The sequence below is a fragment of the Panthera leo genome, chromosome B4, assembly GCF_018350215.1.
Source record: "Panthera leo isolate Ple1 chromosome B4, P.leo_Ple1_pat1.1, whole genome shotgun sequence".
NCBI classification, from domain to species: domain Eukaryota; kingdom Metazoa; phylum Chordata; class Mammalia; order Carnivora; family Felidae; genus Panthera; species Panthera leo.
The window spans coordinates 28,644,043-28,716,131 of record NC_056685.1 but is presented as its reverse complement, the minus strand read 5'-3'; the positions used below and the strand labels follow the sequence as shown (position 1 = coordinate 28,716,131).

Sequence of the window (72,089 nt, the reverse complement as noted above, 5' to 3'; positions counted from 1 at the left end):
TGCATTGAACATGGAGCCTGCTTAAGAGTCTCTCTCTCTCTCTCTCTCTCTCTCTCTCTCTCTCTCTTTCCCCCTTCTCCCCAGCTTGCTCTCTCTCTCTCTCTCTCATTCTCTCTCATTCTCAAAAAAATTTTTTTTCCTCTGAAAAGAATTGGCTGCCTACACCATTGAATTTATCTACCTAGTTTCTGTGTTTTCAAAGCACTTCATGTATCTATCTCTATCTACTATCATGCTATGCTGAATTCATTGATGTACTGACAGTACGTTAGACAGTAATGTCCTTTAGAACAGGAATCGTGACTTTTTATCTTTGTTTTCCATCTCCTAGCACAGTGCTGATGGTACTCAGTAAATATTTGTTAAATGAATGAATTATATGAAAGACATAATAATACCCAGGATACAGTAGGTACTCAAAAGAATGGGTCTTCTTTTTTTGTTTGTTTTTGCACCCAACTACCCTAATAATAAATTTAGAGTCATCGTTCTCAATAACCAGATACTTTTTAAGAATTGATACTTTTCTTAAATAAAGAGTCTCAAGGCATTTGTTGATTTTATCACCACTGGTTGGAGGCTTTGTTTGAAGTTATTTTAAGTTAACTGAACAAACTGGGTAATGACGTGTGCTGGTCCCTGCACCCTAAAGGATGGATAAGAAATGATTGCTGATCTCAAATAACTTTCAATTTAATACAACTTAGTATGACAAATACTCACTATATGCTTCTATAGGGCATATTGCAATAAAGTGCCAGAAAGTGTCATACAGAAACTATGGGGATCACATAACTTGTACTTGTAGAATCAGTGGAGTGAGATGCTGGAAAGGACATTCCACATGGAGGGTACAGAGGTGTGGATGTGGGAAGCCACAGAACATTTGGAAACAGAAAACAGGTCCAATGGGGTACATGTAGGAGAACGGAGGGAGCAAAGGTCATTGAGAATATACTGCAGAGGATGTAAAATACCACAGTGAGAGATTCATGATTGACCTAAGGCAACAAGAAACCATAGAAGGTTGTTGAGCAGAAGAGTGTCATAACCAGAGATTTGTTTATGGCAGGTTACTTTGCAGTAATAGTAATAGTATCATGGATGTTTACCATCTAAAAGGGATCAAGCCATTATGAATTACTTAAAAAAAAACTTACAAATACACTAAAAACTGTACCTCTCATTGAAAGACTAAATGTGAGAACTCATACTTAAAAAAAAAGGAAATATACACTACATTTGAGTAACCTAAAAGATTTTAAATTTAGGAATATTTGTGTGCAAAATATGGTTTTTCTCAAGTTAGAAGGAAATGTTGGTGGAAAATTGTTGCTTCTTATTTACTGAGTTGGTGATTTTCCATTCTTCCTACTCAAGGACAATCTGTGGTCTGGAGGTCTTGCCATTCATCCACCTAGATCTAACAGTCAGATCTAACAGAAACTGGCTAGAACTCATCTCTTCTCTTCCACATCTAAAAAGACCCTGAGTGTGGCAATCTCCATGAAGAGATATGAACTAGCCGATTTCTAGAACCCAGAATAGCTGTTTCTCTAGAACATGACATGTTCACAGTAAAACACCAGTAGTGTGCATAAACTATTTCAAAATACATGATGTAAGTGTCACCTTAGGAAAATCTGATGTAGAAATGTTTGTGAAATCTGAAGACATAGATAAATAAAAGTGTGATTCTTCATACTTATTTACCTTTGCATTTAAGACAATTAGATGTATATATGGACTTTTGAGGACAAATGAGTCATGAGAAACCAAGTTTTTCCATACTTCAGCTGTCTTAAAAATCTCAGGTTACAGGGGTGCCTGGATGGCTCAGTTGGTTGAGCATCTGACTTTGGCTCAGGTCATGATCTCACAGTTCTTGAGTTCAAGCCCCACATCAGGCTCACTGCTGTCAGCATACAGACCCTTCAGATCCTCTGTCCCTCTCTTTCTGCCTCTCCCCCGCATGTGCTCTCTCAAAATTAAATAAAACATTTTTTTTAAATCTCAGGTTACAAAGAATCAGGTGAAACAAGAATAAGGAGGCACAATACAAAAGCTAACAAGCTTTTGAATTATTATTACTCCCAGGAAAACAACTTCTGGAGCAACAGGGCAGTGGTGTTCTCAAACTGTGGTATAAACTAGAATCATGAAGAAGTTCTATAAGGGGCACCAGGCTGGCTCAGTCAGTGGATTGCATGACTCTTGATCTTGGAGTTGTAGGTTTGGGCCCCACATTGGGTGTAGAGATTACTGAAAAACAAAATCTTCAAAAAAAAAAAAAAAGAAGTTCTATAAAGAACTGTGCCTGGGCCCCATCTCTGGAGATTGTTTTGGTAGCTCTTGGGGAGGAGAGGAATCAGTTATCTGCATTAAACACACATATATAATTTTGATACCAGCAAAGTATGAGAACCACTAAAAAAAGGACTACTCAACCTCATGTCTCCCAAATCCCCAAGGACCCAACTGTCTTTTTATATTTGTCCTTAAAAAAAAATACTTGTCTTTTTATATTTGTACAGTATTTTCTAAAGAGAATGCATGCTTTAAATCCTTTATGATTAGAGTAAAATTCTTCCAGATGGTTGAAATTCCATTATCTTCACATTTTTTCCATATTTTATAATGAGCTGACATATGCCCATGGAAAACTAAGAGAATAGAAATAGAAATGCCGTCGGAAGATGTGTCGGTCCAGATGCACTGAGCAGCACAGGCCAAAATGGGATTAAAATGTGCGAGGTTTTTATTAAGGAAAATGATGCTGTGAGGGAAAGTGGAGGCAGGACAAGGGGAACTAGGGAAATCTGGGGAGAACTCACCAGCCCCGCAAATCTGACCCCAAGTGAAGGCGGAAGAAAGAATTCTGGGCAGCGGCATCTTAGACCACTGTATAGAGCAAGGAAGATTCAGCAAAGCTGTCAAGGATTTCTCAAGATGAAATAGACCTAAGTTCTTAAAAAAGGATTTAGATTTTATTTCCAGATTCTTCCTACCTGGGTGATCCTCAGAATCAACCTAGAAAATGACCTTGAGAAATTAGTGGCTTTGAAGTTCATCGTATCTCCTAAAGAAAATTTCCAATCACCACTGAGATCTTGGAGTATTTTTTTAAATTGATTATTTAAACCTCACCCCTGGAAAAGGGAGAATTATCACCATTCCATTGGGGATTCTATATCATTCATTCATTAAATTAACAGAACAAACAAGATTCTAGAAATAGCTCCTTAAATGCAGAGTGTTCTGATGTTAAGCACTTTCCACTATTCTGGCATTACCAATATTTTGGATATTCCCGTGCATATCACAGTCTTTGATTCTCAGGCAAATCCTAGAAAGACAGCTGGGTCAATAACAATGATTACTGGTGGCAGTTCCATAGAGTAGATCTTCATTATTTCAATTGTTTCCAGAGCATCCAGCAACATATTAGGATCTGCCTAATCCCTACCATTTTAGAGCTTCCTTTCCTCATATGGCATCCATTTACCCTCCAATGACATAGTGCTTAACATTTCAGTCTGAAGCTTCCAATGAAGTGCCTAAATATAACTTGTGTCTAAGAGGAAGGTTTTCCAATAGTAGTATATGCAAGCAGCCCCCACTTTGTATAGTTCCTGTGTGCCTGAATTTCAGTTACCATGGTTTAGGTAAACAACACTAGTTCTCCACCAGTAGTTCAAATTTCAGTTACCATACACTCGACAGTATGGAGTAATTGCATTCAGTAATTGCTCCTAGGCCTTCAGTCCACAAATCTCTATGTAAATAACAGATGTGCAATACAATCGGCATCCAACACATCACTTCTTTCCAGGTCTACCAGTTATTGGCCGTTGCACGTCTGCTATTCAGTTCTTGCACAAACAGCAAAGTGTGAAGTTGTGTAGACTTTTTGTCTCCCAGCAATAAACTCACGTGACATTTCACAAAAATGGGTAACAGAAAGAAGGAATTGGCCAACAGAGATGAGAATGCAGCAAAGAAGCAAATAGTGATAAAGCTAACAGGGAAACTTGAACAGAACACATGAGTTCTAGAAGAACTAACAGTGGGAATGGTGTCTCTGCTCCTGTGGACACCTCTAGAGGTACAGCCAGAGGAATTCAGTGAAGGCAACTTATCGGCATAAACGGGGAAAGAGGTCATGATGGGAAAGGATGAAGATATCCCAGAGGAAGTGAGCTTGGCAAAAAATTCACACTAAAGGAACTCACGGAGACACTACACCATATTGAAAGCACAAAAGATAAATGTCGGAAACTTAGGAATGTGACAATTCACTAAGGCATATAAAAGTTGCTTTTTCCATATTGCAAGTTACATGACAAGAAGAAGGCAAGCGCTATCCAAATTATTGATAGCTTTTTTACAAAGAAATTAAACACATTAATCTTTAATGTTTCTAATGTGTTAACTTATAATGTACTAAATGTCAGTTCTACTATTTTTTAATTTTTTAATTTTTATTTACTTATTTATTTAAAGTAGGCTGTATGCCCGGCATGGGGCTTGAACTCACAATCCGGAGATCAAGAGTCACATGCTCTACCAAGTGATTCAACCAGGCACCCCAGGTTTGTTTGTTTGTGTGTTTGTTTGTTTTTCTGTGCCTTTATAACTGACAGAGTTTTTAACGTTTTGAGAAAGTATTTAAAGGTCATAGAACAATTGTCATTTTTTCCCACTAATAGTTAAGATTGTTTTGCATGTTTCCAACTTACACAGTCATTTTTACAGTCCTGCCCTACTGTGCAAAGTGAGGACTGCCTATATACATTTCAAAGAGTCAAAATATCAAGAAACAAAATCACAGAAATTTGTATCCAGTTGATAGTCTTCTGTAGTACTGAAACACACTTCTTCATTCTACCAATTGCAAATTGTCATTTAAGTTTTTATTTAAAAGAAGCAACTGTTTAAAAATGTTCTTTGAGGGGGCACCTGGGTGGCTCAGTCGGTTGAACGTCTGACTTCGGCTCAGGTCATGATCTCGCAGTTTGTGAGTTCGAGCCCCGCGTTGGGCTCTGTGCTGACAGCCCAGAGCCTAGAACCTGCTTCAGATTCTGTGTCTCCCTCTCTCTCTGCCCCTCCCCTGCTCACGCTCTGTCTCTCTCTGTCTCAAAAATGAATAAAAAACATTAAAAAAAAATAATAAAAAAAAAATGTTCTTTGAGAGCAAAACCCATCACAAACCATGTTTGACAGAAAAACACAACGGTTCAAAGAGCCTCAGAAAAGTCACCCTTGAATACATTTTACTACACACACCATTGTAACAGTTACTGCATTATACCAAATTTCCAACTCCTTTTTCCCCCAGTAAAGCTTAACGTTTACATTCAATGCCATAAGTCTGAGGCAACCAGGAAGATAGTTTCTTAAACAAATAGAGTTTGGAAGTTGCAACCTTCAACTTTCTGCTCTTTGCTCCATATATTCTGTTTTTCCCCCCACCTCTTGTGGAATCCAACCCCCCAAATTACATTTCCAGCCCTGGGTGTTCCCTGGGCCAGCATTACTACACCAGCTGTACTGAGAACACCACTGTACTACTTAGAGGGACATATATTTTACATGTGCACACAGACAAACATAATTGAGTGAAGGAAGATATGAGAAGCAGATCTGGGATTGTGCTTCTGCACCGAAGGACTAATGAATTAAAGAGTAAAGCTGGGGTTGGGATTTGGGGGAATTAGAGGAAGGTGGTCAAAGGTAGAAACTTCCGGTTGTAAGACAACTAAGAACTTAGGGATGTACTGTAGAGCATGACGACTGTAGCCACTACTGCTGTGCGACATATAGGAAAGTTAAGAAAGGTGATCCCAAGCGTTCTCAACACAAAGAGAAAATTTTCCCCTTTATTGTTTTCCTTTCTTTTCTTTTTACAGTATCTATATGTTCCCTGAATCTGTTGTGGTCATCATCTCACAATACATGTAAATCAAACTGTCATGCTGTATGCCTTAAACTTATGCAGTGATGTACATCAGTTATTTCTCAATAAAACTTGCAAAAAAATAAAGAGAAATGCTTTCTGCCTGACATGACCCTTGTGCTGTGAAAGCAGCCAATGGCTTGGTCAGGATGGAATTCCTATGAGACACCTGGGACAGTTGCCCTGAGGTGGGCTGCCAGGGATGAGTCACAGGGAGAACTGGGAATCTACCCTTCCCAGCCCCTCCTTTAAAGGATGAAACTTTGATGACACTTCATCAGGGAATGCGGTTGCCAGAGTATGTGTGGCAGTGAAAATGTGTAACCGTGGTTACGTCACTACCCTGATCTCCCACTGTGGGCTTCACCCACTCCTGGACAGTGCTGGATCTTCCCTGCTTCCTACTTCCCACACAACTTCCTATTCTCTCTGCTCTGAAGGCAGACTGGGAAGTTACACTTTCAAGGGAATAGGTGGTTACATTTTCAGGGCTTGGCAACCAAGAAGAATGGCAATTCCATATACAGAAATTTCTCTTCTTACAAAGACATAAACAAAGTCATTTTTTCATGTTTATTTATTTATTTTGAGAGAGAGAGAGAGAGAGAGCATGAGCAGGGGAGGGGCAGAGAGAGAGGGAGTGAGAGAGAGTCCCAAGCAGGCTCCAAGTTGTCAGCATAGAGCTTGACATGAGGCTGGATCCCACAAACCAAGAGATCATGACATGAGCCAAAATCAAGAACTGGCCACTTAACCAACGGAGCCACCCAAGCTCCCCTAAACAACGCCATTTCTTAAGCTGTCCTAAGTGACACCACATTACTGATTAGTGGTGGTAGCAGGGCACAAGTGATGTATTTTCCCCCTAGATCAGCTTTATTGGTCTCTAAGATGATGGAAAAGCTGCTAAAACATGGGGCACTTGGAGATGACTGCTGGGAAGGGGAGGGGGGATGTGGGCCATGCCTAGAGGTGGCGTAAAAGATAAGACCACCAGGTAATGCTAGAGGCAGAGTCTCAAATTCACACATGAAGCCTCAGTCCCATACCTTAGAATGTGATGGTATTTGGAGATTGCGTCTCTAGAGAGGTGAGTAAGTTAAAATGAGGCCATTAGAGTGGATCCTAATCTAATCTGACTGGTGTCCTTATAAGAAGAGAAAATTTGGCACACAGAGAGACATCAGAGATGTGCACCCTCAGAGGAAAGACCATGTGAAGATATGTTGAGAAAGTGACCATCTGCAAGCCAAGGAGAGAGGCCTCAGAAGAAACCCGTTCTGTTCACACCTTGATCCTGGACTTCTAGTCTCCAGACCGTGATAAAATAAATTTCTGTTGTTCAAGCCACCCAGTCTGTGGTATGTTGTTATAACAGCACTAGCACGCTATTAGAGGCTTGATAGACCATAATTAAAATTAAGATTCACCTGAAATTTTTTTAAAAGGGAAGAACTGCCAAGGTCCCCCCCAAACAAAGAAAGTCTGAGGAATTGTCACAGGCAAGAGGAGCCTAAGGAAATATGATGATTAACTGTAAAGTAGTATCCAGATGAAACCCCAGGGGAAAAAAGGATATTAGGTAAAAACTAAGAATATCCGAATAAGGCTTGGACTTTAGTTGATAATAATGTGTCAATATTTGTTTGCTAAGTGTAATCAAAATACCATATTAATGATAGATGTTAGCAGTAGGGAAAAATGGGCAACGGGTGTGGGATTCACAAAAGCATTTTGCATTAACTTCACAATTTTTCTGTAAATCTAAAACTTTGAAGTTTAATTTTTTTATTTATTTTGAGAGAGACAGAGAGACAGAGAGAGGGTGCAAATGGAGGAGGAGCAGAGAGAGAGGGAGAGAGAGAGAGTCCCAAGCAGGCTCGGTGCCCTCAGTGCAGAGCCTGACACAGGGCTTGATCCCACAGATGTCGAGATCACAACCTGAGCTGAAACCAAGAGTCTGACGCTCAACTGACCAAACCACCCAGGCACCCTTGAAGTTTAATTTTTAAAAAAGAATGGGAAGCAATATATAAAATTCTAAGACGCTCTAGTGGCAGGAATGCCATCAGTAGTTGCCTAGGAGGGGGGTTTGGGAGAGAGACTCACCTGCAAAGGGGCAGTTGGTGGGGGGTAGAGGGACTATTATGGTGGTGGCTACAGAATTGTACACCATTAAGAAAATTCATCAAACACCTTAAAATGTGTGAATTCCATTGTATGTAAATAATACCTTCATAAAAGAGACAAAGGTAATGGAAAGATGTTAAAAGTCTCTTAAGTTGTTGTATAAGTGGTTGTGGAAAATCACTTTAGCAGCAGGATAGAGAATGTTTTGGGGATGAGATCAGCACCAAGGCAATTGCAGAAGCCCAGGCAAGAAGAACAAGCCAGAGTCTGAACAAAGAGCTAGTGGGTTGAGATGGATGATTTCAAACTGCACTGGAGAACAGCAATGGCAATTTAAACAGCTAGTGCTCACACCCGTTTTCTCTTTTCTCCCAGCCCCTGAGAAGGAGAGGACATCATCCTTGCTTTACAGAGAAGAATTGACTCCAAAAAAGTTAAGAAAATCCTAGGAGCTTGGAGAGATGTCACAAATGGGCTGCTGGCAGGTATCAGGACACTTCTCTTCCTGTTAGAGTTCACTGCAATTGATGTTTAGGTCTTAATATTGTCCTTGGTTATAATATTTGTTTATGCTATGGAAGGTGATAGTTACCTAAAATATAGCAGTATTAGCTATCACGTAGTCTTCCATTTTAAAATTTATAGACCACAAAAAATAAATAAAATAAAATGTATAGACCACAAAGCTCAGAGATTAATAGCACATTGCATATCAACCTCCAGATCAATAACACATCTCATATCTACGTTCAGGGAAAAGAAAACCAAAACGTGCCCAAGTCAGACATTAATAACAGGTTATTTATTTTTTTAATGTTCATTTATTTTTGAGAGAGAAAGAGCGTGCAAGTGAGCAGAGGAGGGGCAGAGAGAGACGGGGAGAGAGGATCTGATGTGGGCTCTGGGCTGACCGCAGAGAAAACCCAATGTGGGGCTCGAACTCACGAACCCCAAGATCATGACCTGAGCCGAAGCAAGACACTCAACCAACTGAGCCACCCCGGTGCCCCAATAACAGGTTATTTTTAAAAACACCTGATAACTGAAGGTCATTGAGTTCACACTTCTCTGTATCCCCCATAGTGGGTAGCACTGTGCACTATTCTTACTTGAAGTACTATAATTATTCCTTGATTGGTTTGTCTTGACTACAGTCTTATTTATGTGATTTGGGGGTAAATGAAGGCATTTCCCACACTGGAGCAGACTTTAATAATAACCACAGAAATTATTTTTTTTAATAGATGACACTGTATGAATGAAACATCCCAAGGGAAATGGAGCTTATTTTCATTCACATGTGGTGACAAATAAAATGTATCTGTGCACACACATGATTGAGGGGACCACTTATTATATGAACCTGGAATGGCTCTAATATTTACTGGATGCTTATTTATTGAAGTATTTGTTTTAAAGCCTTTATTCCTCACTAGAAGGGGAAATGTCTGCATTATTTGCCATGGTCACTGACAGGTTTAGGAATCAATAAACACCCATTGATTAAATGTGTTTGTTACTACATAATGAGGCAGGGATTTTGTGTGTTATCTCAGTGAACCCTCTCACCAGCCCAAAGGGTAAGAATCATTCTGATTGGGGCACCTGGGTGGCTCAATCAGTTAAGCTTCCGACTTCGACTCAGGTCATGATCTCGTGGTTTGTGAGTTCAAGCCCCGTGTCCGGCTCTGTGCTGATAGCTCAGAGCCTGTTTGGAGCCTGCTTCGGCTCTGTGTCTCCCTCTCTCTCTGCCCCTTCCCTGTTCATATTCTGTCTCTCTGTCTGTCTGTCTCAAAAATAAATAAAACATTTTTAAAAATGTTAAAGAATCTTTCTCATTAAACAGATGTGTAAACTACAGAGCTTCAAGGTTCTACAGCAAGTAAGTGGCTACACCCAACAGGAATTTGAAACCAGAGGTACATAGACCTGCAAACGTGGGCTTTTCCACTGATTAAGAGTAGAGAGACAGGGCGCCTGGGTAGCTCAGTCGGTTAAGCACCTGACTTTGGCTTAGGTCATGATCCCACTGTTCGTGAGTTCCAGCCCCGCATCAGGCTCCGTGCTGAAAGCTCAGAGCCTGGAGCCTGCTTCCAGTTCTGTGTCTCCCTCTCTCGCTGACCGTCTCCCACTCATGCTCTGTCTCTTTCTCTCAAAATAAATAGATGTTAAAAAAATTAAAAAAAAAAAGAGTAGAGAACCACCTAGGAACCATGTGTGTGTGCCTGGAAAAAGTGCTCTTTGTTTTTGCTACCCCTTGGGTGCTTCCTCTAAAAAACAAATTAAAAAAGGCCCTACGTATATTACTATTTTCAACCTTCCACTGGATAATGGTTATAATTTCACATTTAGATTTTCTTTAACTCATGAGTTATAAACCAGCAGTTTACAGGCTGAATCTGATCCTCCAATATGTTTTGTTTAGCAAGTGATTTTTTAAAAATTGAATTTTTTTGGGTGCCCGGGTGGCTCAGTCGTTGAGCCTCCGACTCTTGGTTTCCACTTAGGTCATGATCTTACAGTTCATGAGTTCAAGCCCCGTGTTGGGCTCTGCGCTGAAAGCGCGGAGCCTGCTTGGGATTTCTCTCTCCTAGTCTCTGCCCCTCTCCAGCTTGCTCACTCTCTCTCTCTCTCTCAAAAACTAAATAAACAAACATTTTTTAATTGAATTTTTGCACAGCCCCCACCAGACCCTGTTGTCTAGGACCATGCTGTTTTGCTCATTTATGTTACCTGCCTAACCACTTGCAGGCAGCTCTAGAGGGGCTAAATTAAAACCAAAGCCCAGTTAAAATGCTAATGCCCCTGGCAGGGGTTAATACTTCTGTCAGTAGTTTGTACCTTCCTGTGACTAAGTGTACACCTCTACCGAGGAGAGATTTTTGAGGGGGAAAGATCGAACATCTGAGTGAAGAAAGCAGAGGACATACTGGGAACTGGAAGAGTGAGAAATCAGAGATGGTCCATACTTCTCCCATAATCCTCTGCCTCCCTGCCTCCTGTCCACCTCTCAAAGCTTTCCTTTGTCCACCTGCTTAATCTCAAGTAGGAATCCTCAACCAATAATTTCCTGCTAGTTAGCATTCGTTTCTCTGGAAAACTTAATAACCACAATAATTACCCAAGGCAATAATGTTCTGTAGTAATCTATAACTGAGATATGCCTACTGTGTCAGCCTTGCAAGAGCTCACTTCCCTTTATGCCAAAACATGAATAGTCTAAGCCTCCATCCTGTATGGAAGGCCAGTATTTTTATTAACAATAATTAACTTTTATTGAATACTTATTATGTGCCAGGTACTTTGATCTTAGTTTAAGCAAGAATATACCTTGTTTATATAAATCTTCATGAATAATCAATAATTTTCAAGGACAGAAGAAGCAAAACCATATTTAAGAAAGAAACATTATCTGAAAGAAATAATTTGCAACAATATAACCCTCACAATGAAGACAAATGTTGGAAACATTAGTGAGGACAGTATAGCTCATTTTCTAGAATCATTTTTTAAAGTTTATTTATTTTTGAGAGAGAGAGAGAGAGAGAGAGAGAACACGTGGGGGAGGGGCAGAGAGAGAAGGAGACAGAATCCAAAGCAAGCTCCATGCCATCAGGACAGAGCCCAGTGCAGGGCTAGATCTCATGTATGAAGAGATCATGACCTGAGCCAAAGTCGAACACTTAATTGACTGAGCTGCCCAGGACCCCTCTTGGATCTTTTTATTACAAAACATTATCTTTACTAAAAAGTTAATCAACATGTTTTTCCAAAAACAGGGGTGTCTGACTCTTGATTCTGGCTCAGGTCGTGAGTTTCATGAGTTTGAGCCCGTGTCAGGCTCTGGGCTGCCAGTGCAGAGCCTGCTTGGGATTCTCTCTCTCCCTCTCTCTCTCTTTCTGCCTCTCCCCCACTTATGCACCCTCCACCCCCACACTCCCTCCCCTCCACTTTCGCCCTCCCACCTCTCACTCTCATCTCCCCACTACCCCTCCCTGTCCCTGCTCTCACACTGTCCCTCCACTCCTGCACTCCAGAGCTCTCCCACACACGCATGCTCTCTCTCTCTCTCTCTCTCAGAATAAATACATAAACTTAAAAAAAAAAAAAAGACTTGCAGGAACAGAACTTGTGGCTATTTATTCTTCCTAAGGGTATTATAAGTGGGACAGGCGAACAGGATTTGGGTTGAGGGGAGCAAGGAGGAAATAACAATGCAGACATAAATGATTTAATATGAAAGTTACAGATTATATATATACAAAGTATATATCACAGATATGTGTATCATAGATGTATGTACATATGTTGCATATATGTATGTGAATATGTATGTGTATAAAGAGATAGCAAAGAATTCTATTATAAGCTTAGCTAGATCTCACATTTTCCTTGTAGTCCTGAAAACAGAAAGCAAGTTATTTTACAGTGAGTGAAATTTGGCAAAAGGTACTCTGAACTACTTTCCTATATTGATTTGAAGATTTTGTAGTCAGGACACACATTGTACTCTGATGCTGGCAAATCATTTGCTTATTCTCAGCATACCAATGATAAAATGGAAAAGCTGCCTGTGAATTATAGATACCCTACCTAGAGTTTCCATTTTGACTTGCTAAATCAATCAAAGTGTATTTGATTCCATTTTATCACAAATATAGTGTTTACATTCTAGCAGAGTCTAACACTTTTATAAGTCTACCAAATCTTAAAAGTCAGGGAAATAACCCAAATAAAACTTGTCCACTGATCTTCAATTTTTCTCAATTATAACAACACATTTTCTTTCTAGTGGTTCCCCCACTCATCAATAGTAAAGCCAGCTCTTTGTTTTCCTGAACATCAGATCTATCAACTGCAAATGTGCTGCATACAAACCCCTTTTAGAGACATTGAGCAATTACATCCATTCTAATGCTGCGAATAGAAGGTTCGATGCCTAATAGGTTCACCCAGCAGATGAGATCTAGCACTATTTAATTACTATCCATAAGTGATATATTTGCAGTTCCAGGATCTTGAAAAAGACCACAACCCTTATAACAGTTGTGTTTATACAGCTTTGACATAGTAAATAACTTGATTATGTTGCATTTTTGTGCAGCTGAAACCCAAAGGCGGGGCTGTAGTTATCCTGATTAAAGTAGTACTTTCTTGCAGAAGGCTTACCTGGAATGGACGTTACAATAGGATCAGGATTAGGATGAGAGAAAGCTCACCTTCTTTTTTTTTTTTTTTTTTTTTTTTAAATTTTTTTTTTTTCAACGTTTATTTTATTTTTGGGACAGAGAGAGACAGAGCATGAACGGGGGAGGGACAGAGAGAGAGGGAGACACAGAATCGGAAACAGGCTCCAGGCTCCAGGCTCCGAGCCATCAGCCCAGAGCCCGACGCGGGGCTCGAACTCACGGACCGTGAGATCGTGACCTGGCTGAAGTCGGACGCTTAACCGACTGCGCCACCCAGGTGCCCCTCACCTTCTTAACTAAAAGGGTCCCCCACTTTAGTTTATTTTATTATTATTATCATTTTATTTATTATTCATTTATTTGAGAAAGAGAGTGCTCCTGTGTTCAAGTGGTGGGGGAGGGGCAGAGGGAGAGAGAGAATCTTAAGCAGGCTCCACCCCCAGCACAGAGCCCGACTCCACCGTGAGATCAGGACCTGAGCTGAAATCAAGAGTTGGGTGCTTAACCTACTGAGCCAGGGCCCAAGAGTCTCCTACCTTAATCCTGTCTATACCTAAGATGCCTATGGTAAAATATCAGACCATATTGCTAACAATTATATTGCCAATAATACTTAAGCTCCTCCAAAATAAGAGAAAATTATTCATTATTTTGTAAATAAGCTTTGTCCTGACTTCAAATCTTGTGGATTGATAGTAATGAATAGAGTCAAAAGGCAGGTGGGCAGTGGTGACGCACATCCGGGTTCAAGCTTTCAAAGGTTCATCAGCAGTAGGACACACACTTAGAAAGAGTTTATTATGGCTCTCTGTTAGAAAAGCTGGAAGGAAGTACCTGAACTTCTGGGTAAGTGTTCACTAAAAATGAATTTTAACTTGTCTGCCTTTCAATTCAGTTATTTAGGCATTTGCTTCCAATTTTATTTTTGGTAAAGGAAACAGCAGTGGAAGGAAGAACATAGACTGAAGTTCTTACTATTACAAATCAAGTCTTTGCAGGAATACACAGTATAGACTTGCTAAGTGCTCTGCAATAGTGGTATGGTGGATTTCGTGATGTGTCAGCGAAGCTCCCAAATCCCCCATTTATGATGAAGGCTGGTGGTTGACTCCCAGTCTCCCTGGGAATCGTCTTCCACAGAAGGGAGCTGCCTCACCTAAAATCAGGCCCCTTCCCCAGGGGTAGCCAACATCCAATGACCAGCTTTTTATCTGTATTAGAACGACTTTGATGGGCCATCCCTGTTCCAGAGCTTTCCCACAAAATCATTGGAGGCAACAACGCATCACACTGCCATTCCTCTGCTTAATGCTGCTTCGCTCATTTTCTTGTAGGTGGTGTTGCTGAGAGCACACCCCAACGAACCTCCTGCAAGCAAATCTCTGCCTTCGAGACTTTTTCCTGTCAAACCCAACCTAAGACATATGGCAAAAGTTTTTGGTAGACTTAAAAAATAACTACTTTTATGTCATTGTAGATGATTACTGTATTAATTTGTTTTGAGCAAATGGACTGGCTGCAGTAAAATTCTTGCTGGTTTTCCTGTGCATCAGTCTGCTTATTCCTAAAAATATAAACATGGTTGTATATATGTTTATTTAAAAAGGAGTCTGAAAAAATTACAAATTGTAGAATATATATAAGTCCAGTTTAAAAAAAAAGAATTAACAAGCTTGCCAAATCATAGTAAATACATGAGTAAATAGGAAGGTCTTCAGTTTCTACTTTCTCAGTTATGGGCATTCTCCTTATAATGATTATAGTTAACATAATATATATTTAGTATTTATATATATGACATATATATTATTATATGTAATTGTTAATATTAGAAATAAGAATAAGAATGAATAAGAATAAGAATAAGAATAAGAATAAGAATAAGAATAAGAATGAAACCTTGGGCATTGAAGACATGACCAGAATGTACCTGGTCAAACCATGGTACATCCAACCCAGTGTTTTGCATGTGAGAGGCAGATTTGGGGCAAGATCTTGACTGTCATCCCTGATCTCATCTCCAAAATGTCAGGAAGTTTCTCCAAAATATCCATTCTTTATGCTCTCATGGCACTACTTTTAAAGGACCTATCCCTGTGATTTATGTTTATTTTAACTCCTCCACTAGACTAGGACCTCCTCATTGAGAAATGATCCACATTTGTATCCTACACCATCTCTTGAGCAGAGCAACCATAATTAATAGTTACTCATTGAATTTCAATTTCAATCAGTATAGGATTTATTAGCACTTATGAGATCCTGAGCACTGAGCTAAACATTGTTGAAGAAAATGAGTCACACTTACTGTCCTCAAAGAATTTATTATATTCTTGGGGTTAAACATATTTAAACAGCTAGACTGGCTAATTAAGTATGGCAAGTTGAATATTGACATTTATCTTTGATCCCCCTGACATTCCACTAAAATAACAGTAAAGAAATACAAAAGTCCTAAAGCTACAAGTGGAAAGAAAACTTGAAAGATCATCAGCAAACAGGATTTCAGCAAAATGTTGAAAATGTGTAACTGCCTACATAGGCTGGAGAATGCTAAAACCTAGGCTTGCAGGGCAGAAAGCCAGAAAGTAAGTCAATTCTTCACACAGAATGCAGAAAACCTCAGGAATTGTAGACACCAAGAGGCAGGGGTGCAAGGTAGAGCTGAAAATAGGTAGGTTTAGTTGAAAGATTATGTTGGGAGCAGTAAAATGCAATCCCCTCCTACCTAAGTGCCAGAAGATTGCCCCATTCCTCAGCACAACAGAAGGAAGAAAACACTCTCTGAAGAAGTTGAACCAGAGAGACTGTGGATTCAGGGACACCAGACACAGCTGAAGTTGTGATGAGTTGCCTTACTAAAAACAGTGGCTCAGTGGGTTGAGCACCTGACTTTTGATTTTGGCTCAGGTCATGATCTCACAGTTCGTGAGATCAAGCCCTGCATCGGACTCCATGCTGACAGTGCAGAGCCTGCTTGGGATTCTCTCTTCCTCTCTCTCTGCCCCTCCCCTCCCCTCTCAAAAATAAATTTAAAAAATTAAAAAGAAATCCATTCATTTAGAGAATAAAAATTTAGAAAATCATATATATGTTTATATACAAACATATATATGTTTATATATATATGTTTATTTCAGTTTGGAATCAGCATACCAAAAACATTAGCATATCCAAGAAATGTTATCACATATTTGTGTACACACACACACACACACACACACACACAAGCCAACATAACAGTTAAAAATAAACATGACACGGGGCACCTGGGTGGCTTAGTTAGTGAAGCATCTGACTCTTGATTTCAGGTCAGGTCATGATCTCATGGGTTTGTGGGATCAAGTCCCACATTGGGCTTAGTGCTGACAGTGTAGAGCCTGTTTGGGATTCTCTCTCCCTCTCTCTCTGCCCGTCCCCTGCTTGCGCTCACTCTCTCTTGCTGCCAAAATAAATAGATAAACATTAAAAAAAATAAGCATGACACACAAAAGCCAGAGATGGGAAATAAGAAAGACAAGAGAAGCATAGGTAAAAAGAAACTAAAAAAGCTGCCTGGAAGAAAAATGCAGATCACACACAGATGATCAGGACTCAGAAGGAATCAGACTTCTCAACAACAACAACAACAACAACAACAACAACAACAACAGAAGCTGCAAGATGGTAAAAAGAGCTATACAAGTTAGGTAATATAATTATAATGCACAATTTAGCTAAGCTGTGAATGATAGAATGTAAACACTGTACAATAATTAACTAAAAATGGTGATGGAAATATGTTGGGAAGATAAGGGAAAGAAAATGTGTGTGTTGAGTCAGATGAGGGGCAAAATATAAATAAAATATATATAAACTCTGATATAAAAGAGTTATATTTTCCCTTAAAAAGAATAATAAATCAGGGGCGCCCAGGTGGCTGAGTCAATTAAGTGTCCAACTCTTGACCTCAGCTCAGGTCTTGATCTGCGGGTCATGAGTAGAAGTCTCATGCTGGGCTCTGTGCTAGGTGTGAAACCTACCTAATAATAATAATAATAAATCAAAAAGCAGCAATAAAGGAATGTTATGTTATTTAGGACATGAAGATAAATACCAGAAAATTTGTTAAAGAGTTAAAGTGATAGCTTTGAAGAATAGAAATGAGGACTGGAGTGGGTTGAGCAAGAATTTATGTGGTTCATTGTTGTAATTCTACTTTAATTATTTTTTAAGTTTGTTTATTTTGAGAGAGAGAGGGAGAGTACACAGCAGAAGAGGGGTAGACAGAGGGAGAGAGACAGAATCCCAAGCAGGCTCTGCACCATCAGTGCAGATCCCACATGGGGCTCAAGCTTATGAACTGTGAGATCATGACCTGAGCCGAAATCAAGAGTCCAATGCTTAACCGACTAAGCCACCCAGGCGCCCCGTAATTCTATTCTTAAACAATGGATGTGTGCTATTTTGATAAAACATTTTAAAAATATGTTCTAAAGAATTAAACTGTGGTCTTAAATAGAGTGCAGGAGTTTTCTATCTGACTGTGAAAGAATTCTATTCTGAACAACCATTTGCAGGAGGTGGAATTTGGGGAAAGATGAATGGAGTTTGGTGGCCATAATGAAAATTCAGGGTGAGATCACAAGACTTTGAAATTAGCAAAATATAAGGGGTCAGTGAAAAGGCCAGTTGCCAGGAATCAAGAAGGTAAGATGTTGAACAGTGAGAAAATCCTACATAAATAGGGGGAAGTCAGATGATAGAAGGCTTTGGACTCTAAGCAGAAGAATTTGAACTTGCTTAAGTAAGAAAAAAGGGAGCTGTTGTGGGTTCTCGAGCAATGCAATGATGTAATAAAGAAAGGTTTTAGGATATTTAATGTGAAAATTATTGTATGTAAAATAGTGGATATGGAAGGGAATTGTTTGGTCTCTTTCACCATTGTATCCCCAGAACCTGTCTCAGTGCCTGACTGGTAGTGGGAGCTCAACCCATACTTACTGAATAATCAAATGGAAAAGAGGCTGGGCATTGTCCTAGTAATCCAGGCATGTGGTAGTAAGGCTTGGGACTAGGAAAGGATAATAGAAATGGAAAGGAACAGGTGCCTCTTGTACACATTTCAAAACAAGAAATACTGTAATTTCCTATTCTAAATGCCCATTTAAAAAGTCATTTCACATTAAATGTAAACAAATTTTCTCATAGTAATAATGTTATAAATAATGTTACATTCTTAGGCCCTCTCTAACTATAATTAGTCTAAAAGATAGTCCAATCTAAGTACATATATTATGCTTAAGTAACATTTAATAGGGTCGTTTCTGGTAGATAAATTTTAAGTTCCAAGTTGTGGGTTTTCATACCAGTTGTGTATTGCTATTAATAAATTTTCAAAATTGAGCATCTTTAAACAATAACCATCTTATGACATCTCATGATTTTGTGGGTGAGGAATTTGGGCAGGCCTCAGCTGGGTGATTCTTCCGTTCCAAGGGTGTCACTTAAGATTACTCACTGATATTTATCTGCAGGGTGTACTGGTCTGGACAGTTCAAGGTGGCCTCCTTTGCAAGTCTGGAGCTTGGGTAAGGACAGCTGGAAGGCTGGGATAAGCTGGGACTATGGTTAGAGTGCCTACATAAACATGGCGTCTCTAGCAGGGTAGTTGATCTTTTTATGTGGCAGTTGAGACTTCTCTGAAAGAGTGTTCCAAGAGATCTAAGTGGAAGCTACAAGACTTCTTCCCACTTAGTCTTAGATAGCATGCAGTGCATCACAATTCTGCCACGTTATATGGTTACAAGTAAGTCAAAGGGCCAGGAGAGAGGCCTAAATCCAGGGATGCTTGCTTTGTTGGAGGATCATCTTTGGTGGCTAACTTCCACAATGGAGATTTAATGTTCTAAGTTTGTATAGGTACTTAATTCCTATGCTTTTCAAACTATTCCAAAAAATACAAGAGGAAGGAAAACTTCTGAATTCATTCTCTGAGGCCAGTATCACCCTGATACCAAAACCAGATAAAGACCCCATAAAAAAAGAACTACAAGCCAATATCTTTCATGAATACAGATGGAAAAATCCTCAACAAAAATATTAGCAAACACACCCAATGATACATTGAAAAAATCATACACCACGATCAAGTGGGATTTATTCCCAGGATGCAAGTGTGGTTCAATATTCGTAAAACAATCAATATGATACATCACATCAATAAGAGAAAGGATAAAAACCATATGATCATTTCAATAGATGCAGAAAAATCATTTGATAAATTACAACATCCATCACAATAAAAACCCTCTGCAAAGTAGGTCTAAAGGGAACATACCTCAACGTAATAAAGGTCTTATGTGATAATCCTACAGCAAACATCATACTCAATGGAGAAAAATTGAGAGCTTTTCTCCTAAGGTCAGGAATAAGACAAGATGTCCACTCTTACCACTTTTATCCAACATAGTACTGGAAGTCCTAGCCACAGCAACCAGACAACAAAAAGAAATAAAGGGCATCCAAATTGGTAAGGAAGAAGTAAAACTCTCACTATTTGAAGATGACATGATGCTATACATAGAAAACCTGAAAGACTCCACCAAAAAACTACTAGAACTGATAAATGAATTCAGTAAAGTCGTGGGATACAAAAACAATGTACAGAAATCTGTTGCATTCCTGTACACTAATAATGAAGCAGCAGAAAGTGAAATTAAGAAAACAATTCCATTTTCCATTCACAACTACACCAAAAACAATAAAATATCTAGGAATAAGCTTAACCAAAGAGGATGAATTTCTTTCATTAGTGTTTTATGGAAGATATTCACAAACCAAGAAACAAACTCTTAACTATGGAGAAATGATGGTTACCAAAGGGAAGAGGTGGGGGAATGGGGATTAAAGTTATACTTAACATGGTAAAAAAAAAAAAAAAGAAAGAAAGAAAGAAAGGAAGAAAGAAAGAAAGAAAAGAAAAGAAAAGAAGAGAAAAGAAAAGAAAAGGAATGCCTCTGTCTTTACTGTGGCAACGTTGTTTAAAGTTTTTTAAAACTTTAGCATTAATAAAAAGATTAAATCTCAATCAATCTGTATAGGTACAAGTACCACTCACATTTTCATCAGAAAAAAAGTTGTATTAATGAGTCTCAAACTATGCCCTCAAGGAAACCTGTTTCATTGCTAATGTGGAATAATGCCAGTCTTTTCCATATTTGGAAGAAAAACTGGGATTAACCAATTTTTAAAAAGTCAATCTTTCGTTTCACTATGAAAATAATTCTTAAAGCCTATTGCCTGATACCACTATTCCTCACTGATGTGACAGGACACTTTTTTAGAAATATTTTGTTTTTCAAGTAGCATTTATCTCCTTCCTGTTCCTAGGCAGAGTCAGGTTCTTTAAGCTCCCTTGCCCAGAAAAATTGTGTATGTCAGATCCGAAAGCAGAAGGCTCTTGCAGACACTTCCCTTTCTGGATTTTGTTTTCATAAAGCCTGTGCTTCCAGAATCTGCTGTGCAGGAGGAAGGAAGAGGCAACAGTTGCAACCAAAGTGCCTTAAACAGCAGATGTTTCCAGAGCTTAATTCCTTGGCCCTTCCATCAACCTCCTTTCCCGTCCCACACACATGAGTCACCTGAGTCACCTTTTTGGAACCCCTACTCCACGGAGACTTTGAAAATCACTGCTCTAGAGCAATCATTCCCCAGGTCTGAGGTGAAGACACAAAGGAATGGTGGAGTGGAAGTTGAGGAACTTCAGACACAAACTACCAGATTTCTCTTCTGCATGTATAAAGGATGAAGTAAACAGTGGAGTTAGAGGTACCTGGAACTTTTTCATAGCCTGTGAGTATGGAAGAATGCTGATACTGGTAATCAAACTGGAAAAGTTGAGTAGTTGAACTGAGTATTGGCAGGAAGCAGAGGATAATTAATTAGTCTCTAGAATGAGGTAATGCATCCTAAACAAGGTGGCCTATAAGCTGCTAGAGGGATGGGAATGTCACACAAGTGAAAAGGTCAGGGTTGTAGATAAGAGTCTAGCAATTGTTGAAGACATGGGCTCAGAGAAAGAGCAGAGTGCTGAGGACAGGGTTGTCATGAAATCCTGTTAAAAAGATGGAAAACTAGTGGCCCACCTGCCACAACAACCTCCTTCTTTGAGTGATTGCTGCTCTCTTTCACTGAAAATTTTGTTCTCTAAAATTATAGACTATCAGAATCATTGTTTGAAATTATATCAGTAAGAATAAAACATCCTACTCTTTCTTCGAGGCTCTAAGACATAGAGAAGCTGCCTTGATTGACTTCCAAGACAGGTGCAGAGATTTGGGTCAGAGGTTTCTGAAGACAACTTTCCACATCTATCTTAACTTTGTAGTCCCCAAGGAAACAGGACCTTGGGTCCACTTGTACTCTAGACCTGAGGTCACATCTCTGCTTTGTTTGGAGCCTACTGAAACACAATTTTATTAAAATTTTACCTAAATGCCACACTTCCCCCAGAGCTCTTTAACTCCATCTTTCCCTTTGTTTGGCGAGATGTCCCAGAGTTCCTCAGGTGTGAACTCTCCCTCATTGCTGTGGATCAACAAAGCTGTGTCTGTTGAAGTTTGGATTAATTTCTGGAGGCATTTGGGTGGTAGGGCGAAGACTGAGCACTGGAGGTTTGTACAACCCAATCATTCATTTTTTACAAACCAGAGAAAGGGTTCCTGATTGTCTTTGCAGTTCTTCACAGCACCTTAGAGAGACTTCCAGTTGAGAGTCATTATGGTATCCACCTTTCTAAAAAGCCACTTCAGCTTTTTAGCTGACATATAATCCACAAATTTATCCAGGTCTTTTAAGACCATCTTTAGACTCAGGTCAGTCATTCCTTCAGTGTTGAGATGGACGAGTTCCATGTATTTATTACCGGAGAAGCGGGACCTCCGATTGACTGAGGCCCTTCTCCCCAACTACCTTGCTCTTCCACATTTCTTCAGCAATCTTCTGCATTCCTTAAGAGAAATGTCCTTTTTCTTTCTTGTCTCCCCAACGCACTCTCTCAGTAAAGAGTAACCGCTTAAACCAGAGAGCCAAGCCCCACGCTTCGCTTCCAATCTTCCTTTCTCTGGGAAAGCGCTCTTAAAAACGTGGGCTAGGAACCCATTTTATCTCCAGACCAAACAGAAGGCAAACACCTCCTTATTAGGAATACGGTATTTTATTTAAACAAGCTACAACATAAGGTAGTTTTAACAAATCCCTTGACCCCTGAAGAAGAGAAAACTAAGCGCGTCTGCCTTCGCTCTGGGAAATTCTGCGGCCGGAGAATTGCCCGGTCAGGCGGCGGGGCCACCAGAGGTACTTCTATAAGAGAGCTTCCAGTAAAACTCGAATCGGCAACCCCAGGGCGAAGAGTGGCTGCAGGGCGGCGGCGCGGCCCAGCGCGGACGCGGATTGGTCATCTCGGCTGGGACCCGCCGCGCGTGCGCCGTGCTCCGCGCGCACCGCCCATCCCGCCGCTCAGTCGCCGGTCTTCGGCCTCTGAAGTGGTCGGGCGGCTGCCGGCAAGCCGGCGATCAGACTGCCCGGCGGGCGGACGGCGGGGCCGGCCTGCTGTCTCCGAGGAAGAGGGACGTGGCAATTTTTCCGGTGTCTAGAATCCCGTCGGACCCGTGCAGCCTGCCCAGGCCGACGAGGGAGAAACTGAGGAGCCGCAGACTCTCCACCCGTGCCGCCGCCGCCATGGCTGCCATGATGGATCGGAAGTGAGCCTCAGGGCGACTGCTACCGGCGCCGGCGCTTCGAGTCTGGGTTCCCGGGCCACCGCCGCCGCGGGAAGGGCGGGCGACGCGCCAGACTGCTGACTCTCTCGGCCTTCGCGACCCCTGTCCTCAGCTCGGGCCTGCTTCCTTCCAGACTGAGAGGCGGGGAGTGGCTCCCGGTCTCCGGCCCCGGCAGCGAGGAAGATGGCGGACCCGGCCGAGTGCAACATCAAAGTGATGTGTCGCTTCAGACCTCTCAATGAGTCTGAGGTGAACCGCGGCGATAAGTACATCGCCAAGTTTCAGGGAGAAGACACGGTCATGATCGCGGTGAGTGACCACCGCCCCTACCCCCAGTCTAGCTCCTTCGGGCCTGGCCGAGCCCCGAGTTCGGGGAAGTGGCGGGGTGCAGAATTGAGAGCTAGCAGTGATGACCCCAGCCCCGCCCCCCAGTAGAGTTTGCCGGTTCAGATAACCCTGGGGAAGGAGACTGCGCGGCTCCATGGCTGTTCCTGGATCGCCCCTACCCCGATCTTAAGTGCCCAGAGAAGGGAGGCGCCTGGTCTCTGTCTGGGACACTCCCCCACCTGGGGCACTGGAGGAACTGTCCGGGGTGTAAGTTTAGTGCATATTTGCCTGTGTGTGTGTCTGTGTGTGTGTGTGTGTGTGTGTGTGCGCGCGCGCGTGCGCGCGCGCAGTTACTGATGCTGTTGGTGTTTTGGACTACCCCAAGTGTACCATTTGTAACATGTGCAAGATTAAAGTTTAGCTAAGAACGTTGAGCTTTAAGACTAGCCCTATTGTACCTTAAATAGTGAAGATACTTAGTTTTATAGGAGATAAAGATACAACTATTTGCTGAACCGTATTGTTTGCCTCACGGGAGAAGGAAAAATTATCAAACAACTACAAATATACCTGTACCTCAAATGTTCACCCACCCGTCCTTTGAGTGATGAATGAACGTTCATGTTAACTATTATAAATGACAAATTGAGGACTGTAAAGAGTGAGTTTTCTTTTGAAATCGGAGTGATCAATTTGTTCAATTTTATAGTAGATCTAGCAGATCAGATTGGGTCAAGTAAGTGCCCAGAAAAATCTGTAATCTCTTACTGGGTTTTATGGGGTAAGAGCATAGCAAAGAGTGTTAACTTTTTGTATTATAAAGGTAAGCTTTTTAAAAAAAATTAAAATTTGACCAGTAAGCTGGATTGATTTCTTGTTAGCATTAGATCTCTACTTCTGCCTTGAAGAAAAACTGATTTTGATAATCTTAAGGATGGAGAAATAGTGTCCTTTGTACTATAAAATATAAAACATAACTAGAGTTGGCTGATCATTGTCAGGGAAACCAGAATGTAAGGTTGATTTTTTTGTGGTCTGATCTCTGGTATCAAAAGGTCCTCTGGAAATAGAATTCCCAGGTTAAGAAGATTAAAATGGGTAGCAGAATATTACATACCTAATTGTGACTAAAAATTAAATTTATCTTTCTTGGTAATGCGATTGTGGCAGAACTTTTTTCTACATTGCTATCATGGTACAAAATCTTAATGTTAATCTTTTCTCTAATGGCATTCCATATTTAGCATATTTGCACAGCCTAATTTGGAAATAGGACAAAGGGTCACAGGAGATGGAACATTGATGATTAAGAGCATTGACATAGGAGATAGGACTGAACCTCTTCAAGAGTTTCTATGTGAAAGTTTGCAGAATTAAGCTCTAGGTAATGAGTGTCGTGTCATAGCCCTTTGTTGCTTGGTAGGCTTTTGGCAAACAAATCATTAGATTACTAACAACTGCCAGCCACTACTGTGTAAAGACTGTCCGGCTGGCTTTTTGTTAACAAGTTCATGAGAGAAACTAAATGATACCATGGTGAGACTAAGAAGTTAAGCACAGAAGTAGTCATCCTTTTCCTTTAGGATGGTATCTTCTGTGGAATCAGAGGAGGCTTGCAGGGCCTGGGTTGTTGACAAACTGGCTACTAGTTGCTCAGAGTTTTTGTGATTACTCAGCACATTGAAGCTATTTCCTTTTTGATTTGTATTAAGAATGTCTCATTTCTGCAGATTTTTGTGTGTTTAAACAAATCTATAAGTATTACCAGGATTCATTTGTTGGAATGATAGGATTTAGGATTCACAAGATGTATTGAGAAGGCAACTTTCTGCCCAAATATGACATAAAATATGAGGACAGTTAAAACAATTACCACTGGAAGCACACATGTATTCTAGGTTGTTCCCTTTGAATAAAGTTCTTGGATGTTCCTTAACAATGTAAATACATTTAAATGATAATAGAAATAATGAATAGGTGATTGAGTTGTGAATCTGCAATAACAGTTGGCCTTTAAGTAAACTGGTAAGCATTTTTTTTTTTTAAGTTTAAGCAAAAATACAGCGGAGTCCTGTAGCCTTAAGAAATATAAGAGGACAGGTTTAGTTCATGATTTTCAAGAATTAATCTGCATTTACTGGGTCATTGGTTACTCTGAGGTCTCAATTTTTTAAATGAATTTATATTTTAAAAGGTTGGGAATTTATAAGGAATAGCTGAGAGAGTGAAATTTAAAAATTTCTAGGTAAAGTCGTGTGTTGGTTTATTTTGTTCATTTTACTGGATCCTGATTCAAAAGAAATGGTTTTAAGAAGGAATTGCTGCAGTGCGTCATTTAAAACTAAATTATTTTAAACATGATTTAAACACATTTTGTACAGTCTTCTGGTTAAATCAAGATTTAAAGCGTAAGTAGTTTATAATGTTACTGAATTATAGGTATAATCTGTGCTCCTTTAGAAGTTAATTTTTAAGGATTCTCATTTTCATTGAAGTTCAATTTCTAATATATTGTCCAAACTTTTTTCTGTTACATCAGTGATTTTAATATAGTATCCCATGGCAGGCAAATCTTGTAATCCTATAGTGTCTCTCTGTGTTTTGCAACTTTCATACAGATTTTTTTGATAATTAAGTGCTTGTTAAAGAGGTATAAGTATCACATATTGAATGAAATAAATGGATTATTTAAGGAAAACCTTTAAATGATAAAAATAGAACGTATTTGCTTTAAATAAGAGAACTTGTTATCCACAAAAAAAGGAGGACAAGGGAAACACCGTATTTAGTTGAAATGAGCCTGCCGAAAACTCCAGGAAAAAAAAAAAGTCAATAGAAAAAATTATTTCTTTATGCATCATAAAAGTGGAACATGCGTATGTGTATCATTAAGTATCTTTATTAATCATTGTTCCTTATATGGTATACTGTAGAGGCTGTCAGAACCAAAAACAGGCTGTTGTAGTTCATTGAAATTAGAGGAAAGTAAAACCTAATTAGATAATCTTGTCCAGTTCCTTGCTTATAGCTCAACATGATTTCTCTTTTCAAGTGAATGATGATTTGGTGTTTGATCCTAATTACGTTAAGAGTGAACATTAAAAGAGAAGAAGTCATCATCACACCTGTACAGTTGTGGAATCTTAGCTAACAGTCATTGTCAAACTAAGGAAAATCTGATAAGCTATAATCCCATGTGATCTGAGGATCACTACTCAAAATTTTAGAGAAAGGTATATATGCCTGCTAGGAGGGTGTCCTTTATAACCAGATTTGATGTTCTGCAGATACAAACAGGAACCACTTCACTAAGAAATCTGAGGTATGGGGTGCCTGGCTGGCTCAGTCTGGAACATGCAACTCTTGATATTGGGATTTTGAGTTCAAGCCCCACGTTGGGTATAGAAACTACCTAAAATTAAAATCTTAAAAAAAAAAAAAAAAAAAAAGACAAAGAAATCTGAGGTATGGTTGCAATTCAGATAAACATTCCTATTTGGTTTTGTCCACTTGAAGCCTAAGTCAGATATGAATGTATCTTATGACTTGGGGTATCTCTGAAGGTTCATAGAAATAAGACTATATAATGTACATTTCAAGGCAAAGAACCAGGATTTTTAAGATACAGATGTCTAGATTGTGAGTATTCCTTTGTTTAATTCATTTGAAAGATTTTTAATTAAGAGATGTCCCTTAATTGTAGACCCATTAGAAGTTTTAATGTTTCATGTATCTTGTTTTTCATCCCAGGAAGCTATGGTCAGTTAGTAACTTCAGGTCTTGATCTCTAATCAAAACATTTGCCTTATTTAACAAAATTATAGTTTAGTTTTGGAATTTAAAATAAAACTTTTGTCAACTTAATGCTTATAAGTACTTAATTTTTGATTTAACAATGATCTAACATCTAAAAAAATCACTCAATCCTAGCTTAATTATTTTTTAGTTTGCGTATTTGTGATAAGGAATGCTATAGTAAACAGCTGTATAAAAGTACTTTTGAGGCAGGTTTTACTATTATCCATTATTTTGGGTATATCTCTTACTAAGTGAAAGTTTAAGACCACTGTTTTTATTGATGTGATAATGGAGATGACTTAAAACTCAGTCGTGTTTGTTCTTTATATACATATATAATTTTTTAAGTTTATTTTATTTTGAGAGAGACAGTGTGAGCAGGGGAGAGGGAGGGAAAGAGAGAGAAAGAGAAAGAGAAAGGATCCCAAGCAGGCTCCACACTGTCAGCGCAGAACCCGACAGGGGGCTTGAACCCACGAAACTGAGATCCTGACCTGAGTTGAAACCAAGAATCAGACACTCAACCAGCTGAGCCACCCAGGCGCTCCTGTTCTTTGTATTTTTTATTTTTATTTTAAAAATTTTTAAAGTTTATTTATTTTGAGAGAGTGAAAGTGGGATAGGGACAGAGTAGGGGCCGGGCGGGGTGGGGAGGGGAGTAGCGAATTCCAAACAGACTCCTTACGGTCAGTGCAGAGCCCTATGTGAGGCTTGAACCCACAAACCGCGAAGTAGTAACCGGAGCTGAAATTGAGAGTCTGACGCTCAACTAACTGAGCCACCCAGGCACCCTTCTTTATATTTTCGAAATGTTTACTTTAATAAAATTGTATTACTTGACTTACTTTGGAGGATGCAGTTGTCTTCATGCTATTACCTATTTTCTGTTGATTAGTTTGTTTCATGCAAGCAAAATTTGAATTAATCATTGTTTAATTCTTGTTTTCATAGTATTTTTTATACATTTTTTATTAAATGTATATTTTGGCTAATTGCAGTCTGAGTTCTTTAATGCCAGATGCTGACTCCATTTCAATTCAGTTAACATTGCATGACCACTTACATTAGATCTTAGTATACAGCTTCTTACCTTAGTATTCAAGATTCTACCCAGCCTTATTCTCTGTTCTTTGAACTCTACAGTCTGTACTAGCTAAATAACATTTCTAAAACTCTGTTAATCGTTTAGGATATCTGACACCTGATACCTGATAGGTGCTAAATGTTTGCTGGATACATACAGAGGAAAAGTTACTTTCTTTTTGCATAGGAAGAATTAGCATGGTTTATCTGTGGATGGGGATTGTTATTTTGATTGTACATGTGTTTGTTTTCAATCACGATTATGTCTTATAAAATCAGTAAAAGAGTAGTTTTTTTTTTTAGTTGCACCTGTAAAATTGAATGTTAATGTCTTTGTAGAACCTTAGTGAAAGGACATTTAGGCAAAGAATAATCAGTCATTGAGATGCCTACTTTTAATTGAATACCAAAATGAGGTCATCTTAGTGTATCCTTTAGGAATGCTTTCAGCTGCAGAAGGAAAACAACTAATAGTGGTTTAAATAAATATGAGGTTATTTTTCTCAAATATAAAAAGTCTGCAGATAGGCCCTTACTACTACTACTACTTAATGACTCTGTTATCTGTTGTCATCCTTAAGTTAATTGATTTATCATGATGTTTGTAAGATGGATGCTACAGCTCCATCATTCCAGAAAGGAGAAAGGGCAGCTTCAGCTGAGATGGTCCTTTTTATCAGAAAACAACCGTTTCCCCAAGACCCTTCAGGATACCATCACTTTATTTACAGAATCCAGAACTGGGTCACGTGTCCACTAGTTGCAAGGAGACTAGGCTATCTGGTGGTTAGCTTCCTAACGTATGTAGTGGAAACTGGCATGGGGAAGGGGAATTAGGAATGACTTTGGATAGCCCTTTAAGAGTGTCTGTTTCGTTGTAATTTTCATTATAACTATTATTGCAGACTTTGGGGAAGGAGACTGTGGGATGTAGTTTCTAAAAAGTAAGGTCTTTTTTTTTTTTTTAGCTAAGGCCTGAGAAGTCTTCTGTAATGTTAAGGATTGTTTGGGAAGTCATGATTGTTTTATATTTTAGGGTCCAGTGTCTGTCCTTTCCTTTAGGAGCAGGTAGAAAGCAGGCATACGCTTCCTTTCAAATACTTAGAATCCCCTTGCCCTCCTCTCATCTGTGCATGCTTACTTTTTCTCATTGATTACTAGATTGTTCCTGCCAGCATTTAAACTTGTTCAGGTCTTACCCATCTTTAAAAAAATTTTTTTTAGACCTGTAGCCTGATTTCTGCTCTATTCAGTTACTTCTAATACTTTTTAAATCTCTTTCCAGTCTGACCTTTGTCATTGGATACTTTTCAGTTTTGCCTTGACCTCACAGCTATATTTGACACAATCAGTCCCTCCTTGATAATTCTTCCTTGACTTGCATGGACACTGATTTTTTTCATTCCATCCCTGTGGCTCATTCATCAGACAATATCAGCAGTGTTCTAAATGAGTCCCCAAGATCCTTTCAGGGGACCCAGAAGGTCAAAACTATTTTCAAAATAACACTAAGATGTTATTTGCCTTTTTCATTGTGTTGTCATTTACATTTGATATTTGTTCCTTAAACTTCCAACTTAACTTCTTTTGGCTTCCTGCATTCTACAAGCTTCTTTCTGCCATAGGATCTTTAAGCATCCCAGTACCTAGCTAGGCTACTTCCCACCCTCACCCTCCCATGACTAGTATTGAAGAGACAGGTAGTGAGCTATTCTTCAGTTCTTAAACATCCCTTCTCCAGAGTCATTCCCTGCTATATTTCTGCTTTCTCCCAGACTTGGGTTCTTCTTTTATATGCTGTCACAGCACTCCATTGCATGAGTCAGATATCTAGTCATTTAATTATTTGTCTGATGCCTGCCCCACTATTACTTATGCTCCATTAAAGTAGAGAGTGTATCTATCTTGGTCATCATTCTAGTAAGATGTCTAGTATATTAGGCATTCCATAAATATTTGTTAAATGAATGAATGATTGGAAAGCTGTTGCAGTAAAATGAAAAGCCTAATGGGAGTAGTGGAAGGAGCTCTGAACTGAAAGGAGATTTGGATTTAAATTTTAGTTTTGTCATTAACACCATTTATACCTTTCAGGATTCTAGTTTCCTTGTCTGCAAAATGATACTATTGAAAATAGAGCCTCAGTACTTGCCAGAGTAGACACTCATTAAATAAAAATTCACTCAACAATATTTCACTATCATAGTAGTGCTAGGCCCTGGAAATCTAACAAAGACATTTTTGGTTTTGTAAAGTTTATTCTAGTGAATTCGTACTTAGTGATCCCTAAGGTCCTTTCTACAAAGATACTATGACATGAAGTAGTAAGTACTCTATTTCAAAGGTTAAATATATGATGACATCTTTAAAGGAGCTTAGAAGTGTCCATTCACCTTTAATTTGTGATGTTGACACCTTTGTTTCTGTTTTTCAGTCCAAGCCTTATGCATTTGACCGAGTGTTCCAGTCAAACACCTCTCAAGAGCAAGTATATAATGATTGTGCAAAGAAGATTGTTAAAGGTAAATATATTGCTATGTTGTCCCAGCAATAAGTAAAATTTGTTTGTGATCTTCTCCATTTACCCAACATTTTTTTTTCATTTTAATTGCCCCCCCCCCTTTTTAGTTAATTGTAGAAGACAGTTTAATAAAAAAGATAACATACAATTAGTAAACACACTGTTGCTCAAATTCCATGATCTAATTCATATACAGTACCTAGTGAAGGGTATTATAAGAATTTTAGTGTTAACACACTTATTCTAAAAGATGCATTTCTATTAGGTATTCCCAGGAGAGTTTCTAAGGTAGCAGTTATAGAAATACAGCAGCATGAGAATGAATACAAAATAGTTAGACAAGTTTCTAAAAAATAGTAGAAAATGGTAGCAATCTATCATTCTTCCATTCCATTGTTATTTCTTCCCAAAGACTTCTCTTGTGTTCAACAGAAAAATGCTTGAGGAAGTGTGTACATTCCAGTTAATACTATTAATTTGTACTAAGATTTTCCAAGTTTATATTTTCTAAAACCATAGAACCCTAGAGTTGAGAGAGGGTATGAGTGATATCCCAGTGAATACTAGGATAGAGGGGATGGGATTCGGTATAAAAGTGGACAGGTTAGGGTTAAGTAGGAGCACAGACAATTCATCCAGTAACAGGAGAATAGGTAGAGTTTTTGGATAGAAGTCTATAGGTGTGATGGAAGAAAAATGCAGATCTTTTCATATTCCATTTTGTATGTGATACAGGGAGCAAAGTCATCACAGAATGAAGATGAGGGGGAGGGGTTCCGAGGAAAAAGAATGAAGTTGTCTGGCAATAGAAGTGAATGGATTAGGGAAATGTGGCAGTATTGCCAGGCAGCATTAAGGGCCCACTTGAAGTTAGTAGACAGAAGAGTTGAATTTACCTAGTTGGTGTTTTACCAGATGAGTACAAAAGAGGGAGAGAAAGGCAGGAGAATTGAGGCTGTAGTCAAGAGAATGATGATAATAGTGAACCATGGAATCTACGGTGAGTGAGGGGAAGGAGAGCACAGGTGGGAGGAATGGGTTTGAGGGACATGAAAAGAAGCGGTAAGGTTAGTATATTATAGTCTTTGTGGGGTCAAAGGTTTGTTGGAATCAGGGTACTAGAAGGAATAATAGGGGGTAGATACTTAATTGAGCTTAGGGAAACAGTGTAGTTAGTAATTAAATAAAAGGTCTAGAATATAATTGTAGAATTGACATCTGAAGGAGTAAAGGACAAGAGATCATGGAGAAAACTAGGCCCAGGATCTGAGAGACCAGGGTATTTTAATAGGATCATCTACTAAATGGACATTGGAACCACCAAGAATTACAACAGGAATAGTATTGATGAGAGACAGTGGACTGGATGTTGAAATCTTCATAGAATGATGGAGAATTAACTTGATTCTATAAATGATTACAACAAAGAGGAACAGGCAGTGTCCTCTTTTGTTTGTAGGCATCAAGTAATTTTCCAAATGAATCTGTCATAGAACACAATTACATTACATTCTTTGATTTTAACATACTTTTTTAATCAGTACAGCCTAAGATTTTACATGAGCTTTTTTTTTTTTTTAATGTTTATTTCTTTATTTTTGATGGGGGGGGGGGCGGTGGGGAGAGGCAGAGAGAGGAGACTGAGAATCCCAGGCAAGCTCTGCACTGTCAGCACAGAGCCCAACGCAGGGCTTGAACTCATGAACCTTTGAGGTCATGACCTGAGCTGAAATCAAGAGTCGATGATGCTTAACCGACTGAGCCACCCGGGTGCCCCACATTCACTACTAAGTTATTGATTCATAAGCTCATGGGCAATTTAAATGTACAGATCTTTTTCACATCTCCTGTGGCCAACATTAAACCCTCTTCCACACTTGAGTATTGGAGTTTTAAAATTTGACTATAGGGGCGCCTGGGTGGCTCAGTCAGTTGGGTGTCCGACTTCAGCTCAGGTCATGATCTCATGGTTTGTGAGTTTGAGCCCCGCATTTGGCTCTGTGCTAACAGCTCAGAGCCTGGAGCCTGCTTTGGATTGATTATGTGTCTCCCTCTCTGCCCCTCTCCCTGCTCACTCGCTGTCTGTCTGTCTCTCTCTTCCTCCCTCCCTCCCTCCCTCCCTCCCTCTCCATTTCTCTCCCCCTCCCCCCTTCTCTCCTAAAGAAACATTAAAATAAATAAAATTTGACTATCAGCTTTCAAAGTGTGGATTCCATCTTATCATGTTAGCTCTTGATTATATTTTGAGTGTTGTTTTTATGGTTATCTTATTGGGATATATGTTGGCTGTCAGCGTATTTGATAAGTCTGTTATGATGTCAGGGACTTGGAATTTTTTTTTAAACTTTTTATAGGTGTTGTTGTTTGAAAAATATGACTCTAAATCATTTATAAAATGCTTAACGGGAGGCGCCTGAGTGGCTCAGCTGGTTAAGCGTCCAACTTTGGTTTTGGCTCAGGTCATGATCTCATGATTTGTGGGATTGAGCCCAGTGCTCTGCCTCTCCCCCCACTCAAAGTATAATAAGTTTTAATAAAGGCTTAATGGGCTGTGTTCCTTTGCCTAGTCTTCTGAAAACTAAATAAGGTTTTTGGCAGTTAATTAAATCACACTGGGTATCCATCCGACTTCAGATTCTCTTATACAGTTACCTAGTTCTTAGCTTGTCACATATCAACAAAAATTTGATGAAAAATTTGGATCCTTTTATGAAGTCATGGTACATGAGGCTGGTGTTTCCCCAGAGTATCAGTTGGGTGACTGTATCGAGACAGCAAATGAGTTTAGTTCAACCATAGCTTTTCCTTAGTGAAATTTTGTGTACTTGTCTGTAGTTCCCATAATCTATCATTTTTCCTTTTTGAAAATGAGTATAACATTTACAAGTTAGTAATCTGCTGTTACTTTTCATTCCCCATGGCTTTTAAAAATTAGCTTGGTGGCTGTGAAGTTTTTATCCATGGAATGTATTTCTCCTATAACTAGTAACCTGGGCTCATTTAAATCCATTCTCTGGATGTCTTATCCACTTCAGCCTTAAAGTCTTTCTTGGCAGTGTTTATTTTGTTGTTCCATTTTGAGGATAATTGTGTAGAAGGTGGTAATAAAATGGGAATACCTCTGTCTTATATTATCTGTTAACATTTTATTCTCTGGGCTATGCAAGTCTACTCATATATTAGTCTTTTTCTGAATATTTTAAAATCTCTTTTTAGGGCCTTAACTTTTTTGTTTTGATTAGACTCACTCATTATGGACTTCGATTTTTCTCATGCTGTTCTAGTGATTTTTATCTCTTGTACATCCTTAATTAGTCTCTTAATAATAGTTTCATACTTACCTTTCTCAGAACCCTTTGTAATCTGAAGTCCTGAGGTACATGTTTCTATTACCTTTTGTTCTTTTTCATTACTGCTTACAATTTTAAGATGACATGATTCATTTAGTGAAATTTCCCTCCTGTTCTCAAAATTTGATCCCTTTTACTTCACAGCAAATTTCTGTTTTACTGTTTAGAACTGAATTCTGAAGAGCAGTTCATTTGTTTGCATTATGTTAAGAACACAGTCTTTGGAATCAGACAGACCTAGATTGAAATCCAGGCTCTGCCACTTTCTAGCTGTGCGACTTTTGGCAAGTTACCTAACCTTTCTTTTTTAAAAAAAAAATTTTTTTTAACATTTATTTATTTTTGAGAGAGACAGAACACAAGCAGGGAGGAACAGAGAGAGAGACACACAGAATCCAAAGCAGGCTCCAGGCTCTGAGCTGTCAGCACAGAGCCCGATGCGGGGCTCGAACTCACGGACTGTGAGATCATGACCTGAGCTGAAGTCAGCTACCCAACCAACTGAGCCACCCGGGCACCCCTTTTTTATATATATGTATTTAGGGGCGCCTGGGTGGCGCAGTCGGTTAAGCGTCCGACTTCAGCCAGGTCACGATCTCACGGTCCGTGAGTTCGAGCCCCGCGTCAGGCTCTGGGCTGATGGCTCGGAGCCTGGAGCCTGTTTCCGATTCTGTGTCTCCCTCTCTCTCTGCCCCTCCCCCGTTCATGCTCTGTCTCTCTCTGTCCCAAAAATAAATAAAAAATGTTGGAAAAAAAAAATTATATATATGTATTTAAAATTTTTTTTTTTTAACATTTATTTATTTTTGAGAGACAGGTTACCTAACATTTCTAAGTCTCCATTTCCTGTTCTGTAAAATGAGGGTACTGTGAATATTTAAAAAGATGATTCCTGGAGGGACGCCTGAGTGGCTCAGTTGGTTAAGCGTCTGGCTCTTGGTTTCGGCTCATGTCGTGATCTCACGCAGTCCATGGGATCAAGCCTCAAATTGAGCTCTGTGACGACAGTGTGGAGATTGCTTGGGTTTCTCACTTCTCTCTCTCTACCCCTCTGCATGCTCTGCTCTCTCTTTCAAAATAAATTAATTTAAAAAAAAAGATTCAAGAAAAAGAACTTCACCCAGGGCCTGGTATGAAGAAGCAAATACACAACAGATATCAACTGATGTTTGTTTCCTCTGTCTTCTAAGAGAGGAAATTATTTTATTAATTTAATCATCATAATTGTGCTTAGGGTAACTCAGTCTACAATATTTTCACTCTACAAAATTAGGCTTCAAGCAACTATTACAGTAGAAAGTTCTGTCACTGTCTCTCTCCAGCTTCTTTGCCAGCTTGTAATTTGTATTAGGAAAGTATCACCTGGCTATGACTTGCTCCTTTTATCTTCACCCAAATGCTGTCTACCATTTTGGAGAAGGCTGGATATTGATAGTAGGTAGTGGGACTTGTCCTGGGCAAGAACATGAATGTGGCAGAGTTAACGATAGATACATAGATGTAAGGAGAGCGATGAGGTAGAGGTAGGTGGTGAGTGCCTGGTGAGGTATGAGGACAGGAAACCAATTTAAATACATAGCAGGTTGTCCTTGGGACAGTTATTGGCACACAAATTAGGTGGAAGGCCATGGTTAGAAACCGTTGGTAGGCAATAGTCAGCAAAATGATAGGTGAATTGGTTATTTCTTCTGAGATGTGGATTTGATGAGCAAGCTGCCAAGGACGACCTGAAAGCAGCTAGTATTCTTTGGGTTCCTGATGGTTCACTGAAGCATTGTTTCATAAATTTCTGTACAAGTTTATGTTTGTATAACTTTATTATGTACAAAGTTATTACCTTTTCCTTTCTATAGATTCAGTAGATAGGTTTTCTTTATTTTGAGCAAGGTTTACCCACTTGTATTCTCTCGTGAATTCCAAATCTGAGGGATATCTCTTCAGTTCTCTGTATGAAGTAGTTGTCATTTATTCAGTACTTGCTATATGCTAGTCATCTTACCAGTCCTTAATAGATTTCTCTGTTTCCTACCGGAGCTTCCTGACCTGAACTGTTTGCCACTTCATTTACTTTTAATTTTTCCAGATGTGGCCTCCCATATATTTATTTTAGTTCCTGTGTTCCTTGATAATACAGTCAAGAGTATGTCTTTAGAGCCAGGACTGTCTGGGTTTGCATCCCAGCTCTATCTTACTAGCTGTGGAAGTATGGGCAAATTAATATCTCTGTTCCTCAGTTTTGTTCTCTGTAAAGTAGGACTAAAAATAGTACCTTTCACAGGGTTTTGTGAGAATTGAATACATTAATGTATGAAAAATTATTAGAGCCTGGCACATTTTATGCTCTCAGATGTTAACAATTTTCTGATTTGTAATTCTCATAGCCTTCCTTAAGCAGACATTTTGCTGATGAGGAACCTGAAGTTCAGAGAGAGAATTGGCTTTTAGAAGGTGTTATGCTGTTGTCTTGCTTACTAAATGTTTTTCTTTCTTTCTTTTTTTAACGTTTTATTTATTTTTGAGAAAGAGAGCACGCGAGTGAGGGGGGGCAGGTGGGGACAAGATCAGAAGCGGGCTCTGAGCTGATAGTAGAGAGTCTGATGAGGGCTGGAACTCACAAACTGGGAGATCATGGCCTGAGCCGAAGTCAGATGCTCATCTGACTGAGCCACCCAGGTGCCCCTAAATATTTTTTGTTTTTACAGAGTATGAAAGAAGTAATACTTGTCTATAGTTGTCCATCTCTGTTTCTCACAAGAACAGCAAAAGTATATTTTAAAGGGTGAGGGAGGCATTAGAAAGATGCTGTGTGTTTGTAATGGTAACAATTATTCAGCAAGCATTCAAGTCCCTACTAAGTGCCAGTCACTGTGCTAGGAGTTAAACACAGTCCTGGCTTCAAGGAGTTTACAAGCAGGTGAGGAAGGTAGACAAGTTAATTGACTGTTGCAATAGAGGAGGGCAGACAAGTTAATTGACTGTTGCAATATACAGTAATAAGTATAATCTTTAAATGTAGATGCTATAAGAACACATAGGATAAGCTGCTCATCCAAATTTATTTGGGGTGGTTTATGGTGTTGGGTTGGAGAAAAAAGTAAAGCCTAAGCTAGTCTTAAAAGATGCACAAAGGGGCGCCTGGGTGGCTCAGTTGGTTAAGCATCCGACTTCAGCTCAGGTCATGATCTTGCGGTCTGTGAGCTCAGAGCTTGGAGCCTGCTCCAGACTCTGTGTCTCCCTCTCTCTCTGCCCCCCTGCTCATGCTCTGTCTCTGTTTCAAAAATAAATAAAAACATTTTTAAAAAAGATGCACAAAGAGTAGGAAGGAGAAAGAGGGGTGCCTTGTGGGCAGAGGTGACATTGCATCAAGGCATACCCACCTGAGAAGAGCATCGTGAATGTGGGAAACAACATATATTATGGTATGACTGAAGTTGAACCATGTGAATTTGTCAGATTTGATCATTTTGACCACCAAAAGAGCATTGTGAGAGGAAGGATGATGGGAGGTGGAGCTGAAAAGCAAACAAGAGCCAGGTCAAAAAGAGCCTAATTTTACCTGATTACAAATGTATGCTCTCCAGGACTTTTAAACAGATGAGTATTATTTTTTATTTTTTTAAAGATTCATCCTCAGGATGGGTACATTTCATTGTATATAAATTTTTACCAGGGATGGAAACAATATATACCATTGTATATAAATTTTTTCCAGGGATGGAAACTGGAAAATGGATCCTAGTTAATGATATATGCATGGTGAAGTATTTTAGGTGAAAGTGTACTGAAGTCTGCAGGTTACTTTGAAATGCATTAAAAAATGAGATGGATGGATAGATACATGATTAAATAGTAAAATTATAAAATGTTACTGATCAGATTTTAGTGGTTATAGGAGTGTTCCCTGTAAAATGTATTCACTTTTTCTGTATGTTTAGATTTGTTGGGGGTAAGTCACTAAAGAAAGCAAAGTCAGGGCTGGATATGAAGGTAGGCAAGAATTATTTTCCTACCTATAAAGTAAATTTATAAACTTACTTTAGTTATAATGTGGTATGTCTAGAAATCCCCTCTAATCAGTCATTGTTCTATCCCTTGCACCCAGAGCAGAGCTTAGATCCTAGCAGGTGTCCAATAAATATTTGAATGTTGAATATTCCATAATCTCTGTAATCATACGAAATTTTTTAAGTTATGCTTGAAGTCCCAAATACAAATGTATTGTATACATTTGTTATCCTAGGTCCCTTCACATAACATAGTTTCACATAACCACAAATAATACTGTAATATTCTGTAGACATGCTAGTAAATATGATCTTGAGAAAGTCACTTGTTCACTTACCAGTATTTATTAAGTATTTATTTTGGTGGTTGCTAGGTATTTGGATCGTATCATGAATAGATATATCAAAAATTTGGATTTGATTAAAAGATATTAAGCAGAGGGTGTGACATAGACATACTGAGAACAATTATGTGTAAAGGAAGTGAATTGGAAAGGGTCTAGTACTTTTTTCTCTAGATGATTTCTTACTCAAAATTATACTGCAATGCCATCCATTTTAAATGTGATAGAAGATCTCTCAAAATTTTCCCAGGGGAGTAAATACCTTCTTTTGTTGTTGTTGTTGTTGTTGTTGTTGTTGTTAATAAATGTTTCTGTAGGAAATCTGTTAATATCTAGTTAGTTGAGCCCAATGTTGGGATTGTTCTTTTTTTTCTTTTTTAAATAACCAATTAAAAAAAAATACAAGGATTGACTTGCTTACTGATTTACCACTGTTGCCATCAGCTATTTCCAACAGTCTTCTCTTTTTACTTTAGCTTCCTCTAGAATACAGTGTAATCTCTTAGTACCTTTTCGTCACCAAAATAATACAACTAAATCCCTAAAAATTGAAAATAAAAAGGTCACCTTGTTAAATTTTTTTTCCCTTCAGCCTAGTAAAGAAAGATATTTAAGGTTAATGGTAGATTTTGGAGTACATACAGGGCTAGAAAATACTTAATTTCATAGGAACTTTCTGAGAATTTATTTTTGAGTTAGAACTGGGCTTATTAAGACTGTGTAAGGGAGACTGTTGTATGGGTTTGTGAGATTTAACCACCAGTTAACCACTAATCAGTAGTCCTAGTTGTAAAAGTGAATTCATATCTCTGTGTAAATTTGCAGGACATTTTTTTCCTTTTAGGTCACATAAGTCTTTGGAATACAGGTATAATGACATTTGAGATATATGTACACTTATATAAGAAATGAATATAAGCAATGGAATTTAAATTTTGTGTTTTATTGACCACAGAAAGTAATCTGGGCTGGAGAGAAAGTAACTACTCGGGTGGATCATTACTAAGAAAATTACTATTAATGTATTCTTATTTTTTTCTTTAATGTCTTTATAAATTTTTCATGAACTAAACTTTGTGATGGTATCTTTCATATTAGTGAAAAGAAAATCTGAACCTTCCTTACTGTTCTTCCCACAAATATTTTATTGTGCAGATTTGATTATGCATGGATGAGGAACAGGGTTAATATGTATGTGAATTTTTTCAGTGTTTTCTAACATTCTTAAGTAATTTCTCATGAAACTTCCTTAAGGGGAAAAATAAATGCCCTGAAGTACAAAATCTCTTATTTTCTCATAGATGTACTTGAGGGATACAATGGAACGATATTTGCATATGGACAAACATCCTCTGGGAAGACACATACAATGGAGGTAATATTTTATAATCTGTACTTGCATGTGGTTTGCAGAATAGAGGTGCATTCATTCATTATTTGCGAAATGATTTTACTGTGTTTAAACAGCTTTATTCTGTTGCTTACTCTCCTATGAATAATACATAGGTAACATCACTGTTGGAATCTAATCAGTTCTGGAGTTTGAAATTATATATTTGAAATCATATCTAGCTTTGTTTTGACAGCATAACCACACAATTATAAACATTTTAGAATTAACAGGAATTTTCTTTATAATGGAAATTTGAAATCTTGAATGTTTTATGTTTTCATTTCTATTCAGAGCAATTCGTTCTCCTCTCCAAATACCTGCCACTTTTCTTTATTTTTTTATTTTTTTATTTTTTTTAAATTTTTTTTTTAACGTTTTTATTTATTTTTGAGACAGAGAGAGACAGAGCATGAACAGGGGAAGGTCAGCGAGAGGGAGACACAGAATCTGAAACAGGCTCCAGGCTCTGAGCTGTCAGCACAGAGCCTGACGCGAGGCTTGAACTCACGGACTGCGAGATCATGACCTGAGCCGAAGTCGGCCGCTTAACCGACTGAGCCACCCAGGCGCCCCCTGCCACTTTTCTTTAATAGGAATGTGTCCACAATTGTCGGTGCTGCCATTATAATAAGATGTGGATCTGCCCAAACTTTGCTTCTAGAAAACATCCTATATCTTATGCTGCTGCTACAAAGCATCTGCTTTTGTCATTTATCTGAGCATTCTGTATAAATGGCTGAGTATTTTAGTGTAATTCACATTACTCGTTTCCATAAAGTTATGGAGAACAAGGACATTTCTAGCACTTGCGTGGATTCGACTTGAAGGAACAGTATGAACTTACATTGGAAGAAACAAACTAAAACTCTTTCTTTAGAATATGTTCATTTCACAAGCATGGACAATCTAAATCTAATGATTAAATAAAAGGCTAAGATCAGTTGGTAACCCATGTTGTTGACATGCAGTATTTATGTATAATTTACAAATATATGTAATAGTTGAATTGGATTTTTTACATATTTGTAGAGCCATTTCACAATAAAATGGCAACAATTATAATTTCTATCCTCTATTGGCTGTAAATTGTAGATTGGAAGTTTCTACTTTTAATTCATACTTAAAGTCTCATTTTCTGTTTAGGGTAAACTTCATGATCCAGAAGGCATGGGCATTATTCCAAGAATAGTGCAAGATATTTTTAATTACATTTATTCTATGGATGAAAATTTGGAATTTCATATTAAGGTAAAATCCTTGGGGTATTTTGTTTTATATTAGAATAATTTTATTCCAAGAAATAATAAGTGCTCTTTTGTTTTAAAAATATTTTTAGTTATTTTATGGACAGTTACAGTAGAAAGATCATTAGAGTTAGTAAACTGAGGGTTCTTAATCTGCCATTAGATGACCTTAAACAAGGTCATAAAGTCTCTTTTGTCTTAGTCTCCTCTGTAAAATGATGGAGTTTATTACTGAACTCAAAGGTTCTTACTGCTCTCATGAGTCTAATTCATTGAAGATGGAGATATGTAATAGAAATTGCTTTTTAGTTACATGAGCAGTTTAGAGAATTTAGATACTCCTGTTAGAACATGAGCTGTGGCTGAGTTGTTAACTCTGTCCTCTGGTATAGATGGTGCTTGGCACTCAAACCCCAATAAATTTAATGAACTAATTATAAATTATTTTATACTACTATAGTAGCATAAAATAGTAGTATAGTAGTAGTATAGTAGTAGTAGTAGTATAGTACTAGTAGTATAGTAGTATACTATTATACTACTAATAAATTATTTTATAATTTTAATTAGTTGATCTTTTTTTACTTTATTTCTTTGCCCTTCAGGTTTCATATTTTGAAATTTATTTGGATAAGATAAGGGACCTGTTAGATGGTAAGTTAAATTCTTGCTCTTTTATCATTTTAAAATAGCACATGTTACTTTTTTAAATAGGTGTGAGACCATTTCTAAGTAACTTCTATGAAATTGACTTAAATTACAAGAAACCAATTTTAAAGTTCTTTTAAAGTTAGTTGAATTTCTTTTACACATTGAATAACTTATTTAAAGCACATATTTATGGGTGCTTGTGTTTCTTAAGTAGTAATTAGAGAAATGGATTGTAGTTAGAGGTCTGAGTCCTAGTCTGCTGTCAGTTAGATACATTGCCCTTGGGCAAACTGTTCAACCACTCTGGCTTGTTATTTCCAAAATGTGGGTGGTAGAGGTTGCATTGGACCTAAAATTCTATATTGCTGCATTAAGTTTCTATTCAGATCTCCTCTACTGTTTCTACAGAGTCTTTTTTAATAGTGATGTGTTCATATTTTTAAAATTTACCTATTATTAGGCCGCTTGGGAAAGGAAACAATCTATTGAATTAGCTATTTCATGACTAGTGTTAGAGTTTAGGACAATGTTGCTGATATTATTTATTTGTCTTTTTCAGTTTCAAAGACCAACCTTTCCGTTCATGAAGATAAAAACCGAGTTCCCTATGTAAAGGTACTTATAAAATAATACAGAATGCTTGTTTAGAAAAATCCTGTAATAGGGGCGCCTAGGTGGCTCAGTTGGTTAAGCGTCTGATTCGGCTCAGGTCATGATTTCAAAGTTCATGAGTTTAAGTCCTGCGTTGGGCTCTGCTGACAGCTCAGAGCCTGGTGCCTGCTTCAGATTCTGTCTTCCTCTCTCTGCCTCAAAAATAAATAAACATTAAAAAAATTTTTTTTTAAGAAAAACCCTGTAAGAAAATTTTTTAAGGTTATTGACATATTAAAAAAAATTATTTTATAGGGATGCACAGAGCGTTTTGTATGTAGTCCAGATGAAGTTATGGATACCATTGATGAAGGAAAATCCAACAGACATGTAGCAGTTACAAGTAAGTAGAATGTTTATTAACAGGAGTTAAGGTACAGAGCTGCCTTAAAATATCTTTATCAAGTTGGTTAATTGTAAGATTTTTATGTAAAGTGATGCTTTAGAAATTATTACTAAGGGAAAGCCATGTTTGTTTATAGTTGTTTGTGTAATTTCATTGCAGATATGAATGAACATAGCTCTAGGAGTCACAGTATATTTCTTATTAATGTAAAACAAGAGAACACGCAAACGGAACAAAAGCTGAGTGGAAAACTTTATCTGGTTGATTTAGCTGGTAGTGAAAAGGTAAAATCTTTATATTCTGGTAGATATTTAAGCATTTTTATAAACTTTAGCTTGAATTTGGACTTAGGCATTATTCATTGTTAACATCTTGAAAACTTATCAAATTGGATTTGGTAGTATTTTTGAGAGTTTAAAAGCACTGATGCATTGCCAATGACTACTTAAACTGAAAAATCAGTTGCAAGTTACTATCATTTGTGCCATAGTCCAGTTCAACCAATAGGTGTTACCTTTTACTTAGGGTATATGTTTTTATTGAGAATTAGTTCAGCATATATTGTTATCAATTTTATTAGTTATTCTTTTCCTAATTTTGGTATCTATTTTATCCATATTGGCAGTGGGCTCCCTGTGAAAACTGATAACTATCCATTAGTCTTTTCTGGTTTGGTTGTACCTATTTTCTTTCCTTTGGATGATTATTTAATTATTACAGACTCTACTGTGGACTATCATCTGATTATAATGTATGTGAAAATCAAAATAAGTTCAAATATTTTAATATTGATCTCTGCAACCATTTTTGCTGTTTCACTAATTTGTTTCTTCTGATTAAAATGACATACCTACTCCCTTTTACTCAAGCCTTAAACATATCCTTCAAAGCCTGTCTTTAATTTTGTGAATTCTGAGAGGCTGTTTCTTCAGCCGACATTGCTAGTCTACTATTTTATCCTATCTTTAACATATGTATTTTATATCTTTTTTAAAAGCAGGTTTGCTTATATATTTAAATTCAGTACATAACAGAATATCAACCTTATGATTTAGCAAATTTTAAAAGGTTCCTCTTTAATGGAGCAAAGGGGATTAACAAATAGTAAATTGGAAATGTACCTGAAAATTTGTTATTTTCAAGAGCACAAACTAAAAATAAAATTTGGGATCTCCTTAATCACATTCTTGTCATGGACCTACACTTGTCAGAAGACCAATACTCAAGTAGTGATAGCTTAGAGTAAATAATTGACAAAATCATGAAGCTTTTCATTTTGTTGTTTGCTGGTTATTGATGACCTCTGAACTTTTTAGAAAATTCAAAGAAAATAATTCTTAAACTTACAGTTTTGTTTTCATTCTTTTGAAATCTTATGCATAGGTTAGTAAAACTGGAGCTGAAGGTGCTGTGCTGGATGAAGCTAAGAACATCAACAAGTCACTTTCTGCTCTTGGAAATGTCATTTCTGCTTTGGCAGAGGGAAGTGTGAGTACACACGTCTTCTCTTTCCCTATGGTTATCTTATGGGGAATTACTTAAATATCAATGTATGTATATGCACGGATGTTTGTGGGGCCAGGGTGGAGCGGGCATCTGGTGTTTTTAAGTCAGTATGTGTAAATTAGTTGTCTTTAGGAATTTATAGTAGTATGTATGTTCCAGTTCCCATCATAATATTATCAGTTAAAATAGCCAAAATCCCTTTGTAATTTACTTAGAGTATTTATAAACAGATTTTATTCTGTAGAAACCCATTGGTCTTTGTTTCTTTTGTTTTTGTATCGTAGACGTATGTTCCATATCGCGATAGTAAAATGACAAGAATTCTTCAAGATTCATTAGGTGGGAACTGTAGAACCACTATCGTAATTTGCTGCTCTCCATCATCGTACAATGAATCTGAAACAAAATCTACACTCCTGTTTGGTCAAAGGTTTGTTGTTAAGAAAATACAAAGTCTAAGTGTAGAGAGGTCTTTTGTTTATTAGGTCTAGGAAAATATAGGTAGATATTCAAATCAGTGCATATTGATAATATGACACAACTTTTTAATTGAGAGATAATACAAGCAAGGTCCATTTTTAAAACTGCTTAGATTTGAATTAAGTTTTAGTACATATTGAAATCAAATGTTAAATTCAGTCAAATTTATAGGAGAAGCTTTAAACATTAAAGAAAATAAATATTTGAGTCAGATAACAGAAAATCTTGACAAATCTAATTCTGTGTTAGTCTGTTGACAGGTTCAAATAATGAGATAATATGAATTGGTTAACCTAGGAAAGTCAGTAGTGATGATTTTATTTTTGACCTTCAACAATAATTTTTTTTTATTCAGCCTTGCAAAAGAATTAGGAAAATATGGGCCCTTTTTTTTTTTATCCTCCTCTGGTGGTTAATTTTTTTTATCTTTAAGCTATTCACAGATTTGGGGACTGACCCAAATTTATTTAGCTTGTTGAAGAAGCACTGTAGTAATTATGGGTCTTTGTATTTAGTCTAAAGATAATTAAACAGTCAAATTACTCAGCCATATATGCCATACATATATATATAAAAAACAGAGATCTATAGATAGTAATTGAAAATAGTTAATTTTAGTCACACTTTTTTCCTGCAATTACTTCTTTTAGGGCCAAAACAATTAAGAACACAGTTTGTGTAAATGTAGAATTAACTGCAGAACAGTGGAAAAAGAAGTATGAAAGAGAAAAGGAAAAAAATAAGACCCTGCGGAACACCATTCAATGGCTTGAAAATGAACTCAACCGGTGGCGTAATGGTAATAATTTATAAAATCTGTCATTTTGAGTTTGTTGAATATGAATGTAAAACTATTTTATAAATTTGAGACTGACACGAATATAAATAAAAATAGCAAAGCGTATCCATTTTTATTTTTTAAGCATTAGAGATCATCAAATAAAAATGACTAGTCTTTTAAATTCTGATTTTACCTGAAATAATAAATAGAGGCATAAAGGCCATCTTGGGAGCTATAGCAATCAAGGCACAGATGGCAAGTTTCCTAGATTAGGGTGGCAGCAATAAGAATTACAAAATTTGGTGACTGGATTTAGAAGATGGGGGTGAGTGAAAAGTAATTGTAGTTTTTTAAATCTCAGACTGAGCAGATAAAGTTGGTGAGAGCTGCTGAAATTGAATAAAATTGTCATTAGTTTTAGACAGGTGGATGTTTATTAACTATCTGTTGTCTTATTTTAGGAGAGACAGTGCCTATTGATGAACAGTTTGACAAAGAGAAAGCCAACTTGGAAGCTTTTGCAGTGGATAAGGATATTACCATCACCAATGATAAACCCGCAGCTACGATTGGAGTTACTGGAAACTTTACTGATGCTGAGAGAAGAAAGTGTGAGGAAGAAATTGCTAAATTGTACAAACAACTTGATGACAAGGTATGTATTATTCACATTCTATTTTGTTTTAGAATGTTATGACATACAGGTATTTTTATTATCTAATTTTAATATTGTGGGTCCAGGTGACCTGTGTATACATCTTTCCTTGATTTGTTAACCTTTTGAAAATCGTAAAGTTGACGCTCAGACAACACTGGTTTGAACTGCATGGGTCCACTTAGATGTGGGTTTTTTTGATACAGTACAGTAATATAAATGTATTTTCTTTATGATTTTAATAACATTTTCTTTAAATACTATATCTAATACATATAACATAAAAAATATGTTAATTGTCTATATTATTGGTAAACCTTGTATTCAACAGCAGACTACCAATAGTTTAAGTTTTGGGGAAGTCAGAGGTTACATGTGGATCTTCAACTCCATAGAGGGGTCAGCACCCCTAACCCTTGTATTGTTTGAGGGTCATCTGTTTTAATAAAAAATATAAAATCACAATTTCTGTTTCTGTGCAGAAACTATGTATGAGACCTAATTTTTTCCCCCTCTTCTTTAATTTTCTGAAGGAAATTGAACATTGGGTCATTGGAGAGCCTTAATGAAATGATCTCTTAGAATCAGGGGTCTAAGGACTCAATAATAAAGGTGATGCAAGAGATTAGAGAGGGAACAGAATAAAGTGGTAATAGTGTTTTCCTGCTTTGATTATATCCATTAGAAGTGTGAAGAATAACAAATTACAAAGCAAATAGGAAAGGGAAAACGAGAACAGTGAAGAGACTAGAAGAAAGTAGTTCTGGTTTTGTTTTTAGGTGGAATTTTATATGTGTTGTAGGCAGATATGGCAAGTTTGAAGTAGCTGAATGGCCTTTCTATCTATCTTTCCTTCTTTCTTATTTAAATTCAAGTTAGTTAACATATAGTATAGTCTTGGTTTAGGAGTAAAACCCAATGATTCATCACTTAATATAACACCTGATGCTTATCCCAACAAGTGCCCTGCTTAATGCCCATCACCCATTTAACCCATCCACCTCCCCTCCAACAGCCTTCTGTTTGTTCTGTGTTTAAGAGTCTCTTATGGCTTTCCTCCCTCTCTGTTTTTATCTATTTTTCTTTCCCTTCCCCTGTGTTCCTCTGTTGAGTTTGTCAGATTCCACATACGAGTGAAATCATAAATCTGTCTATCTCTGACTGATGGATTTTGCTTAGCATAATACCCTCCAGTCCTATCCAGTTTGTTGCAAATGGCAAAATTTCATTCTTTTTCATCACCAAGTAGTATTCCATTGTGTGTGTGTGTGTGTGTGTGTGTGTGTGTGTGTGTGTGTGTGTACCACATCTTTATCCATTCATCAGTTGGTGAACATTTGGGCTCTTTCCATAATTTGACTATTGTTGATAGTACTGCTGTAAACATGGGGGTGTGGAGGTGTATGTGCTCCTTCGAATCAGCATTTTTGTATCCTTTGGATAAATACTAAGTAGTGCAATTGTTTGGTTGTAGAGTAGTTGTATTTTTACTTTTTTGAAGAACCTCCATACTGTTTTCCAGAGTGGCTGCACCAGTTTGCATTTCGACCGACAGTGCAAAAGGGTTCCCCTTTCTCTACATCCTTGCCAACATCTGTTGTTTCCTGAGTTGTTAATTTTAGCCACTCTGACTGTTGAGGTGGTATCTCAGTGTGGTTTGGATTTGTATTTCCCTGATGATCAGTGATGTTGAGCATCTTTTCGTGTGTTTCTTAGCCATCTCCATGTCTGCTTTGGGAAAATGTCTATTCATATCTTCTGCCCATTTCTTCCCTGGATTATTTGTATTTTGAGTGTTGAGTTTGATAAGTTGTTTATAGATTTTAGATATTAACCCTTTATCCAGTGTGTCATTTGCAAATACCTTGCCTTTTAGTTTTGTTGATTATTTCCTTCACTGTGCAGAAGCTTTTTTATCTTCATGACATCCCAATAGTTCATGTTTGCTTTTATTTCCCTTGCCTCCAGAGACATGTCAGGTAAGAAGTTGCTCCGGCCGAGGTCAAAGAGGTTGTTGCCTGTTTTCTCCTGTAGGATTTTGATGGTTTCCTGTCTTACATTTATTTAGGTCTTTCATCCATTTTGAGTTTATTTTTGTGTATTGTGTAAGAAAGTGGTCCAGTTTCATTCTTTTGCATTTGCTCTCCAGTTTATCCAGCACCATTTGCTGAAGAGATTGTCTTTTTTCCATTGGATGGTCTTTCTTGTTTTGTTGAAGATTAGTTGGCCATATATTTGTGGGCCCATTTCTGGGTTCTCTGTTCCATTGGTCTGTGTTTGTTTTTGTGCCAATACCATACTGTCTTGATGACAGCTTTGTAATACAGCTTAAAGTCTGGGATTTTGATGCCTCCAGCTTTGGTTTTCTTTTTCAAGGGTACTTCAGCTATTCGGGGTCTTTTCTGGTTCTATACAAATTTTAGGATTGTTTGTTCTAGCTCTGTGAAGAATGCTGGTGTTATTTTGATGGGGATTGCATTGATTGTGTCTTGCTTTGGGCAGTATTGGCATTTTAACAGTATTTGTTCTTCTTTCTGTGAGTGTGGAAAATAGTTTTCAGTGTACAGATCTTTTACCTCTATGGTTAGGTTTATTCCTAAGTATTTTACGGTTTTTCGTGTAGTTGTAAATGGGATTGATTTCTTGATAGCTCTTTGCTGCTGCTTCATTATTGGTGTATAGAAATGCACCAGATTTTCTATATATTGGTTTTATATCCTGTTACTGCTGAATTTGTGTATCAACTCTAGCAGTTTTTTGGTGGAGTCTTTCAGGTTTTCCATGTAGACTATCATGTCCTCTGTGAAGAGTAAGAGTTCGACTTCTTCCTTGCCAATTTGGATACCTTTTGTTCTTTTTGGTGTCTGATTGCTGAGGCTAGGACTTCCAGTACTGTGTTGAACAACACTGCTGAGAGTGGGCACCCCTGTTGTGTTCCTGATCTTAGGGGGAAAGCTCTTAGTTTTTCCCCATTGAGAATGCTATTAGCTATGGGCCTTTCATATGTGGCTCTTATGATGTTAAAGTATGTTCCTTCTTTCCCTATTCTTTTGAGAGTTTTTATCAAGATGCTGTATTTTGTCAAATGCTTTTTCTGCATCTGTGGAAAGGATCATATGGTTCTTATCCTTTTTTTTTATCACATTGATTGATTTGAGAATACTGAACCAACCCTGCAGCCCAGAAATAAATCCCACTTGATCACGGTGAATAATCTTTTGATGTACAGTTGAGTTCGATTTGCTAATATCTTGTTGAGAATTTTTGCATCCATGTTCATCAGTGATGCTGGCCCGTAATTCTCCTTTTTAGTGAATGGCCATTATTTTCAATAAATTTAAACGTGTTTATTATTTTTTAGCATTTAAAGTATTTAATGAATAACTTGTATAAGCTTAAGCTTTTTTAATTGCATGGTAAGTGTTATAATTATTAATTGAAAGACATTCCATCTCTTTCAACATTTTTTTAGGAGATTGAAATAATGTTGGACTTGGAGAAACAGTTTTGAAATACCTTGATTGGGGGAATAGTAACCTTATAATTCGTATTAGAAAATAATTAGAATCAGATTGTGAGCTACTTTGTTAACTTGGTACTTTAAAATTCTAGGATGAAGAAATTAATCAACAGAGCCAGTTGGTAGAGAAACTAAAGACACAAATGTTGGATCAAGAAGAGGTAAGTTGAATACTTTACATATTGCTTTCAGGAGAGCTTTATAATTTGTCATTATTATTTGAACATAAAAGATGAACCTACAGATCTCAAAATATACTAGAGTCCATTTAAAAATGTTTTGAATGTGACTGGTTCTCTGTGGGTTGTGCTCTCTGTGCTGTCATATGGGTTGAAGCAAAGATTGATTTCCTCTTAAAGTATTTGTTTTTTATTATTTTTTTTTAATGTTTATTTTTGAAAAAGAGAGAGACACAGTGTGAGGGGGGAGGGGCAGAGAGAGAGGGAGACACAGAATCTGAAGCAGGTTCCAGGCTCCAAGCTGTCAGCACAGAGCCCAACGCAGGGCTCGAATTTGTGAACCTTGAGATCATGACCTGAGCTGAAATTGGACACTTAACCAACTGAGCCACCCAGACACCCCTAGGAATTTGTTTTTTGGTTTTTGGTTTTTTTAAGTTAGAGTTCTAACTGGAGGGGAGAAGATAACAGTTTTCAGTATTATTCTTTAACATATTTCTAATGGACTTTTTAACTCTGTCTTCTTTTCTTGCTTAAAATATGGTGCTGTTTTATCTCCTTATTCTCCCCAAAACATTTCTTACTGATTCTTGAGAAAGACTTACTACACTGGACTGGGATAACTTCAGACTCTCCTTCCCTTCATGGAAAGTATTTCCCCAAGGAAATGAAGGAAAGAATATAAAAAAACAGCATGTTTTATTATCAGTCACTTAAACACACAGAGTTTAAAGGGATGATTAAAGAAGGAAAATACTGATTTCTGAATTACTTTGACCTGTCTTTAATAATTGCATAATTTGAGGTATGACTTATTGTGGGAATGAGAATATCAGTGAATGAAATCCTTTGGGACTCCTCTCTCACCATGTCTACCCTCATTGAACCCATTCATTTCTGCCTTCTTTCAAGTTTCTCTTCTCTAGTTTGTCACCTAGTTTGGACCGTCAATTTATCTTACCTGGGAGAGCAGGGGGATAATTGAAAAATGGTACATCATGTAAGGTTTGTTTTGGAAATGTGGGGAAAAACTGTATAGCTTCAATAAGGAAAAGATAGCCACTGTCTACCAACTTAATCCTGGTCACGTCATCTTTGCACTTATTTAAATTATAGCATGTTTTCTCAAAAGGGGCACTAGTAATTTGCATAATTTTTCATTATATTATTCTGTTTTGTATGTTATAGGACATTTAGTACCCCTGGTCCCTACTTCTAAGTGCCATTAGCATTCTGCCCCATTAGAAATACTCCTACACATTTCCAAATACCCCTTCTTTAAAGCCACTGACCCTGGATGATTACATTGTTCTCCAGTCTAGTGTCTTGATTTCTCTCCAGTTCAAATTTTATTTGTTGATACTAAATCTTCCTGGGGCATAATTTAGGTGTCACCCCTGGTTGCCCAAAGAAAATCTGAAATCTTCTAAACATCTACTAATTTCCTTGTTTTTCTATGCTCACCATTCATGAATCTAATATGCCTGTTTTTTTCTATTACATTCATTTACACATGACTAAGATACCTATTCTAGGGGCATCTGGGTGGCTCAGTGGGTTAAACCTACAACTTCGGCTCAGGTCATGATCTCACGGTTCGTGAGTTCGAGCTCCATGTCTGGTTCTGTGCCGACAGCTCAGAGCCTGGAGCCTGCTTCAGTTTGTGTCTCCTTCTCTCTCTGCCGCTCCCTCACTTGCATGCACATGCACGCTTTCAAAAAATAAACATTAAAAAAAAAGTTTTTAAATGCCTGTTCTAGCCTCCTTCTTCGTGAATAACCTACAGAAATACCTACCCTCCTGTTTTAAATACTACCAAGTACTTTGTTATGTGTTATGTCCTGTTGCCTCTTTTATGGCTCTTACTTAACATTCTATCTTATGCGTTTATTTATGTACCTGTGTTTCTTCTACTAGATTCCTCAAAGACAGAGTCATTATTTGATTTCCTTGCTGTCTCCCACAGTGTCTAGCACATTGCCTGCACATAGTAGTTAGTAAATCTGTTAAATGAATAAATACTAACAGCTAATTGCATCCATATTTTATTCACTGTATATAGCATATGATGAAGCAAATAGATTTTTTTAAACCTGTATACTTTTACTCTTTCATGTAGCTTCTGGCATCGACCAGAAGAGATCAAGATAATATGCAAGCTGAACTGAATCGCCTTCAAGCAGAAAATGATGCCTCTAAAGAAGAAGTAAAAGAAGTTTTACAAGCCTTAGAGGAGCTTGCTGTCAATTATGATCAGAAGTCTCAGGAAGTCGAAGATAAAACTAAGGAATATGAATTGCTTAGTGATGAACTAAACCAGAAATCGGTAAACTATGATTTTGTTTTGTTAATACTTTATTATTATTTTTTTAATGCTTGTTATTTTGAGAGTGAGAAAACATGCATGCATGGGAAGGGTGGGGGAAGAGAGAGTGAGTGAGAGAGAGAGAGAGAGAGAGAGAGAGAGAGAGAGAATAAATCCCAAGTAGGCTCCACACTGTAGCACGGAGCCCGGCATGGGGGCCAGTCTCAAGAACCATGAGATCGTGACCTGAGCCGAAATAAAGAGTCAGATGCTTAACCAGCTGAGTCTCCCAGGCGCCCCTAATACAAGTATTCTTAATTGAAATTATCTCAGTAACTTATTTCTATGTAAGCCCAGGACTGATGGTATCAATTCTTAAGGAATTCCAGGTCTCAACTTCACTTCCTCCTTTATATGAAGCCTTAGAGGTAAAGGAAGAAGGCTGTTTTTTTAGTTCCTGAAAGTCTATTAATGGGTAATTAAAATGCCATTTTAAGACTTGCTGACTATTCTTAATATTCTGATGTTAAAGGGGAAATAAGTTAGCTTCTAGTTGCTAGAATAACTTCTAGTAAAGTTATTAGATGATTGTTCAAACTGTAAATTGAGAAAAAGAAAAATATATAACTTCATATAATTTGGGTTTTGTTCACTGTTACATTCCCAGCCCCTGGAGCAGAGCCCACCTGGCACATCTTCCTTGTGATTCCACAGTAGATAAGAATCTTTGTTTGTCATTGCTATAGAACAGGATTTGCCACCCTCCTGGAGTGATGCTGAAGATAATAGATAGCTGTGATAATGACTGCTATACTTCCAGCATCACCGTGGATGAGCTTTCTCATTAAGGATTTATTATTGCTAATGCTAACTTCTTGTCTAGAAACCACATCTAGAGTTGGACTCAGGATCAGTGTTCACTGCTTACTTCCCTGTCCATGTTCATCTATCTAAAGGAGCGCAGTCAACACTATTTCTAAAGTTTTCATACCCCTGATAAATTCATTTTCCCTTTCTAATCTCCAAAGTTAAGCTGGAAGTTACAATTTCACAGCATGGAAACCAAGGTGCCTTTATAGCTCTTATTGAGTTGCATTATTAGCAAACCTAATTACCGTTTGGAAGAGCAGTAGGAATTTCTTACATCTCTATAAGCTGTAAGTTGGTCTTTGGTCACCTATTTCAGTCTTTAAGACATTTGTGTCTGTGTCCCAGTTACGAAGCTGAATCTGTCAGCACTGTATTGGTAATAGGAGTTAGAAACCTTATAGCATTCTGCATCTTTGTATATGCATACAATATTCCTGCTCAGTTGTTAGAGAAAATACCTGGTGATTTAGACATTAAAGCTTACTACCTGGGGCTCCTGGGTGGCTCAGTCAGTTGAGCGACCGACTTCGGCTCAGGTCATGGTCTCACGGTTTGTGAGTTCAAGCCCCACGTCAGGCTCTGTGCTCACAGGTCAGAGCCTGGAGCCTGCTTCTGATTCTGTGTGTGTGTGTCTCTCTCTCTCTGCCCCTCCCCCCACACATGCTCTCTCTCTCTCAGAAATAAATAAACATTAAAAAAATTAAAAAATAAAGCATATTACCTTATGAGAAAGATACCTGGTATTTTATATTAAATTTGGTGAGTACACTACTGATATTCAGAAACTTAAGGAAATGACCATAAGAAACAAAAAACTGAAATGATGGCATCTTTACTCATTTATTTTTAGTGCAACTTACTTTTAGTCAGTATCTGACTTGTGCTATAATGATTAGTTTTAAAGTGGCCAAAATGGTTGGACTTTTCAAAGCTGTGGTGACTTTCTTGTTGATAAACTAGCTATTATTTTAAACTTAAAGTAATTAAATTCAGTAATACTATTTTATCACTATCTCCTAAATAACTTTATATCATGTAGTAGTAGTAATTATCAGGTGGATTCTTTCCAGTGACTGTGTATGTAGAAAGTATATAAAGAAAACCTACAAACCATCTAGAAAATTCAGTTCTAACATTAATTTGCTCAGACTCTGTTTCCAAATATAAGCTATACTGTGGAAGTAAAAGAAAATTCAATCTAATTAATATGGAAATTTCCCATTTCTAGGCAGAAAATATTACCCAGTCTCAAAAATTAGTGAAATGATACAAACTACCTGCTCGTAATGGAGCATAATATGGCTATTTTATGTAGTCTATTAGGTCTGAAATATTTTGTAAGTTTGAACTGAGAGCTGTCCCAGAACTCAGTAGAATAGTTAGTTCAAAAAACTGAAAGTAGAGGGGCACCTGGCTGGCTCAGCTGGTGGAGTGTGTGACTCTCGATCTCATTGTGAGTTCGAGCCTCACGTTGGGCGTAGAGAATACTTAAAATTAAAGTCTTAAAAAAAGTCGGAACTAGAAAATAATGCTTTTGTAAGTACCGGGTGAAAACTTGGGATGTGTCAATATTTGAAGTAATATTTCATTGAATAGATTTAACTGTGTCTTTTGTTTGGATTATGTTAGGCAACTTTAGCAAGTATAGATGCTGAACTTCAGAAACTTAAGGAAATGACCAACCACCAAAAAAAACGAGCAGCTGAGATGATGGCATCTTTACTAAAAGACCTTGCAGAAATAGGAATTGCTGTAGGAAATAATGATGTAAAGGTAAGTAATAATAACCAAATATTAAGCATAATTATTTGTACACCACTCATACTTATGTTTACTACTAACTTTTTGCAAATTTCTTTTCATACCCATTATCTCATGCACAACAGCAATGCATAGTAGATGGTAATAGGTGAGAAAAGAATAAGGGGCACTCAGAAAGTGTATTCAGTAAGTATTTGGACCCCATGTTTGGTTCTTTACTATGTATGTTTGCATTTAGGAATTATGTTAGTTACAGTACTTGAAAGTATGTCACTGGGACAACAGTGAAGATTAGCTCAGGGAGTAAACTTGTAAATGAATTGGCCTGTGGTTTGTTTTAAATGTTTGAAAAGATAAAAGATGGATATGCTTATTAATTTTTTTAGGTTTTATTATAAAAAATTTTAAACAGTAGAGAGAATAATACTGTGAACCTCAGAGTTATTATCAAAAATTTGCCACACCGGGGGCGCCTGGGTGGCGCAGTCGGTTAAGCGTCCGACTTCAGCCAGGTCACGATCTCGCGGTCCGTGAGTTCGAGCCCCGCGTCAGGCTCTGGGCTGATGGCTCGGAGCCTGGAGCCTGTTTCCGATTCTGTGTCTCCCTCTCTCTCTGCCCCTCCCCCGTTCATGCTCTGTCTCTCTCTGTCCCAAAAATAAATAAAAAACGTTGAAAAATAAAATTAAAAAAAAAAAAAAAAAAAAAAAAATTTGCCACACCTATTTTATTTATGCCTTTTTTCTGATAATCTTTTTTAGGGTACTAACATTGGTTATGTTAGCACTAGGCATGTGGTAAAAAAAAAAACGTTTAGTGACCTGGTTTTAAAACTTAGAGCAGAAAAGCACACTAGGACTCTTAGCTGCAAGCACATGCACATAATATGCAAGATTTGTATGTTGCGCTAGGTATTTGTTTGGATTTTATCTTCTTGATTAAAGCTTAATTTTGTAACAAAGAGAACAAACTAGGGTTGATAGTGACAGCCTACTAAGAATAAGAAGCCCAGTTTAACAAGAGCTTGAAATGAGTAAGTTTGCAGTATGGAACACACATTCCTTTTGTCAATTGTTATTCAAATTTGCTGTTTGTTGATGGAGGCAGGGATTCATTCTCCTCATATATTATTGGTTAACATTGTCACGCCATTGAAACAGAGGAAAAATGTTATTGTTAAATACTGGATGACTTGACTTGTTCTCTCTCTTCACTTGCTTGTCTTTTCACTCACTTCATCACTCGCTTCTGTCATTCATTAGGGTGGTCTAATGTGAGATGATAGAGCTGTGGGAATCTTTTGGGATGGAAAAGTAAATTTACTTAATATCACTAAACACTAGAATGGTGTTCAAATTTTGCTTTGTAGATTTGCAGCTTCTTTTTAGAAAAATCTTCCCATTTTGTGTTCAACTAATCTTACATGAAAAGGTGGTAAAGATAGGGAAAATAAGAGTAGAAATTTCGGCTGATGTTCAGTGGTAGAGCCAGTGATAGAATACAGGTTCCCTTACTCCCAGACTGCTTTTTTCACTATACCATTATAGCATTTTGAAAACAAGTCAGCCTTGCAAATAGCTTCTTTTTTTTTTTAATGTATGGATTCTCAATATTTTTGTCAGTTGTATGTAATTCTTTTCCTCTTAACATCACCAGTAAGTACTGCTTGTGTTTTTTACGTTATGGTTCACTCATGTTGTACAATTTTGTGCATTTTGACAACACATAATTCAGATCCACCATTACAATATAATAATGTAGATTACCTAACAAATCCCTTGTGCTTTTTACCCTATTCATGCCTCAGCCCTGAACCTCTAGCAGCCAGTGATCTTTTCACTATGTGTGCAGTTTTGCTGTTTCCAAAATATCACATAGTTGGAATTAGACAGTAAATGTCCTTTTCAAACTGGCTTATTTTTCTTAGCAATGTGCATTTAAGGTTCTTCCGTGTCGTTTTGTGACGTGATAGCTCATTTCTTATATCACCAAATATTCCATTGTATAGATGTACTAGTTTGTTTATCCATTCATCTGTTGAGGGCCATCTTGGTTACTTCCAGTCTTTGGCACTTATACATAAAGCTGCTATAAACTTGTGTACACGTTTTCCTGTGGGCATAATTTTTCAATTCAGTTGGGTAATACCTAGGAGCATGATTGCTAGATCATATGTTAAGATAGTGTTAGCTTTGTAAGAGACTCCTAAGGTGGCTACAGCATTTTGTATTCCAACCAGCAGTGAGTGAGAGTTCTTGTTACTTCACACCCTCACAAGTATTGGTGTCACAAGTATTGGTTTTTTGGTTTGAGATGTATAGTGTTGTTTTAATTTGCATTTGGGATGTTTTCTTATCTTGAGTTCTTTGTATATTTTGGGTAACAGTCCTTTATCAGATATGTGTTTTGCAAATATTTCTCCAAGTCTGGCTTTATCTTTTCATTCCCTTTAATTTTAATGACATTCAACTTGAAAATTTTTTCTTTCAGGATTGTGTTTCTGGTATTGTATCTAAAAACTCATCTCCAAACCCAAGGTCATCTAGATTTTCTCCTATGTTCTAGAGGTTTTTTGGTTTTATACTTACATTTAGGTCTATGATCCATTTAGAATTAATTTTTCTGTGAGATAAAAAGGGTCTGTCCAGCTTCATTGTATTACATGTGGATGGATAGTTTTTCTAGGACTGAGTCTTGAAGATCTATCTCCAGGTTACCTGGGTGGCTCATTCGGTTAAGTATCTGACTCTTGATTTTGGCTCAGGTCATGATCTTATGGTCTAGAGATGTGGGCTCTGCACTGAGTGTGGAGCCTGCTTAAGATTATCTCTCTCTCACGCGTGTGTGTGCATTTGTTCTCTTGTGTTCTCACTGTCGCTCTCAAAAAAAAATCTCCATTGAATTGCCTTTGCCCCTTTGTCAGAGATCAATTGACTGTATTTGTGTGTGTCTATTCCTGGGCTCTCTTCTGTTTTAGTTACCTGTCCTTTTGTCAGTACCCCCACCATCTTGATTACTGTAGCTGTAGTAAGTCTTTAGGTTAGGTAGTGTCAGTTCTTTGATTTTGTTGTTCTTTAGTGTTGTGTTGGCAATTCAAGGTCTTTTGCCTTTCCCTTTAAACTTTAGAGTCAAATTTGTTGATAGCCATAAAATAACTTGCAGGAATTTTGATGAAGATTATGTTAAATCTATAGATCAAGTTAGGAAGAATGGACATCTTGAGTCTTTCTTTCCATGAATATAGAATATCTTCCATTTATTCAGTTCTACATTGATTTCTTTTGTCCTATTGATTTTATACCTATTCTATTACATTTATGCCTAAATAATTCTTTTTTTCTTTTTATTACAATGTCAGTGCCACTGTGTTTTTAATTTCAAGTTCCCTTGTTCATTGCTGGTATATAGGAAAGTGACTTTGGTATGTTAATCGTGTATTCTGCAATGTTACTATGGTAGTTTATTTTAGGAGTTTTTTTTTTAAACAATCCTATCTGCAAACAAAGACAGTCTTAATTTCTTCCTTTTCAAGCTCCACTTAATTTTGACACTGAATATTGTACTGGAATTTTGTAATGAAACTTAAGGAATGTACAGTTACCACAGTTCTTTTGGTGAGCTTAAGAGTCATCTTTCCTCTGCCACCTACACATCAGTATTTGTAAAGTTTTAATTTGGACTCACATATGATTAGGAATGAAGAGGAAATCAAAAATAGAAGCAAGTGTCATCAGTTTTGTTTGTTTTTAGGTTGCATTTTTTTTTTTTTTCTCTTGCAAGCATGTATTAACATTAAGTTTTAGAAAATAAGGAAGGCAAGGGACTCCTTGGGAGGCTCAGTTGGTTAAGTCTCTGACTTTGGCTCGGGTCATGATCTCACAGTCTGTGGGTTTGAGCCCCACGTCAGGCTCCATGCTGACAGCTCAGAGCCTGGGGCTGCTTTGGATTCTGTGCCTCCCTCTCCGCCCCTCCCCTGCTCACCCTCTGTCTCTGTCTCTTTCTCTCTCTCTCTCAAAAATGAATAAACATTAAAAACATTTTTTAAAAAAACAAAATAAGGAAGGCGAGGCGTCTGGGTGGCTCAGTTAAGCGTCTGTCTTTGGCATAGGTCATGATCTCTCAGTTCGTGGGTTTGAGCCCCGTGTGGAGTTCTGTGCTGACAGCTCGGAGCCTGGAGCCTGTTTCAGATTTTGTGTCTCTTTCTCTTTCTGCCCCTCCCTCCGAGTCTCATTCTCTTTCCCTCCTTCCCTCCCTCCCTCCCTCTCTGTCTCTCTCTCTCTCTCTCTCTCTCTCTCAAAAATAAATAAACGCTAGGTGTGCCTGGGTGGCTCAGTCAGTTGAGCATCTGACTTTGGTTCAGGTCATGATCTCACAGTTCATGGGTTCAAGCCCCGCATCAGGCTCTGTGCTGACTGCTTGCTTGCTTCAGAGCCTGGAGGCTGCTTTGGTTCTGTGTCTCCTTTCTTTGCCCCTCCCTTGCTCCTGCTCTCACTCTTATCTCTCAAAAATAAATAAATAAATAAATAAATAAAATAAATAAATAAATAAATAAATAAATAAATAAAGCATTAAAAACCATTATTGTTTTTAATTTTTCTTTTTTCTTCTGACAGCAGCCTGAGGGAACTGGCATGATAGATGAAGAGTTCACTGTTGCAAGGCTCTACATTAGCAAAATGAAATCAGAAGTAAAAACAATGGTAAAACGCTGCAAACAGTTAGAAAGCACGCAAACTGAGAGCAACAAAAAAATGGAAGAAAATGAAAAGGAGTTAGCAGCATGCCAGCTTCGTATCTCTCAAGTATGTATTATTATAGAACAAAGTTTAAGGAAAATGACCTTCTATAGGTTATTATTAAAAGGGTAATGCAAGTATTTTTTTCCTAGGTTCTCTGCAGTAGAGCAACATGAATGAATTTAACTGGGTTATGTTTACTGACATGTATAGAAATTTATTAGAAAGCTGTAACTGATTTGACTATTGAAGAATTCTAGGGTAGACAAAACTGCAAGATCCGTTTTCTGGCTTTGGCAACTGAATGGATGAGGTCCTTCACCAAGATAGGAATTATGTAAGGAGGGAAAGAGAGTAGTATTAGATGGAGAGAATAGTAAGAATATTATCTCATATGTCAGCTTTCAGTACCTTAATGTGCAAATGTTATAAGTTAAACAGGTGACCATTTCAATGATTAAATTCTTTATTGTTGCAATATATATTTAGATACATAGATAAAACCTTGCTTTCTGTTAACTTTATCTGTAAAATGTGTGTGTAAGATTTTTTTGCACTTCATTCATATCAGTATATTTTTTCCCAAAAGCATGAAGCCAAAATCAAATCATTGACTGAATACCTTCAAAATGTGGAGCAAAAGAAAAGACAGCTAGAGGAATCTGTCGATTCCCTCAGTGAAGAACTAGTCCAACTTCGTGCACAAGGTATTAGCTTTCAGTGTTTTATGACTTCTTGTCTATATTCTTCCCTTAGTATAATTGTAGTAAACTTATATTCAAACTGATAGAAAATAGTAGGAATATGGGTAATTTGCAATAGGAAACAAATAATACCTTTTAATGTGGCTTTGATGCATATTTTTGCAAAATTGTGTTTGAATGTGGAAGTGGTCAATCTAGGAATTTCCCACAAAGTCATGAGGTTGTATATATATGTATAAATCGTAATATAGGGGATGTGGTGGAAAGCTATCTCATTCCCTACCATTCCCTAACCCATCTGTTCCAGGATTAGGCAAAGAAAATAAAAGAAACCGTAACCATAATACTAACACAGTGGATATAACTAAGAGTCAAAATGTTCTGAACTTCAAGAGCAAGATTTACTGTATGGCATTTGGATAAAGTCAAGTACTGTTAAGCAACAGATCCCTCATTAAACCTATTTGCTCCTTGGTTTATAGGAAGAACTTTAAGGCTTATTTCTTCTCCTGTTTTCTCTCTCTACCCAAACAGAGAAAGTGCATGAAATGGAAAAGGAGCACTTAAATAAAGTTCAGACTGCAAATGAAGTTAAGGCAAGTTTGATGTAGCATTAGATTCTAATGACTTGAACTTGTTATTCTTGAGTTGATTAATCTTACCTTAACATCCTTTTCCCCCAATAATTTTAGCAAGCTGTTGAACAGCAGATCCAGAGCCACAGAGAAACACATCAAAAACAAATTAGTAGTTTGAGAGATGAAGTTGAGGCAAAAGAAAAACTTATTACTGATCTTCAAGAGTAAGTAAACTTTTCTTCCCTCTAAGATATTAGAAGTAACACAGAAAGATGGACTGTTTAGCAAGAGGCAATAATAAATTATTGATGGACAGTATGTCCATTTTAGAAACCTGCATTTTTCATTGATACTGTCATTTTGACTTGAAGATAAAGATTTTTTTTAGTTCATGAGCATAACTTCTAAGTTCCAGATGAAATTTTTAAAAATTAACTTCCTCTTTGAAAATTTGTTAACAGAGAAAAAACTTTATTGGAAATTGTGAGGTTTAGAAGTTTTTAAGTTTTTATTTTATTTTAATTCAAGAAGTTTTTTTTAATAGTTGTTGTCATCTTAGTTTTTCTAGAAGAGGTTTTCCCTATTTCCATAGCCATATGCATATATAGCCTAGAATTTATAGAAATTGGAGGTCTGCAACCAAATCATGATTTGAGTAAGAACCAGAGGTGACTAACAAAAAATGATAAATTTTGACATGTGGATCTTAATACCTAATTGATTTAGGGACAAGGGTTCAGGGAATTGATGAATATAGAATGAGAGTCATGATTTAAAACCAAAATATGAAAAATATTATATGACTGAAAGTAGTAGCCACGTGCTCTTCCTTTCTTTTCTCTCTGCTGTGAGGACAGGATAACAGGTAGTCTTGAGTATTTCAGTGATGAGATTATAGAACTAAAGAATTTGATGAAAACATTTTAATGGTGCCATTCAGAAAACAATGCTGTTGATACTGTGTTATGTTTGTTTTTTTGTCAGCCAAAACCAGAAAATGATGTTAGAACAGGAACGTCTGAGGGTAGAGCATGAGAAATTGAAAGCTACAGATCAGGAAAAGAGCAGAAAACTACATGAACTTACGTGAGTAAATGTTTTAATTCAAGTTTAAAAATAAAAACTAGAGGGGCGCCTGGGTGGCTCAAGTCGGTTAAGTGGCTAACTTTGGCTCAGGTCATGATCTCACAGCTCATGAGTTCGAGCCCCGCATCGGGCTCTGTGCCAACAGCTCAGAGCCTGAAGCCTGCTTCGGATTCTGTGTCTCCCTCTCTCTCTGCCCCTCCCCTGCTTGCGTGCTCTCTCTCTCAAAAATAAATAAACATTAAAAAAAATAAAATAAGATGAAAACTAGAGGGATATCTGGGTGGCTCAGTTGGTTAAGTGTCTGACTCTATTTCAGCTCAGGTCATGATCTCATAGTTTGTAAAATCAAACTCCAAGTTAGGCTCTGTGCTGACAGCATGGAGCCTGTTTGGGATCGATCCTCTCTCTGCCCCTCCCCTGTATGCACGCTGTCTCTCAAAATAAATTTTAAAACTTAAAAACTTTTTAAAAATAAAAACTAAATTAGAGGATTGCAGGTATTATTCTTGCTATATCCAATGAATACATTTTTCAGTTTGTATAGGTTAAAGGGTATTTTTCTTAAACCTCTGATTTGGATTGATTTATACCTTAAAACTTGGCAGTAATATACATATGTTATTGTAGTTTAGCAAAGGCAAGATACTGTATTTTTCACTCATAGTCAAGATTCAGATTTCTGTGCTACCATATTAGTTGAAGATCCATTGTAAAAATATACCTTATATGACATTAAGTCATTTCAAAGATTTCAGTGTCTGCCAAAAAAATTGAATTTTTGTCAGATTTGATTTTGCATAAAAGACGATTATTGTTTTAGCCTTGCCTCTTGAACAGAGGTTTTCACCATTTACTTTTTTCCTAACATACTAAAAAAATATAGTCTGTACTTATTTTTCTAGAATCTGAGCAGGTACAAAACACATGATTATAACTTTTCCTATCTTGAATTTATGAAAGACGATTTGTAAGTGGAACTGCTGTTATTAGGATGGTCACAGATCAGGATCAACTCAAGAGTTGGTTTTATAAAAACTAGCAAATCTCAACCATAATTTTGTTTAGAATAATTCTAATATAAAATACATAAAATGTTTTAGTCTTCAATAATTTATAATCTCTAATTCCCACTTAATAGGAATTATTTTGGATAAATAGCAGTGTGTTCTATGTGGCACTAAACTATCAGAACCACTCCTTATTCTTTGAATTCTGCTGCATTTTATTTCATCTCTTCTGCTATAAGAGGGTTTTTTTTCCTAATAAACTATAGATTTAGAAGGAAATTATAAGGCATAAAAATTTATTTGAAAATAAAACTATGACTTTACGAAATTCAACTTGAAAATTATGTATATTCTTCTGTTAGAGTCATGCAAGATAGACGAGAACAAGCAAGACAAGACTTGAAAGGTTTGGAAGAGACAGTGGTAAGAAAAACTTGAAAATAAATAAGATAGTGGGATGTTTAATGGGTTTCCCCTGGCTTATGACTAAAGTTAAAGACCAAATTCCAAAAACATTGCTGTTCTTAATTCAAGGCAAAAGAACTTCAGACTTTACACAACCTGCGTAAGCTCTTTGTTCAGGACTTGGCCACCAGAGTTAAAAAGGTAATAAAATAATGCTGAGGTGGGTATTTATATAAGTGGTGTTTACTATGATTATTTATGTTCATAAGTGAAATAATTTTATATTATCAAAACAATTTCTGTGTAGTTAAGGTTAGATTTTTTTTTTAATCTTTAATGTTTTTGTAGTATTCATTGACCTTCTTTTCTTAGAGTGCCGAAATTGATTCTGATGACACTGGAGGCAGTGCTGCTCAAAAGCAGAAGATCTCCTTTCTTGAAAATAATCTTGAACAACTCACTAAAGTGCACAAACAGGTAATAGAGAGTGTATTTTCTCGTAGCTGCAAATTAAAAAAATTGAGGAGTGTTTATATATTTCAGAGCACTAAGGAATTTTCATACCCTGAGCTGTTCCATTATTTTAATCAAGCAATTATATAAATAAATCACTAGCAGTTTTTAGGGAACTTAATATTTTTAACAACCCTTTTATCAAGAGGCCATTGAAAATGGTTAGTATTATTTCTTTTCTAGGATTTTAAGTCTTGTCAGTTTTTCTCAGTTATTCATGGTAATTAAGAAACATTTTTTTATAAATTTTTTTTAATGTTTATTTTTGAGAGAGAGAGAGCATGAATGGGAGAGGGGCAAAGAGAGAGGGAGACACAGAATCCTAGGCAGGCTCCAGGCTCTGAGCTATCAGCACAGAGCCTGATACGAGGCTCAAATCCATGAACTGCAAGATCATGACCTGAGCCGAAGTCAGATGCTTAACCAAGCCACCCAGGTGCCCCTTGAATTTTTTTTTGGTGTTTTATTATTTTCTTAGTGCACGAGCAGGGGAGGGGCAAAAAGAAGGAATTCCAAGCAGGCTTTTCACTGTCAGTACAGAGCCTGATGCAGGGCTCAAACTCACAAACTGTGAGATCATGACCTGAGCCAAAATCAAGAGCCACTTAAGTAAACTGAGCCACCTAGGCACCCCCATGGTAATTTAAAAATCTTCAATAGATAGGTCTTTGTAGTTACAAATACATTTTTTTTGTCTTTTGTCTTTTTACATTTAATGCCCCAGAGTGTGAAATAAATAAAATAATGAGGCAGTTCATTTTTTTTTTTTAAATAATGCTTTCACATTACCTAAACTATGTGGGTTTTTATTGTTTTGCTTTCTGTGCCTTGATATGTGACTTAATTATTTTTAAAGTTTCTTAGTGCACTCAATTGTACATTTCGTTATTGTAGACCTGATGTTTGCACCAGAGTAAAGTTAAGGGAATTTTAGCCTTTTTTTGCTTTCAAAACTTGATTTTAACACTTAACATGGTATTTACCAGATGTTACAATTTCCCGTCATTGGCTAGTGGGGAGAAAGAACCCTTTCCCTCAACCCCTCCCAAAATTAAATGAAGTTATATTTTGTGAGACACACATATGGATCTGTATGGATGTATGTATTCTTTGCTTATTGCTGCCTAAGTTGTTAGATAAATGGAAAACATTAATATAAAATGTAGTTTTCTTTTCCAACGAGAAGTTATGAAACATTCATATTTCTTCAATTCATCTTGTTAAAGCTAAAATCCTTATTTTCTTTATGTACTTTTAGTTGGTACGTGATAATGCAGATCTTCGCTGTGAACTTCCTAAGTTGGAAAAGCGACTTAGAGCTACAGCTGAGAGGGTAAAAGCTTTGGAGTCAGCACTGAAAGAAGCCAAAGAAAATGCATCTCGTGATCGCAAACGCTATCAGCAAGAAGTAGATCGTATAAAGGAAGCAGTCAGGTCAAAGAATATGGCTAGAAGAGGACATTCTGCACAAATTGGTTAGTAGAACACATTAAAACCTTTTAACCTTGCTTACTTTGAGTGTTTTTATTTACTTGAAAACGTAATCTGATTGACAGATTCTGTGTTGTCATGGTTGTACTTGTCTTTATTTCTAACTTACCTAAGAGTGGCATTGTTGAGAATGAAGAGCAAACTGAGGAATAGCCACATTCACAGGAAAAAAAGATAAATAAGAACTAGACTAGCATGCAAAAACGGTCAGGAGGAGGTGAAGCTATAAAAAGCATTTTTTTTTTTTAAATGTTTATTTTTGAGAGAGAGAGAGGCACAGAGTGTAAGCAGGGGAGGAGCAGAGAGAGGGGGAGACACAGAATCCCAAGCAGGCTTCATGCTCTAAGCTGTCCGCACAGAGCCTGACCCGGAGCTCGAACTTAGAAACCACAAGATCATGATCTGAGACCTCAGCTTAACCAGCTGAGCGCCCCTGTATAGAGAGCATTTTTAAAGCAGAGAGACTTGCAGGAATATGCAATCTTTTAGCAACAATGTTACATGTTTTAGAATAATTATTGATACAGGAATTAGGTTCTTAAGAGACTAGGGATTGTATAGGTCCTGGAGAAAAGGCTATAACTGAAAAAAAGAGAAGAATTCTCTGAGGAACAAAAAGGCAAAGAAAAACCACATTTGGGAATTGTTGTGAATAAAGAGAAGAGTCATGTGTTAAGATTTATGCTAAAGTCAGCTTTTGTTTTTCACACTAGCTAAACCTATTCGTCCTGGGCAACATCCAGCAGCTTCTCCAACTCATCCAAGTGCAATTCGTGGAGGAGGTGCATTTGTTCAGAACAGCCAGCCAGTAGCAGTTCGAGGTGGAGGAGGCAAACAAGTGTAACCTCTACACATTACCCACAGGTTTGTAGTTTATATCTGGCTTTGAGTCACAGCTCTACATGGAAATATTCAGCCATTGGTTGTTAAATACTGCTTTTTTGGATATCCATATTGGGTTGTTTTTTTTTTAATGTATGTGATTATAAAAGTAACTTGGCATAATTCCTTCTAGTCTTTTATCATAGTTTAGATCTCATACTTTATATTCAAGTTTGTGTTCCTAACGTCTTTAACCTTACATACTGGAATATTTTTAAAAGCTCTTGTATTTTGTCTAATGGATATACCATGGCTTATAACTATTCCCTTTATGGGACATTTAATTAAATTAAGCATGCTAATTCTTTTTCTATATTTACTATAAAAAGATGTCTCACATTTCGAATTTCATATACGGAAATTTCAGTTTGGAAAATTTCAAGTGTGAAATATCTTTTTGTGTTCTCTTACCTTTTAGATTATTTTCAGAAGATTCCCAGAAGTGGAATTATAAGAAAGCATGAATATTTTTAAAGTTCTTGATACATACTAGTACATTGCTGTCTAGAAGGACTAGGCCAAATTGCGTCATAGCCAGGGATACTGTCTATTTTGTTCCATCTTTGCCAGTATTGAATATTAATAGTTTTTAAACTTCTGTTTTAATATAAGCATCTCATTGATTTATTAAGAAGTTGGATTTTTTTCATATATTTACAGGCTCATTTATATTTCCCTTTTTTTTTGAGTTATTCCTGTATCCTTTTCCATTTACCTATTGCAAGTGATTTTTATTTGTTTCTAGTTGTACAGGTAATGTCTGTTCCTTATAGGAGAGTAAAGAATTTTCACAAAGTAGAAGATACATTTCATCCAGAGATACCACACAATTTATTGTGTGTATCTTTCTGGTGTTTTCTTTACATATTATAATTTTCTTTTAATATTTATTTTTGAGAGAGAGAAAAAGCATGAACAGGGGATGGTCAGAGACAGGGAGACAGAGGATTTGAAGTGGCCTCTGTGCTGAGACCAGACAGCCCAATGGGGGGCTTGAACTCACTAATCATGAGATCATGCCTGAGCTGAAGTCAAACTGACTGAGCCACCAGGTGCCCACATATTTTAGTTTTTAGATTAAAAATTTCTAACTGTTGATAAATACTCTAATAACATACTGCTCCTATTCTAGTACATGTTTCTTTGTAGCCTTCTTTAACTTGGCAATGTGTTCTGAACATTTTCTTCTACAACATGATTGACTAGTTAATAAGCTGCCTAGTATGTCATCATCTAGCAGAAACACAGATTTTTGTTGTTTAGAAAGTCCCAGATGTATAAACGCTTTGGGTACTAAAAATACTAAAATTATTACGTTACCTATTAACACTTTCTGACAAATACTAAAGTCCACTTATTTGCATCTTGCTTATTTTTACTTTGACACATTGGATAAGAATGGCTCTCAGTTTGAGTAGAGAATTAAGCAATAGTCTGAAGGATTCAAATATCCCAATAACTCATAAAAATTTTTTGTCCACAAAGTATAAAATTTAAAAGAGAGTAACATAGTGAAGAGTACAGACATCGGAGTTCCATCTAAGTTTGAATCCTGAGTTTTCTTTTAGGAACTTGAACAAGTTACTTTATTTGTATATAATTTCTTTCTTGTTTTGACTCCTTTTAAATTTCTTAAGTATGAAAATAAATTATGTGTTTATGATCTAAAACTAATGTATCTGTAAACATAACATTTTTTCTATAATCACAATAGTATCACACCTAACAATATTTTTAAACATTGTCTAATACCAGTCCATATTCATATTTCTCTAATTGTTATTTTTTTCCTAAGTCCTTTTATAGCTGGTTTATCTAAACCAGGGTATAATCCATGACTGCTGTTTACATTCAGTTAGACCTCCTTAGTCTCTTTTAATCTAGAAAAATTCTCCCCTTTTTAATGACATTGATTTACTGAAGAGACTAGGCTAGTTCTCTTGAGCATATGCCACCTCTGGGTGTGTTTGTTTCTATGTATAGTAAGTAGCTTTGTTCCTCTATTCGTTGTAATGAAAACATTTATTAGATTGGGCATAAGTAACCATTCTTAATGAGACTACCACATAAAGTAATAATGTGTTTAATATTAATATTGTATTGCATTAATTTAATATTAATATCGTATTGCATCAGTAAAACAGTGGTTTTCCTGCCAATTAGAGGTGGCCTCTGTTTTTCTCCATTTGGAGTAATTAACTTGTTGAAGCCCCTTTGCCACAAGAATGAAAGTCATGCTTGAGAATTCTACAAGTTAAAGTGTTACCTAGTACACAACAGTTGTACAGTAGATGCAAGTTGCCTTTTCTGGAAGTGTAGGTAGGCAAAGGGATTTTCAAAGCTTATATATACATACAGATAAAAGTTTATTCTTTTTGGGTATTGTCAGAATTCATGTGTAAACTTTGCACTATCATTCATAGACAAGATAGACCGTGGCCTTACTTAAATATAACTAAGTTTTAGCTTGAAAGTAGAGTGGTGATCCCAGTGTAATGACAGCAGTTTAGCACATGAGGGAGATAGCTAACCTGTCCAGATGAGGTTTCAAGACTTGAAGTTACTTGAAAAGTGTAGTCATTTGCAGGTTTGTTTCATTGCTGAGCCAGAGGATAGTGGTTGTTAATTTTTAAAGCCTTGCAGTCTTAAACCATGATTGAGGAGTATAGAAGCCTCATAAGTGATAAAGTGTTGAAAAATCAAATAATATGTAGAGAAATTTTTAATTATTAAGAAACATTTTGAGACACTGGATTTATTTCTGGGAAAGACAACAGTGTATTAATAGTGATTCTTTTAGAACCCAGTTTTACGTGGCTGGTCTTGTAGTTTGCATAATACTTTCGACAAGTTGAGTTTTCCTAAACACATAGGTAAAGAGGTAGTTTAATACAAGATGCCTCCAGGTAACAGCAGTTGGAATTGTTTATTTTAAGGTCACTTTTCCCACTCCATGTATCTCTTGTATATCCCTATTCCTGTCCCCAACCCCCACTTTTTGTTTTTCTTTTCCAGCTACCATGTATAAAACTTTGCTAGTTCATGATCCTTGGCTTAAAAATGTCATGGATATCGTCTACTCCCATTTTATTAACCATTTGTTTCTTTTTACAAAAAAATGTAATTCCTTCATTTGCTCATTCATAACTCTCTTGTGGAGAATAAAGGGCTGACTTTTTAAGCACTATACTGCTTATAAACTACCCTGTTTAAAACTTAAGTAAAAGGAAAAGGAATAAAATCATTTAATATTGCCGGTCTTTTTAATTTGGGGGGAAGTGGTCTAAGCCGTTGGTTAAAATGTTTTTAAACTATTGTGTATTTTATGAACTTACTTCCATCTTTTTCATGATTGTTTGGAAACAAGTTTTGTATAAATAAAAATATTTTGTTTTTCATCTATTTTCAGGCATTGAAAGTAATTGAATATGAAGAGGACATAATATCAAGCAGAGTCTTTCAGTGACTACCCCCTGGGAATTGTAGAATTATAACTTTTTTTTAATGTATAAATTATACCTGGCTTGTACAGCTGTTTCCTACCCACTCTTCTTGTAAACTCTGCTGCTTCCCAACACAACTAGAGTGCAATTTTGGCGTCTTAGGAGGGAAAAAAATGACAGTTTACAACTGTGGTCCTATTTATTACACAGTTTGTCTTTTGTGTCTTAAATTTAGTCTTCACTGTGCCAAGCTAACTGTACCATATAGGATTGTGCTTTTTGTACTTTTTTTGTGTGTGTGTTTATTTTTTAATCTCAGTTTAAGTTACCTAGCTGCTACTGCTTTTTATTTTGCTTTTCTTATTACGATGTCTTCCTTATTTAGGGAAAATGGAACATTTAGATTAAATGTCTTAAATTTTACCACTTAAAACACTACATGCCCACAAAATATATCCAGTCAGTACTGTACTTTAAAATCCCTTGAAATGATTTCAGAGTTAAAATTATTTGTATCGTCTCTGAAGTTTGCTTCTGAAAACTACTGTTTGAGCACTGAAACCTTAAAACTGCATAAGTAGGCATTTGAGACTGAGCAATGCTACTTAATTCTCTCATGAAATGTCTGTTGCTAAATTATCTTGAATAGAAATATTTTATATCAAAAGCAGTCTCACTTTAAGAAAGAGAGTTTGGAGACTCTTCCCAGTTCTGTAATCAATATGGCCTGATGGAATGAAAATACCCTGCTTCATTCTGGTGAGCCTGGCTAATTAATATAAGAATTGGATAGATTAATTTATCATCTTAATATAGTGAAATGAATTAAGATACTACACGATCAAACAGCATTTTATATTGTTAGTGCTGTATCAATTATTCTAAATTTATAGCCTGTGAAAATTGAAAAAAAGTATGGAAGAACAGGACAAGTATATGGTGGACTTACAAACACGTTGATTAATTTTGGTCTGAAATCCTTGAGGTGTTTTTAATCTGTTAACACCAAGTCATACACTATAATTTATTTCTTGTTTAGTCTAGAAATAATAAATTGCAAGTCACTAATCCTCAAATTATTGTGTTGGCTATAGCCCCTAATTTTGTAATTAGTACTAAGTGTACCTGTTTTTGCCACTCTTCTCAGCTGATTAGGCGACGTCAAGTTGATTTTCAGAAGCTATAAAAGTAATAAGGAAAGAGGTTTCAATATTTGCTTCATCTGTGCGTGGGGTGACTACAGCTATATTAGCAGAAATTTGCAGAGGATGAGGATTTAAGGTTATTCAGTCAGTAAAGAAAGTTGGAGAGTTCTGTGTTAGGATCTGGCTGGCAGAATTAACTTTTTGAAAAAGTTTTATACACAGATATTTGTATTAAATTTGGAGCCATAGTCAGAAGACTCAGATCATAATTGGCTTATTTTTCTATTTAACTATTGTAATTTCCACTTTTATAATAGCTTTGATTTAAAAGATAAACTTATTTATTTATTTTTTTAACAGTCAAAAATCCTTGCTGTTATAGTATGCGACCTTTAAAATGATTGTGTTGCTTTTGATCAAAGAAACACTCCAGAAATTGAGATGAAACCTTGGTGTGCAGCAAGATTGAAGTAATACAGTTAACTTTAAAAAAAAAAAAAAAAAAAGTGCTATAGCCTATTTATGATGATAGTTTTCTAAATGGAGAAATATTTGGCTGCATTCACATAGACATTTATATTTTGTTTTCAAAAGAAAGCTTGCTTCTTTGGCAGTACTCTTAAATGAAGCAGATTTTTTTTTTCTCTTTTATCTGAACATGGTAGTTTCACTCTTGTTAGATGTATCACGGGTATTGGTGCTGTGTAACAAACAATTGTAACTAGCATGTGGTTCAGAATACACAATGTTAGGGTTTTTTAATATTGAAATGGTTCTTTTCTATTTATAATTTCAAACTTTCACAAAGTGTACAAAGAATTTCATAAATTAGTTTTCAGTGAACTCTATTTGCTACGGTAGGTCATTAAACAGCATTTACTCTTACAAATGAAAATTTCTGATCATCTGGAACATTGACGCTTATTTCAATTTGCGGTGTCCTTTTTTTTTTTTTTTTTTTTTTTTGACAATATCAAAGTTCCTCTGAATGGTATTGATAAATGGTTCAGAAGAGAAACTCAGTGAAATAAAAGAATAATATTTATTCATGGTGAGCAATTAAATTATTTGCCTAACTTAAACTACTATTTGTAACTTTCAATTTGATATGAGGTGACAGAAAAGAGTCTTGAGTATACCTGTGGAGTATGTGGGTTTATTTTCAGTGTTTGAAGATACACTCAAAGATCATTGGTTTGGGAAGACGCCATATAATTTTAAGTTAACCTGCATGCTGTAAATGTGTTTTATGTTTAAATAAAGAGGAAAATTTTTTTGAAATGTAATAACTTTCTTA

General features: G+C 36.9%; 1 protein-coding gene across 1 annotated transcript; it reads left to right on the top strand.

Moving 5' to 3' along the window:
* Positions 1-22,842: 22,842 nt before the first annotated feature.
* Positions 22,843-71,837, top strand: KIF5B (kinesin family member 5B). Its single transcript, XM_042945258.1, has 26 exons — positions 22,843-23,345; positions 30,679-30,766; positions 39,765-39,838; positions 41,000-41,104; positions 41,706-41,754; positions 42,311-42,366; positions 42,658-42,745; positions 42,908-43,032; positions 44,132-44,236; positions 44,539-44,684; positions 45,385-45,533; positions 45,977-46,170; positions 49,783-49,851; positions 51,989-52,195; positions 54,674-54,817; positions 59,416-59,604; positions 60,128-60,245; positions 60,777-60,838; positions 60,935-61,044; positions 61,805-61,906; positions 63,276-63,336; positions 63,448-63,519; positions 63,691-63,795; positions 65,090-65,306; positions 66,036-66,186; positions 69,614-71,837. The coding sequence occupies exons 1-25, from the start codon at positions 23,220-23,222 to the stop codon at positions 66,164-66,166; spliced, it is 2,892 nt and encodes a 963-aa protein (XP_042801192.1). The 5' UTR covers positions 22,843-23,219; the 3' UTR covers positions 66,167-66,186; positions 69,614-71,837.
* Positions 71,838-72,089: the final 252 nt, after the last annotated feature.

Bases quoted from the DNA above. Each gene is read 5' to 3' on its own strand.
- KIF5B (XM_042945258.1), top strand. From the start codon at position 23,220: ATGGCGGACCCGGCCGAGTGCAACATCAAAGTGATGTGTCGCTTCAGA. The intron at 60,246-60,776 runs GTATTAGCTTTC...CTACCCAAACAG, and splicing joins AGTCCAACTTCGTGCACAAG to AGAAAGTGCATGAAATGGAA. The intron at 61,907-63,275 runs GTGAGTAAATGT...TTCTTCTGTTAG, and splicing joins AGAAAACTACATGAACTTAC to AGTCATGCAAGATAGACGAG.